The 72,089-nt window shown below is 36.9% G+C and overlaps 2 protein-coding genes and 1 long non-coding RNA gene across 7 annotated transcripts; 1 reads left to right on the top strand and 2 right to left on the bottom strand.

Annotated features, from left to right (window-relative positions):
* Nucleotides 1-36,973: 36,973 nt before the first annotated feature.
* On the top strand, nucleotides 36,974-41,739 carry LOC113322182 (KH domain-containing protein At2g38610-like). 2 transcript variants are annotated; one of them, XM_026570223.1, is made up of 7 exons: nucleotides 36,983-37,385; nucleotides 37,492-37,580; nucleotides 38,307-38,449; nucleotides 39,812-39,928; nucleotides 40,047-40,163; nucleotides 40,306-40,449; nucleotides 41,070-41,739. In XM_026570223.1, the coding sequence occupies exons 1-7, from the start codon at nucleotides 37,306-37,308 to the stop codon at nucleotides 41,217-41,219; spliced, it is 840 nt and encodes a 279-aa protein (XP_026426008.1). In that variant the 5' UTR covers nucleotides 36,983-37,305; the 3' UTR covers nucleotides 41,220-41,739. The 2 variants fall into 2 exon arrangements, with proteins under 2 accessions (XP_026426009.1, XP_026426008.1); XM_026570224.1 differs by lacking the exon at nucleotides 39,812-39,928 and having other exon boundaries at nucleotides 36,974-37,385.
* A 377-nt stretch (nucleotides 41,740-42,116) lies between these two features.
* LOC113322184 lies at nucleotides 42,117-42,830 on the bottom strand. Its single transcript, XR_003347074.1, has 2 exons — nucleotides 42,615-42,830; nucleotides 42,117-42,529 (listed from the first exon to the last, which is right to left on the bottom strand). It is a non-coding gene; the product is annotated as an uncharacterized LOC113322184 (long non-coding RNA).
* A 20,977-nt stretch (nucleotides 42,831-63,807) lies between these two features.
* LOC113323096 (UPF0481 protein At3g47200-like) lies at nucleotides 63,808-69,377 on the bottom strand. 4 transcript variants are annotated; one of them, XM_026571349.1, is made up of 4 exons: nucleotides 65,643-69,377; nucleotides 65,524-65,559; nucleotides 64,944-65,434; nucleotides 63,808-64,827 (listed from the first exon to the last, which is right to left on the bottom strand). In XM_026571349.1, the coding sequence occupies exons 3-4, from the start codon at nucleotides 65,301-65,303 to the stop codon at nucleotides 63,934-63,936; spliced, it is 1,254 nt and encodes a 417-aa protein (XP_026427134.1). In that variant the 5' UTR covers nucleotides 65,304-65,434; nucleotides 65,524-65,559; nucleotides 65,643-69,377; the 3' UTR covers nucleotides 63,808-63,933. The 4 variants fall into 4 exon arrangements, with proteins under 4 accessions (XP_026427134.1, XP_026427135.1, XP_026427132.1 ...); XM_026571350.1 differs by having other exon boundaries at nucleotides 65,524-69,377; XM_026571347.1 differs by having other exon boundaries at nucleotides 64,944-65,559.
* Between the last annotated feature and the right edge of the window lie 2,712 nt (nucleotides 69,378-72,089).

The following is a 72,089-nucleotide window of genomic DNA, read 5'->3' as shown; positions in this document are numbered from 1 at the left end:
TGTGAACCAAAACTACGTGTGAGCAGTGTTGTTCTAATCGTTAAATAAAACTACGAATTCTTCAGATTTTTATTTTAATTGATCATCTTAAGGATTTTTAGTTCTACAATCTTAAATATGTATATTGTATCAACATGCGCAGCTTGTACAATGTTATTCCATGTAGGTGCGGACTTGGATATGCTCTCCTTTTCAGAAAACTATCACAACTATCACAAAATTATTAAAAAAAAAAATCCCAACACAAAAACATAAAATTTTTGAACATCTGTAATTCTTAACAAAACTCTTAAAAAATATAAAATCCAACACAAAAACATATATAATTGTTCTTCTTCGCCATTGCCCGAGGGTTGCCTGGCTCTCGATGTCAAATATAGAACTCCCAAGAACTGAATACATGGAGAAATCTACCAAAAACTCTGACATATTATCATTCTATTTAAAAAGTCTTTAAATAGGCATTATAAAAATATCTACACTAACCCATCAAGTTTAAACTCCTAATCAGTAGCAATTAACTCAACTCCACTTCTTAATTAAAAGTCTTAGAGCATCTCCAAAGGAATATGGATATCTAAAAAAAATAATGACATCTAGGATTTTAGAAACTCTTATACTAAAAAACCTCTCCAATGGTTATGTTATGGTTAAATTTTAATCTGATTTGGCATACTGAATCGAACGAGGACATCTATTTTTAGATGCTCATATTCATACCCCATGTCATCTATTTTTTCTGTTTTAAAGTAATTTTAGCTTTATCATATATTTGGTATCGTACATTAATTGGCAATTCTATTAAAATTAATATTTATACAACTACCACTAGAGATACTTATCGAAAGAAAACTTTATTTGCACTTAATCCAAAAAAAAAAAAATCCATTGTCACATGGGATAACTATCCAAATAATATTGGAGTTGCTCCTACACTCCCTAAACCTAAACTCTAAAACACGTTACATATCCCACAAAGTATGACTAATCTCGTGCTTTTCCTAAATATCAAGTAGTCGGTAAATCTTGATAATTAAAACAAACATAATTATTCTAAAACATATTTTCTAAGCGTGTCTGGATTATACCCAACAAAACACATTATCTTTTTATTTTATTTTCTCTTAATTAAATATTCTTAATAGGTACATTTTATTCTTGTATCAAAGTTTTTAGAGGGACAGAGAAAAATAGAAGGAGGTAGAGTTTTCCCTAATGATCATAACAACGAGTTAAAAGCTTTAGATGTCACGAGAGCCGATCTCAAAGGACTAGTTGATGTCGTAATTAGAAAAACCTAGTCGATGTTTATTCGGTCACTAGATGCATTAGCAGAATATTTTCTCGTTCATGACGACAGTATATTGATATATACTTATATTGCATGAACGATATTACTAATGAAATCAGACATGAATCAAAGACTTGGGATTTTTTTAATTGTCAAATTATGGATTCCCTCGAACCGAGAATAAACAAGTGATAGAAAGATCTCGTGATAACCACGTCAAAACAAGGGTATCAGTTCCATGCTCTTTTCCAACCAAGTAGCACAAAGTTATATGGCCTTATGAAGTAGTTACTCTCTCGAGAAAATGTGCAGGTATACAGAGATATGATATATAGAGTACTACGACCGCTTCGTTTCCTCAGGGATTGGCATGGAATCTTCCTTGAACTATTTCTATTTCAAGGTATGGCGTTATCGGTTAAATTGTTTACTAAGATTCTGTAGTTTAAGAGTATTAACTTGCTAGAGGGTTTTTTTTTTGATTAAATGTTATTTTTTGTTTACTTTTGGTTGTTTTTATTTTAAATTTAAATGTCCCTTTAAACCGAAGGGATTTGATTTATATTTAATTAAATTTAATAATAAGTTATATTCTTGTAATTTATATCAAGAAAGCAAAAAGATTAAGGTGGAAAACCTCTTACCAGCAACGACTAAGCCACCTTACACTGAATAAAATATGGTTAGTTGTTTCTTCATCCTCGATACATAGATAGCATTGATTTACGCAGTGAAACAACTAACCTTTCTTTTCCAAGAGAGCTGATCGAGTAACTTACAATTTAGATATATTTTTTATCGAACATCCTATAGAGCAGATTCTTCAAATTATATATATATAAATATTTAAATAAACATTATTCCACTTTTGTGATTTTATATTTATCCATATCAAAGAAAGTAAATATTTTAAGATTTTTGTTTCTTAGTTTCTGACAAAAATAATTAACAACTTAAACTAGTTTTTATTTTTTATGTTAATCAATTATACGTATTCAATCTATGTAGATATGTCTGCTTATTTGTAATCGATTATGAGACTAGTTCCTTTTAGAATTCGTTTCTTGAAAGATAGATGTCAAGTTTAAAACTTATCAGAATTCCGATTGAATTGTTTGGATACGACTAGATTGATCTTGAATATTGATTTTTGAGATCGTCCAAGTACTCTGCTTAATAATCAGGTTCTTGAACCCTTTATCTATACACACACTGATTGAGTAGAGGTTAGAGATATAAACTCTATATACATATTGTCAAGGATCATTCATTTTCTCCACTTGCAATTGTATTAGGTTTTGTCCATATAGATTGTTGAACGAAAAATTTGGTTGTGTACTTGGTACCCCTACGCGCTTAGATACCATATGCAGAAGCCAGAAGCAAAAATATATTTCTCCCCAAAAAGTTGACTTTTTGTTTCTAAAAGTCGTTATGAAATCTTATACACAAACTATCTTCTTTCTTTTTGGATTCTAGAAGTCAAAAAGTTATTTAAGGATGTGTATCTAAACATGGTATCGCTAGCTTATTTGGATACTATAAGCAGAAGTTAGAAACAAAATGTTTTCGCTTCACAAAAAGTTATCTTTTTTGATTTTAAAAGTTATTTTGAAATTGTGTACTCAAACTAAGTTTTGACTTTTTGCTTCCAGAAATCGAAAAAAAACTTTTGGAATGACATCCAAACAGACTATACAGATACATGGGCCTTCATTTGAGTTATCACCTGCACAACCTCATATGTCCAGTCATTAAAGATATCATCATTGCTGACACTCCCCTATACACCAGACTGATGACAGAAGGAAAAATATTCTAGAGAGCCATATGTGATGCATTAGCCAATAAAAGATAAAAAAAATTTAACTAATTACAGTAAGTCTTGATGTACGACCGAGTTGGGCTCGTACAACCTCCTATATTTCCTGAAATCCATTACAACTAAAGGAAAATATGGCACTTCATTTTCTCATGTACTTCTAACAAATCATATATAAAATTATCCTGACTAGTTTGGGGTCTAGGTGAATTATTTGCAGCCAATCACTACGTGCCAAAATAAGACATTTTGAAGTAAAATGAAAAACCACTTAGCCAACTATTTTCCTTTACGAATAATTCATCCTTAATTAATTAGTGTTAATTATGGTAATTAATAGATGTCAAGTTAACCCCGAAATCAACTAACGTTAATTCATCATCTAAACTTGAAAAAAGATCGATTTTTTCACGGAAATTAACCCAGAATCGGTGGATGTTTGTGTACTCGTATACACATTCTGGGTTAATGTTTTTATTTCAAGATGAACACCAAGAATCGAGCCTTATGGTTTACCACGTAAATCGATTAAATGTACATACATACTGATTTACTTAAACAAAATATTCATTCATAGTTTTGAGAAATCGACATATTACATTGTTTACGAAATTAGTGAATTGCATAGGACAATTCAGTATGCAAATTCTTGAATCTCGCACATCAATACATCGTCAATGAACCTCCGAGCACGATGGTATATCGTCATATATTCCTGGTGGTGAATAAACTTTTCTTATACGTGATGAATTCTCCATAGGTCGTTGAATCGTTCCAACTGCAATTAAATGAATTACATGTTAGTATGCAAACATTAAACGATGACATAGGTATAAAAATATCGGATTACTCACTTTCTGGCTAAGAGGAGCCTGTGGATGATGGTCGTACACCATTTTTATAATTTTAACATGCTCTTGCATTACACTTTATGTACGCGAATCGACACGCTAAGTCTCTCCATCTACCGTTTTTTGGATTCCTGGTGCGGTCATAATAAAAATCTTTGGCTCTCTCCAAAACATAATATATAGTTCGTTAGGATGCTCGTGAAAGACGGGAATGAACAATTTCAAGAGTTGCATATCTTCTTCCGGATACCAATCCATTTTCCAGGCTTTATTTGAGTACTAGATGAAGTAGGAGTGGCTCAAAGTTGCAAGTTTGGGGCAAAATGTTCTTGAGAATTAGGTTGTCCTTATATAGATGAAGACTCAACGGTCATTTTTATTGATATCAATGCACACAATCGAATTTTACATATGTCCACATAGACCGATTATGGCTTTATAAAATCATCTAAAACTTTCCTCCCAATAATCTGTTTATAATATTGAACACGCAATCTGATTCTTGTCAAACAAACATACATGAAAAATGCAGTTTTTCTCAGAAGAATCAGATTATATGGATCAAAACATAGAGCGATTCTGTTGGAATGTGAGAATTTTTGATATATTTTTTTTCCCAGAATCGGGGTATATAAATATATACAAACCAATTATATTCCACTGGAAAAAAGACGAGTGTAATTTCAGGATCGGTCTAAGTTGTATACAATAAACACCGATTATAAGTTTGGAATTCTGGAGACAAGGTACAATCGGTTGTTATGTAGTAATACGTAAACTGATTATGACTAGATGAATTATCCTTTTGTCGCGTCTTAGGCAAACACAAAAATTTTAAAGACAACTAAATTCATTGATTCACAGGCTAACGAAACAAAATAACATAAATCGAACAAACATAAGTTCAATACATCAGTTCTGACTCCGTAATTATCCATACAGTTAAAGATGTAAGTTTCGAAGACAAAGAAACCATTCATGCATTATCTTCATCACTATCAACATCCCCACCGTCCATGACCACCTCGTACACCACCACGTTCATGTCCATGACTAAGACCATATCGTCTTAGTTTAGCAGGTCGTTCTTCGGAGTCACCATAATCGCCATTATCATGTTGGGTGTTTTTTGCTTCACCCCGAGAGTTGTTCCTCAAAACGACTTTCTTTCTCTTTGGCTTTGTCTTCTATGGCGGTTCCCCAAACCTTTCAAGTTTTTTTACATCTTCCTAGCATTGTATTATGCAACCTATTCTTCATTCTCTTTAACATTTTCTCCTTTCCGTATGTACATAGCCTTGCTTATTTTATCGGATTCACGATTCGCCTTCTCTATTTTAAACTATAAAGTTAAACAATATAACGCGAGAAAGGAAATACACAAGACACCAGAAGTTTCGTTAACCCGAAAACCACAATAGCAGAAAAACCTTAGGACCTTGTTTAGATTTGAAAACTGAATTGTATTAAGACGCTACAGAAACTAGCCTACTATCAGACTTCGAACTGGAATTTAGTTGAGACCGGATCCACCCTCCAAGCGATTCAGTAACAGTCGAGCTCCTTACGTCCCTTGAACCTCGCAAGGCTCTACGTAATTGATTCCCTTAGATGACGTACTTTACATCTTAAGCTTTGCTTCAACCTAAGTAAAGATTTTTGATATTAATCAGCCTCTAACAGATAAGCTTATTTTATTTTTATTTAGATCAAAGATCAAGGTGAGAAAATCTGTTTGCAATAGACAAAGCTAGCAAACCTCACAAATCCGGAACTTAAGACTCCTAAGAGCATCTTAGATTCTTAACCACCTCTCAAAAATAATCTTCAAGGGACCAATTAAGATCATTTTTTCGATATCTATCTTGAGGAATCAAAAAGTCCGAGATGAAGATAACTTTGTGATTACTATATATCTTGCCTGAAAGAGTTTATGAAAACCTAAATAACAGAAAAGCAAGATCGTAAAGGTAGTCGGGCCTGGCTTCATGAATCCCCTTAGCTAAGTCTTTTAGTCGTAGACCTAATTATGTTTCTCAGAGGAAATCTAGGTTTATAGAGGACGAATCTAGAATCAACTAGGATACAAAGTTTCTGGGATTGATTTTCTTAGTTGAAAAAGTATCTCCATATTTTCAAGGACCAGGGGTTTCATAGAGTTCAAACTAAGATAACTTGAGAATCAACCAAACACTTTAGGTCTTGAAAATACAATAAAAGAATATACACTAGGAACCGATTATGGAACCGTGTATACTGATTGTTCGATTTGGCAAGTATGCCAAAGAATTAAAGAAATTTGATGTTCATGATGCACACACATAAGTGTAGAGTAATCAATGAAGTCTTATAAGTGTTTGAAAGAGTTCTAATAATGCTAAACATATTTAAGAAATAAGTCTTTGAGCATATACGAAAATCTTAAACTGGGACAGCTGGTACAATGGTTCGTGAACTGTTAGGGTTTTTCACGAGTCAGGATGTAATGGTTCATGAACTGTGTTCGCCAACCTACAAGACTACCGAACTCAGTTGAACACAATTAGTGAACTGGGTTGTCAACCGTTAGCCTTAAATACCTTCAAATTTCAGTTCACACTGGTTCGTGAACAGTCCCCAACTGAACTTGCGGTTTGCGAACTAGTTCTCCAACGCTCCTGTATTTTTGAAACTCATATATTTATGGTTTCCGAACTTGTTCTCCAACCTACCCTGGATAGAAATATCAGTAAGTTCAATATTTCTCTCTTATGATGTTTGAGACATTCGTCCATGATGGCATCATTTGCGCAGGCTATTTTCAATTGATCCACAAATTAATTCACACAATAAAAATTGTAGAACTAATATCGTTTGAGATCGACATCTTTTCTTAGAATCGTATTTCAAGATTTTTACAAGACAAGCTTGACATGAAAATTATTCTTTGTAAATATACTAGATGTCATACGGCACCGTCTCAAAAAGATAGAATGGTAAGATAATAGGTAAAATAGAATGGTTCAATCTTCATATACCTGATACAAAAGTTCTCCAAATGTCTTCGTCGATCTTCAGTCTTCAAGGGAGATATCTGATACTCAACTACCAAATTCTAACCTAGTCTAAGACTTGACTTAGTATACTATAAATCAAGATATAGTTTTGATCATCTAACATTGACAACAAGCTGAGCTAGCAGAACTTGTGGGTTCAACCGAGCAATGCTCTAACAACGATTGCATGTTAGCATTTTTCTACTTCGTATATTTAGTAGGTAATTCTTTGTGCCCAGAACAGAACCACTTTGCCAGATCATTCTTTATTTTAATGCTCTAAATGCAACAATATTTTTTTTTCTTTTCGAAAATGAGGTTAACCTCTTACATTACAACAGAAATAGGATTTTTACAAGATAGGATTTTAAGATCATAATAAAGTCTTAAGCAATCACCATCAACACTTAAATCTCTCCTCAGTTCATAGAATCCAACCATTGCAACCGAAGCAAACTTGTGAGTATCCAGGTCAAGGTTAAATGGACACATATGGGTCGTTATAAACAAAACCCAACAGTTCAACATGACTGCACAAGGAAGCCATATTATATTAATAACTCATCCATCTATTTATCAATTTTTTCATAATTAGGTTAAATGGCCATGTTTAGGTTGTTGAAGACACACCAAACAATTTGATAACTCTATACTATGAAAAATGTTAAGATCATCATATGATCCATCCATTTTTTAGAATTTTTCCTTATAAAATATCTAATATAACTTACTAAAACTAAACTAAAGTAGCATCTGTTATCAAACTCCATATAGATCGGTCGGAAGTAGACTGAATCGGTTTGCATATGTATATGTGTCGTTATCTTAATTCGTATCTTAGTAATTGGTATCGCTTCACTTGATTTTTTAGTTTCTGTTGTTGTGGTTGATGTTGATCTAAATACTAAACTTTTAAACATTAAACTGCAAGAAGAATGAGAGCTAATCTGCTTAGAGTTGTTGTAGTTGATATCATTGTTGCGACTATGACTTGAATGAAGATCGAAACTAGAAGTGATAGTATGCCTTTGTATCTTCTCGTTATTAGATAGATAAACATACCTTCACTAAATTAGCCAAATCCACCAAGATTAATCTTGAAAACGCAAGGAATCATAACCCATAAAATCAAAATCACAAGATAAAAAAAGTAGGAAAAAAAGTATATAACAAAAAAAATGAAAGCTATAAGAGGATGGGGTGTTGATTGATCTGCCAGATTTGCTCATAAGGAACCAATCTGAGTAGAATGACGCTTAAAATATTAGGTTTTCTTCCTCTGGTTTTTGAGAGAGGTGAGATAAAGTCACTCAAAATATTAGGTACAACATGGTAAGTGAAAAAGAGAGGGTACCGAATACACCACCAACTTTTTCGTTCGGAAACCTGTATGGACCATACCTAATGCAATTACAAGTAGACCAGCTTAGTAATCCTTGCCAATATGTATATAAAGTTTATATCTTCTCTTTCTCTTCTCAATCAGAAAGTCTATACAATGGAGTCCGTGAACTTGATTGTTAAGCAGAGTACTTGGACGGTCCCAAAAATCAATACTCAATATAAATCTAGTCGTATCCAAATAATCCAATCGGAATCCTGCTAATTAGTATATAAAATTCACATCTTTAAAGATACGAATTCTACAAGAAACAAGTCTTTTAATCTATAAAAATTAATATGGATGTATGTACTAATATAGAATACACACTTGTTGATGGTGGTTTTCATCTTAGGGTTAAAATTGTAAAACCTTGCATCTGATGTGATGTCACTCTGCAAGGAAACGGAGCCATGAGTGTCAACCTCTCCACTGACACATTTATTGAGCAACTCAATATTTTTTTTATGAAATTTACCCAGAATGGTGCATGTAGAAACAATCCCATGCATTCTGTAAATTTTGGCACCTTGCCCACATTCAATTAAAATAAGTTTATTTGAATGCTTCATGTGCTATGTTCCCCGGTTGAACCCTTAATGTTGATATGGTATGACAATTTGTGTTCACTCGCAGCAGAGTAGCACGAATTTCCAAGTATCAAGGATAAGGTCTTTGCATAAAGTATTCAATCAGAAAGCATGCTGCTCTCTTGCAATGAACTTAAAAGAACTCTGTGTCAATACATAGAATTCAATCAATTATCCTGATTAATTTGCAAAAGTTAGGGTTTTGCGCCTTGCGCAGTATATCAGACCTTGCTTGTCAAAATCAAGCCTAGGAAAACTGGGTAATTAATCCGCCATGGATTAGCAGATGCAAAATCTTTCCCAGAATCAGAAAACAAAGAGCCGCAGGATAGAAGCAGCAGCAAAGGGAGGCGTGGCCATGCCTTAGGCCATTCAGCGCCATTGGCCATGCCCCATCCTAAACCGGACCCATCTCCCTCGACCAATCAGGCTGCTCTAAAGCCGCCACGCTCACACCGGAAGTGTAGCCACTCCCATGCTTGACCGGCCCCTCTCCTTTCTACCGACCAATCAGGTCACTTTAAAATGCGTCATGGGCACTAGAGGTGTGGCCGCGCCTTATGTTTGGCCGACCCCTTTTATTCACCAATCAAGTCACTCTAAACTCGCCACCATACATTAAAGGCCAAAACGCACATACTAACTGGCAAACCAAACGCGCCATGCCACAACAACATATTAATCGGCATGCCAACACGCCACTCTGCCGCGGTAACATGCCAATGTGCCACAAATGACGCCGCTACGTGCTAATCCACTTTCTTTTCGTGACCAATGCCATAACGGACTCCAATTAGGATTTCATGATCGAAACAAGACTCTTTCTTCAGTAGCGTTAGCCGAAACCCTAATTTTTGGTCATAATCCACAATATGGCACGAGCCACTTTAGCCTTGGCCATGCCGCCAAGCCCTAACTTTGGCCACGACGCCAAATCCTAGCCTTGGTCACGACGCCAAATCCTACCTAGCCTTGGCCATGCCACAACGCCACAGACGCGGCTATGCCACCATGTCGTATGCGCATGCCACTACGCCGCGGCTATGTTATTATGCCACTAACAGGTGCCAACATAATGTGGACATAATCAACGACCACTCTCTCTCTTGAATTACAATCTCAGCCATCCAAGTTTTCCACCGAACCGACAGACTTGTGGAAACTTTTAGGCGACTCGCCGCCTAAATCTAGTGGCCATGGCTATGCCAGGCGCCACTAGCACCACCGTGCCAGTGACATGCACGGGCCATGCCAGCCATGCTGCAATGCCGCTGGCATGCACCAAAGGTGCCATTACCAGGCGCCAACAGAAGGTAGCCATAATCAAGGGCTACCCTTCATCATGAGATGCAATCTCAGCCATCAAAGTTCGCCACCGAGCCGTCAGGCTTGTGGCAAGTTTCAGGCGACCAACCAAGATAAGCCTAATAACATCGCATGTTATTTTCCTGCGGCAAGCCTCTTGATTTTAACTTTCCACACGTAGCAAAGTGCTACATGTTTTCCACGAAAACACTCGAGACATCAAACATGTCACAAACTGGGGATACTCATCAGGGTATTGGTCTGGCGGTTTACAACGTGCGGCGTGCAATATGCCCGTTACAAGAAAGTTTCATGAAGAAGGGCGGTTAGTAGTGGCAAGAAGTAATGGTGTAAAGGTTTCCTTCATCATGGAAGCATAAATTCTGACATTACACGTTACTCCACTCTTCCACTACTCAATCGTTTCAACTTCCTACGAGACCAGGGTACGTTTTACTATGACTTGTATAAATAGATTTCACCTATTTCCACCAAACAACAAGTTTTGGTCAGGAGAGCAACACAATATCCAGAAATCACCTGATAGCTTTTCATTCAGCTAGCCAGTTCTACTTTCTGATACAAGTCGTAAACAATCACACCTTCAGAATCAACTATTCTGGTCTCAACACTTTCTTCGCTTCCCTCCCTAAGATCAACCCTTCTCCTTCACTTTATGACCGAAGCAAGCCTGGAAAGACCATTTCTTGGTTTAGGCCAGGGTTATATAGATTGATCTCTCGAATCAAAATTACTCACGTGCAGTACATTGTTTAGGGTCTAGACTCGTTTCTCATCCACACACACGAATTTACCAAAACCAGCAGAAACTGTTTTCACCCTCAAACAATTGGCGACCACATTGGAAGATTAATCTCTGGGTTGTAATATCAATTTCCAATTATTTTTTAATCCCGATCTCAAGACGATGGAACTCAGCAAAAACCCCTGAAAACACTAGCGAAAGCTCATACTGTGACTCACCCGGCAAGGCTCCTCCTCAAGTGTACGTACCAAACCGAGTCATGGCACCGCTTTTGATAGTTTCTGATACAAAGTGACCTGAAGATAATTTGCTCAGACAATGAAGGATGACTGGGGATTTCTCACAGCCGGGACGGCGTCACCTTAAAGCTCGGATTTGTGCTATGAAAATCCACTTTTGTTAAAAACTCTAAAAGCGAGAAAGTTTTGTCAGACAACGTTTACACGATCTATTGTATGAGTTTTCACATTTACAATGGAAGTCGATGACCATGTTATCCCAAATTTCACATTATCCCATATTATCCCTTCAATACAATATTCATGGTTTCGCTGTTTTTCTGGAATAATTGTGCTACTCTCGGCGATCAGGGTGACACTATCTTAAAAGTAATAATTCATTTCAAAAAATAATCTGAAAACCCTCACAGAAAGCAATCGTTTATTAAATCCAAAAACCAGAGAATTAAACCAGGAACTAGGCGTTTCTTTGACTTTCAAGAAAAGAAAAAACTAAGAAAAGGAAGTTCAGAAGACAGAAGATATTTGAGGGAAATCATCCAACAATGGTTCTTTCTTCTTGGAGAAAGCATCCTTCGCACTTTGAAGAGCTGCCTGTTTCAGCTTCAACTCCTGAGACAACCTTTCGATTTCTGCTTCCTGTTGGTTAATCACATCCACAGAGGGACCTTCGATCTCTTGAGATTGCAACTTTTGGATCTCGGAAAAACCTTCACAGAACCAAGAGACGTTGAACTCAAAGTATACGCACATATCCCGGTGAAACTTCCAGCTCGAGACTACATCTCCAGAAACAGTATGGCCAGTCATATTGCACATGTCATGAATCGAAGATAAATCTTCTTCCACGTGCTTGACCAGAGCAAATAGGCTAGTGATCTTTTTGGATGTGGCAATATGTCCATACCTTTTCCATATCTTGGTATACAACACCTCATACTTAACTAGTACACTGAAACCTCCAAGCAGCACGTGATTTTCATAAGGAGTCAAGAATGGAGGGATGAAAGCGGCGCCTTCACCTGAACCCGCAACCAACAAGAGTTCTTTGGTAACAATCGCACCAGCATATACAGAAGCATTATTCGTCGTTTGAAGCATAACAACCTCTCCAGAACGATCAACCTCCATCTTCATATTACCAGCGGGTATGGCTTCCATGATTGGTCACGAAGTTATATCTTCACTGTGACGATTCTCTCTCTCAGGTTTATCTCCAGGAATGTTTTGTTCCTGCAATGTTATCGATTGAGCATTTATTCTAAATAAATACCCCCCCCCCCCCCACCCCTCCCTCCAAAAAAAAAACACGTGGAAAACTCACAGGATCGTCTGAGGGCTCACTGGAAGAAGACTCATCATTACATTCAGAGGTTATTTTGTCATCACCACCGGATCTCGAACTTTCTTCCTCCTCGAATTCTTCGTCAGGAAATTGAGTCTTATCGCCTCCTTCCTCAAGAGGCGTCGTCTTTTGGATGTGGGAAAGTCTGGCAAAGATATTCGAGTTGTCAAGACCCTGAGTCAAAAAGAAAAAGAAAAAAAGGAGTCAGTGACGAAATGGAAATTTTTTGTAATTCAGCCAAATCAGTGAGAAGATCATACACACCTGCGTGTTGAAAGAACTGGAAGTCACAAGAGCCGTAGAATCCGATTGGAAGCCACCTGCACGAATTTTTGACCTTCGCTCCTTTCTCTGGGGACTGTCTGCATCCGAGCTAGAGCATTTTCGCTTGCCCGAAGGAAGCTGTTTCAACAATTTATGCTTGGCTAGAACCGCAGAGGAAGGTTTTCCACGTGGATTTGTCACAACATCCTGCACAAACTGATAAATGTCGAGAAACTCATCTTTCTAGAAGATATTATACTTAGGAGTCGTCACAGGTTTTCGTTCTGAGAGCAAGAAGGGAACGCTTTTATCCGGTGCAAAGACGTTGTAATCAAGAATGACGGGTAACAATTCATCTGGAGCTGTCGGTGGGCGACGGAAAGGGACTCCTTGATGAAATCCCATATGTCGAGCAGCTCTGTCAATATTGTAAGATACTACTCCACAATACCCTCTGAAAAAAGATGGCACATACCCAGGTATGCAGCTTCGCAAGAACACAGTTTCTCCAATGCTCATATTCTTGTCAGCAGAATGCAATATCACGTCGGTGCGGAAGCAAAAGTGCCTGCTTGAAATATGGAGGCGTGGGCCGGAGACCAAGGACGAAAGTTAACTGCATGCGCGTTATCAACAAAACAATGAGCTTTGAGCCAGGTCTTGGACGCCTCTCCAACCAACGAAGTATCCTAGAGCCGCCATATGTATCAGGAAATGAGGTTTTCGGGTTAGGGGCATAATATTTGAAATGCTCCCACAACCATGCCTGGAGAAAGGCGACATGGATATACGAGTCTACTTTCATGTACCCATTAGAGATGTACGTGTCCGCTACCAAGCGATCCAGATGGGTGTACAAAGAGCCAAGAAAAAAACTGCTAACGGGAGAGAACCGCCTTTCTCTAGTTTGATAGTAAATTTGATGAGCTTCTGCCTTATCTTCTTCTTGCCAGAGCCATCATCAAAAATATCTCTGGATAGCCACAAAACTAAAAATGCAACAACCTGGAGTGTGTCATCCAGCACTTGATCCGACTCCGGCTCATCAGGGAACCACTCAGACACCCACCAATTATAGAAGCACTTTTCCTCATAATTATTTCGAACATATCCTGTGGCTTTCATGACCAAAGAGGCGTGTATTTCTTCTTGTTCCTTAGACAAAACAACGTCAAGTTTCCCAATTATCGGAAGACTCAACAGAACAGCTACACTTTCCAAAGAAATAGTCATCTCACCCCATTTACATATAGCCGTGTGAGTTTCCGGACACCATCTGGAGATGAAAGTAATCAAGCCTGCAGCGTCTTTTCTGATTTGAAGTGTTGCAGAAGCCATGACAGCATTCACGATTTGCGCCCCAGTCAGATTAGCTCTTACATGGTCTCATTTCATCATGAAATTCATCTATTTGTCATAAGAGCGCAATGGACTATGACAGATACTCTTGCTTCTGAAGACAAAACCTCATTATACGCCCTGGATAGACTGATTGGACTTCTCCATCATTCTATGAATCAGTCAGAAGAGTTGCCACGGATTTGGGATGGGTCCTTGTAATCGTAGCAGACTTCGTAAAAAACTCATTATTTGTGTGCGGCTTGGAGTTGTTAGCACTTCTCGAAGCGGCGGCAGAACTGCTTTTAGGTGACATCTTAACAAAAATTCCTTACGTTGTCTCCATTTTCGAGGTAACTACAACAAAGCAAAACAAAAGTCACTACTTTGCAGAAAAGCATGCATGGAGATTTTTTTAGGGTCTGGGTACAATAATCAAAGGCCAACAACAAATTTTCCACGGGAAAATTTTCCTTTGGCCACATGTCATGGCACTCACGGCTAAAAGGAATGGGGACTGATGCCTGCTCGACGGGATACGTGTGATGTCGTGGGAGATATGCTCTTGGACGAAACTAGACAATGCCGCGAGGAACATGTAAAGCCGCGGGAAGTATGCCCTTAGACAAGTTACGCTTGGCCACGAGAATTGTGCTCGTGGACAAAAGGAAACCCTACATCTGGGTTTTGATAAAGAAAAGAGCAAACGAAGTCGTCCTCCCATGCATGCTCACTTTACACAATAATTGGTTTCGTTGTTGTGGCTAACATACTACAATACTACTAGCAAAGAGGAATCATTCATATTGAAGTATTTTTACAAGTTCATGGAGGTCGTACCTATGGCTAGGGTTTACACCAACATGGATGAGCAAACAAAGGAAGAAACATTGGAATACATACCTGAAATATGCTTGCTTCCTCTTGATGTCGTGTTCCTTCCAATTGATTGGCTCACGATCGACGCACCTTACTACCAATCTGAAGACGCACGAATAAAGCCAACGATATAAAAAAAAAAAAAAAAGTTAAGCAACGCCTTTTATATGCAAAGTACTTTTGGAGTTTGAGTAAGAGGAGATTTCCTTTTGGGGCCATGCGCTGAAGAAGGCAGCTGGGCCCACGGAGGCAACGCTACATGGAGGAAACAGTCCGGTCAAGACAGTGCCAATAACCCCGCGTCCAAGCCAGTGGCCACCTTTTCCATTCCGCGGCCAAGCCAGCAACACCACGCCCGTGCCAAAGTTCACGTACCAAGCAAGCCAGCGCCAACACTCCATGGCTCCATCCTCACTCGCTCCAAAGTCCACGTACCAAAGCGGCGCCATCTTAGCCGTTCAAAGCAGCGACATCCACCGCTCTACGAATCAGGAGCTAGCCGTGCCATCTCTGCTTCTCCGTGATCTAGCCAGCCAAGTATCGTCCACCACTTCACGGATCTATCCAACAACACCACTCCACGGACCTATCCAACAACGTTGCCTCGCGGATCCAGCCAGCAGCACCATTTCATGGATGTAGCCAAGCAAGCAGCGTCATCCATCGTTCAAATCCAACAACTCCATTTACCTTTCCTAGCCAGCCAGCGCCCGTTCCGTGGACCAAGTTGCAGTGCCATCTTTGCCGATCAATAGCCAAAGTTGCAGCGCTGATGCCAACACCCCATGGCCAAGTATAATTTATGCAAATCCACCAATGCAAGGATCACAGATTCTTCATGCCTCCTGACAAAGGTTAGCCAAATCTTCCTGACAATCCCTTCATGACTTGCCGTTTTTATTTTATCCTTGTTTGTCACCATCTCATGCTTACCCCGCAACAATGCCACTGTTCCGAGCTAAGCATGGGACTTAATGTTGATGGTGGTTTTTAGCTTAGGGTTAAAATTGTAAAACCTTGCATCTGATGTGACGCCACTCTGCAAGGAAACAGAGCCATGAGTGTCAACCTCTCCACTGACACATTTATTGAGCAACTCAATATTTTTTTATGAAATTTACCCAGAATGGTGCATGTAGCAACAATCCCATGCATTATGTAAATTTTGGCACCTTGCCCACATTCAATTAATATAAGTTTATTTGAATGCTTCATGTGCTATGTTCCCCGGCTGAACCCTTAATGTTGATATGGCATGAAGATTTGTGTTCACTCGCAGCAGAGTAGCACGAATTTCCAAATATCAAGGATAAGGTATTTGCATAAGGTATTCAATCAGAAATCATGCTGCTATCGGGCAATGAACTTAAAAGAACTTTGTGTCAACACATAGAATTCAATCAATTATCCTGATTAATTTGAAAAACTTAGGGTTTTGCGCCTTGCCCAGTATATCAGACCTTGCTTGTCGAAATCAAGCCTAGGCAAACTAGGTAATTAATCCGCCATGGATTAACAGATGCAAAATCTTTCCCAGAATCAGAAAACAAAGAGCCGCGGGATAGGAGCAGCAGCAAAGGCAGGCGTGGACATGCCTTAGGCCAATCAGCGTCATTGGCCATGCTTCATCCTAAACCAGCCCCATCTCCCTCGACCAATCAGGTTGCTCTAAAGACGCCACGCTCATACCGGAAGTCTAGCCACGCCCATGCTTGGCTGGCCCCTCTCCTTTCTACCGACTAATCAGGTCACTTTAAAATGCGCCACGAGCACTAGAGGTGTGGTCGCGCCTTATGTTTGGCCGGCCCCTTTTCTTGACCAATCAAGTCGCTCTAAACTCGCCACCATACATTAAAGGCCAAACGCACATACTAACTGGCAAACCAAACACGCCCTGCCGCAACAACATATTAATTGTCATGCCAACATGCCACTCTGCCGCAGTAACATGCCAATGTGGCACAAATGACGCCACTACGTGCTAATCCACTTTCTGTTCGTGGCCAATGCCATAACGGACTCCAATTAGGATTTCATGATCGAAACAAGACTTTTGTTTCGGTAGCATTAGCCGAAACCCTAATTTTTTGTCATAATCCACAATATGCCATGAGACACTTTAGCCTTGGCCATGCCTCCAAGCCCTAACTTTGGCCACGACGCAAAATCCTAGCCTTGGCCATGCCGCGACGCCACAGAAGCGGCTATGCCACCATGCCGTAGGCGCATGCCACTGCGCCGCGGTTATGCCATTATGCCACTAACATGTGCTAACAGAATGTGGCCATAATCAACGGCCACTCTCTCTCCTGAATTACAATCTCAGCCATCCAAGTTTTCCACCGAACCGACATACTTGTGGCAACTTTTAGGCGACCCGCCGCCTAAATCTAGTGCCCATGGATACGCCAGGCGCCACTTGCACCACCGTGCCACTGACATGCATGGGCCATGCCAGGCATGCACCAAAGGTGCCATTACCAGGCGCCAACAGAAGGTAGCCATAATCAACAGCTACCCTTCATCATGAGATGCAATCTCAGCTATCAAATTTTGCCACCGAGACGGAAGGCTTGTGGCCAGTTTCAGGCGACCAACCAAGACAAGCCTAATAGAATCGCATGCTATTTTCCTACGGCAAGCCTCTTAATTTTAACTTGCCACACGTAGCAAAGTGCTACATGTTTTCTACGAAAACACTTGAGACATCAAACATGTCACAAACTGGGGATACTCATCAGGGTATTGGTCTGGAGGTTTACAGCGTGCGGCGTGCAATACGCTCGTTACAAGAAAGTGTCATGAAGAAGGGCGGTTAGTAGTGGCAAGAAGTAATGGTGTAAACGTTTCCTTCATCATGGAAGCATAAATTCTGACGTTACACGTTACTCCACTCTTCCATTACTCAATTGTTTCCACTTCCTACGAGACCAGGGTACGTTTTACTACGACTTGTATAAATAGGTTTCACCTATTTCCACCAAACAATAAGTTTTGGTCAGGAGAGCAACACAGTATCCAGAAATCACCTGATAGCTTTTCATTCAGCTAGCTAGTTCTACTTTCTGATACAAGTCGTAAACGACCACACCTTCAGAATCAACTATTCTGGTCTCAACACTTTCTTCGCTTCCCTCCCTAAGACCAACCCTTCTCCTTCACTTTGTGACCGCAACAAGCCTGGAACGGGCATTTCTTGGTTTAGGCCAGGGTTGTACAGATTGATCTCTCGAATAAAAAATACTCCCGTGCAGTACATTTTTTAGGGTCTAGACTCGTTTCTCATCCACACACACGAATTTACCAAAACCAGCAGAAATCGTTTTCATCCTCAAACAACACTACTTATGTAAATCCTATTACAAATATAATGCGGAAAGGGAAAATACAAGTACCAGACGTTTTTTAACGAGGAAACCGCAAAAGCATAAAATTCCGGGACCTTGTCCATATTTAAACACCAAACTGTATTAAGCCGATACAGACACTACCTACCATAAGACTTTAGACTGGAATGTAGTTGAGACCGAATCCACTATCCAAGCAATTCAGATACATTCGTGCTCCTTACACGTATCTTGAACCTCGCAGGGCTCTATCCAATTCATTCCCTTAGCTGATATCCTTTACATCCTAAGAGTTGCTTCAACCTAAGTGAAGACTTTTGATACCAATCTTCCTCTAACAGATAAGCTTATTTGGTTTCCCTTTAGATCAAAGATCAAGGCTCGGAAATTTGTTTGCAATATAGAAAACTAGCAAACTTCCCAATTCGGAATACTTACACTCATTTAGTTGAGAAGCCTGGTTCTTTAACCACATATCAAGAACAATCTTGAAATAATCAATTAAGAGAAGTTTTCAGATATCTATCTTGAGGAATCACAAAGTCTAAGACGAAGAGAACTTTGTGATTTCTATCTATCTTGCCTGAAAGACATTATAAAACCTCGATAACAGAAAGGAAAAAAAAGGTTTACGATTCACGAACTATCAAGGTAAATTAGTTGGACCTGGCTTCACAAATCCCCAAGTAAATTATTTTTGTCGTAGACCTAATTATGTTTCTCAGAGAAAACCTAGGTCAATATAGGATGACTCTATCTATCAACTAGGATACAAAGTGTAAGTAATTGAATTTCCCGGTTGAAAGAACATCTTATATATGTTTAAGACCGAGGGTTGCTTAAAATTCAAGTTAAGGTAACTTGAAATTCAAGCAAACACTTTATATGTTAGATAAAACTACAATTAAGGTTTCAAGTAAATATGTGAGAATTAGTCTTGAAGTCACATAGAAGAATATTCATAGCGATAATAACTTGTGAGAATACTTAAAAAAAGCTTTGTTAGAATGAAAAATTATCCTACTACCCTTACATTATAAGAAATTAATTTTACTTCAAAATGAAAATTATACTTTTTGTTTTGCACATTTTGTTTCCCAATTTGGGGGGGTGGGGGGGGGGGGGAGCTCACGATTCCTCCCACCCAAAATATAAATAAATCGTTACGGTTAATTTATAATCAAGATATCGATTATATTTGTATCTTTCACGGATGAAGAATACCCACCATAGTCGACAAGGAAATAAATACACACCTTGCGGATTTTTGTACTTCAAGATTTAGTAAAATTATTAGTGGACCACAATTAATAATGTAAGGAAACAAATCGACCTTGAAGACTCTGGTTCAATTTGTCATAAATATCTTCATTTTAGACAGACTGATGCAATATCCCCGATTAAAACAATGAATACCCTATTATTAACTAAATAATAAAATTACTTAGGTAAGGAAAATATGAAAATGATTTATTGTTGTGGGAAGATGACTATTTTAGAAAATCTCGTGAATAAATATTAATTTGAAGAATGTAATATAAGTAAATGTCTACTTTTTATATTTTAAATAGACAATCCATTTTGTATATGGTTCGTCGTATGGGGTATCATTATTGTATCGATCATTACAAATACGATACCGTGGTACTCATTGATACTAACTGTATAATGTCCTGGAAAATCCCGTCCCCGATGCCGCGTCGCGCAGGCCGAGACCCATGATGTGCCATCCTTGACGAATTGGGTCGTAAAGCTTCACAGGCTTACCAGGAAAATGCACATCGAATTACCTTTCTAGAGATGCTTTGCAAGCATGATTCCTTAAACATAGCTTTCATACTGTTCCAACTTACCCTTATTTTGCAAGGTGCAAATCCATATAGACCAATGATGATGCAGGCTATTTTAGAATGATAAAACTTGAATCATGATTTTGATCCGAACAAGAAATTGTTCTTAATCGAAATTCATTAAGCATGAAAAAATGTTCATTAAGCTTAGTCATTATATTTCGATAAATTATCAAGATAAACTTGACTCAAAATTCTTGTTTATGCATACTAGTCTAATTATATATGCGACATCGTCTCAGATGATATATGGTTCCGTCTTCACTTACCTTTTTTGATGACGTTCTCCAAAAGCTTCGGTTGATCCTCACCTTCAAACGGTAGGACGCAATGATCACTGCCGTGATCCACTATTTCTCAGCTACATTTTTATCCTAATCCGAGACTTAACTAATTGTAAACTAGAAATCAAGATATAGTTTTAACAACTAAATTTGACAACAAGCTAAGATTGAGATAGAAACACTTGTGAGTTCTACCTAGTAATGCTCTAACACTTGGTACCTCTCAGTTTTCAATTGGTATCAGAGCAGGCAAACACGATAAAGACCCAATACGTTTGTGTTTGTAGCAATCTAACCTATAGACATATTATCGAATATGGAACACATATGATTTGATTTTGTTGAAAGTTTGAACATAACACCCGAGGGAACTATCACATTTAAAATCAATATATAAACATCCGCATGAAATCACTTCATGTGAGTCTACTAGACAAGTTTATCTTGTTAATGATGTAGAAACAGACCCAAGAAAACCGTTGGATGAACTTTCAAATATTGATAGAGGTGTAGATGAGTAAATCTAAGATTATGTCAAGATGTTGAAACCTTTGGCAGAAAAGGTTGACGACTTCTTGTCTCACACCTTTGCTAACTCCTCTCTGTCGAGAAAACAAGAAATTGAGAAGGATTTACGGGGCCCTTATGGTTGGAATCACCATAATGGATTGATCCTCAAAGATCGAGAGGAAGACCTAAGTATAATGTTACTTGAATGTGATAATCTTTGTCATGATTTCTTTTTTTGAAAGAGAAACTTGCAGATTCTGAAGCATGGATTAACTGATCTCAACAAATTAGTTTTCAAGAACAGAGAAAGTGTTGTATATCTCCATAGAAAAACGCCTTGAGAGTGATATAACTGCTGCTCTTGATAAAATCAAGATGTTGGAAGAGGACTTGAAAAAGTTCAATACTAGGTCGAACAAGTTAACCATCATACTACGAGCCAGAGAAATTCATCGTGATACACGAGGATTGGGCTATAAGGGAATAAATTCTCCAAGTATTAGCAAAGAGATAAAATTTATCAAATCCAGTGATCCTTCTTAACCAAAGGAATTTGCTGAAGTCAAAAGTGAAAATCCTTCACCGTAAGTTAATGTTCAAAGGAGCAAAGTCTATCAACTTCCAAAGACAACACATGCATCCGGGTAATAACATTCCTTATGTTTGCTATTATTGCGGAAATAAAGGTCACCTGCAAAGGGGATGTCGTTTTCACATAAGGAATGAGAAACTTCACGTTTTTGTTTGGGCATCAAAAGAAGTGATCATACCTAGATCATATGTTAAGGCTAATCCCCTTGACATTACGGGTTGTAACTGTCCAAACTTTAGGCAATGAAATTAATGCCATGATAAACCTAGATTTGCCTATAAATGTCATACGAAAACTTTTCACAATCGTCATGATTATCAAAAGGATAACTTCGTAAAGGCGAAGACAAGATCTGATACTCCTAATTGTAAAAATACTTGCAAAAGAATAATCAAACCCATTTTCCTATAAGAAATCGTGAAGAGAATAATGGGAAGAAGGTTCAGGTTGTTCCTAAACGCACTTAAATGTGGGTCCCAAAGAATAATGGTGCATTGAGTGTGTTAGAGCACTGAGTCGGTCGAACTCGCAAGCGTTGCGATCTCAAGCTTGTTTGTCAAGTTTAGTTGATCAAAACTGTAGTCTTGATTTCTAATTCAATTATAGGAGTTTCAGACTATGATAGATTGTGTAGTTGAGCTTTAGACTTCACGGCGCTTACAACTGAAGACGAAGATCTACTGAAGAACCCGGAGGAATTTCATCAACAAAAGGTATGTGGATACTAAAACTTATCAATAACTCAGAAGTCTATTCTATTTTATCTCCTATTGAGACAAAAGTCGTATAACTATACAGACTTTCATATCATACACATTTATTATTTCGAGCTAAGTATAACTCGCTTATCTTTTTCACGAAATATGTGTTGGTAGATTTTTGCTTTAGCTACATTCATCATTATTCTTGACGAGTTTAGTTGGAAAAAATTTATTTGTTGGAAACTAAATAATGAGTCAAAAGATGATCATGTGGAAATTGCCTTAAAACATCTTACATGGTTTATGTGAGACAGTCATTTGATGTCGACTTGGAAAGTTTTTTATTGATCATTCGATCACTTGAAAATTGCTTATAAGCTAATAATTACTGTGAGACAGCCATTGTCGTCTTCTAAGAATGTTTCAATGATTTAACTGAGAGTTTAGAAATAAAACCCATGTCTGGAAAACATCACAGTTTGCGTACTTAGTGTACAAACTGTGTTGGTATGATTCATGCCCAGAAACCAAGTCTGCATACCAGTATGCGAACGATTTTAACTGTTAACGTCCGGGATCCAAGTTGGCATACCAGTATGCGAACGGTTCTACCTGAGTTAGGTCTGGGACGACAGTTTGCGTACCCGTTTGCAAACTGTTGGACAAGACCAAAGTCCGTAACTAAAGTTTGCGTACCCGTTTGAAAACTTAGTGGTCAAAGTTCTAAAATCGTAAAAGTATGTTTTCATACTCATAAACAAATACATTTATGAAATAAGGAATGCAACCTTTGCAAACCGTGACTTAATGTTCATGAACTGATTCTTGTACTTTGTACATTATGAATCATTCTGATTTTGCTTCAATTGGACCATATATACTTCTATGTGATTGTGAATAATTGAACAACCCTATGAAACAAAATTAGATTCATTTGATTATCTTTCATGATTGATTGATCACCATAGTTGATCTAGATGTGTTAGATGAATGTGGTCAAGACAAAAGTGTTCATATGGCAAGCTTCGTTAACTATTATTGAGCCAACTCAATATACACGTTTAGGTACGGTTACCCATATATAAATGAAAGTATATTTTTTGTGTGACAAGCTACGACCATCTAATGGTGGAGAGATATTTCTTTAGTTTCAAGCAGACTTAGCTTGTATGTTAAATCAGATTTTCAGCCAACGGTGAATATGAAATGCTTTGTTTCTAAGCTAACTTCGCAAACCCTGATTTGCAAGGCTATATAAAGGAGAACTCTTGCAACTGGGAAACCTAATCCCTACACCTCCTTTGTGATACTAGTTGCGGCCAGAGTCGATTCTCCTTTAACCTAGGTTTTTCCTAAAACCATTATAGGTTAAGGACTTAAAGACTTCATTAGGATTCTGAAGATAGATCCAACTATTTTCTCTGTAGTTGCGTATTCTTATCTTACTTGTTCTATCGTGTTGACTACTATATTCTTTAAGATTTGATCGAGATTTATCTCCGATACGTAACATATAAAAAGTAATCACAAAGCTCTTGGTCTTATTCTTTGTGATTCCACAATAACTTGTTCTACTACCGTATAGTTAAGTTATTGTGAGGTGATTGATATTTATAGGCTGTTCTTCGGGAATATAAGCCTGGATTATCAGTTGGTTCTTGTGAACCTTGATTTATCGTAAGACGGAACAAAACTTCATAGGTATTTTCAGTGGGAGACAAATTTATCTATCAGAATAGACATTTATGTGGGAGACAGATTTTTTATAAGCCTTCGACTTTGGGTCGTAGCAACTCTTAGTTGTGGGTGAGATCATCTAAGGGAATCAAGTGATTAAAGTCATGATGGGATTCATAGGCGTAAGGAACACGACTGTACCTTGATCAGTGTGAGATAGGTTAGGGCTCAACTACATTCAGTCCGAATTGTAGTAGGATAGTGTCTCTAGCGGCTTAATACAGTATGGTGTTTAAAACTGGACTAAGTCCCGGGGTTTTTCTGCATTTGCGGTTTCCTTGTTAACAAAATTTCTGGTGTCTGTGTTATTTCTTTTCCGCATTATATTTTATATAATTGAAATATCACAGGTTGTGCGTAGTTCAATCAATTGGGAAATCCGACCTTGTTTGTTGGGTAGTAATTGATTGACACTTGAACATTGGGTTTTGATACCATTCAAGTTATTTCACATATCAATTGGGCTCACAGATTCTTATCAGTTTGATTGCAGATTGTATTGAGAAATAGGGATACAACTCGTGGATACATTTCTTTGATTGAGTTTGACTGTCTAGTTGATTATCTTGGAATTAAATTGGATTAGTCCATACAGATTTCTGAAAGAAATATCGGGCGTGGTTGTTAGACCCTCGCTTTTTCAATTGGTATCAGAGCAGGCAAACACGTTGAAGACCTCAAAAGTATGTGTTTGTATCAATTTGACTCTATGGACAGAAGCATTATCTTTGTAAACGTACCGCCAGTCTTCGATGGATCGCATTACTTATGGTGGAAAATTGCTACGCGTGCCTTTCTCCAAGCGCGTGATTTTCAATCATGGGTTCGTGCTGTAAATGGTGATGATCCTCCGTCAGTTACTGTGGCGACGTAACTGTACCAAAGGATATTAGTGAGTATGATCCCGTCGAGATTCTCGCGGCAAAGAAAAATTATGAAGGATTGAATACAAACATCCATGCCATTACCCCAGATCTTCAGCACCATGTGATTACGTGCACTAAGTCTAAAGATGCTTGGGATATCTCGAAAACTTTATTTGAAGGGAATACCTTTGAAAAAGAAACTAGGCTTCAAAACCTAAATTCCGATTGGGAAAACCTTCACAGGGCTAATGAAGAGTCATTTGATGAGTTTAACCACAAAGTGTCTGAAATTTTAAATGCATCTTTTGTATTGGGTAGAACTATTCCTGAAAAGGATATTGTGATGAAAATTCTCAAATCCTTACCACCCAAATACGACTCTAAGAAACACGCCATCGTTGAACGAAATAACCTTGAAACACTTTCCAAGAATACTCTTGTTGGTAAGTTAAAAATACTGATCTTAATCAGAACACAGTAAGAACATCTTCGTTCAATGTTGTGACCAACACAAGCGAAGCTTCTAACTTGTCTTGGGCTGATGAATGTTGTCTAAATCATGTTGATCTTGACAAGTCATTAACTACACAAAAGATCAAGGATATTGTAAAAAAAAAGCAAAAAACCTGAGAAACGACTCACTCTCTCTGATGCTTCTGATGATTCAATGCAAGAATTGAAATCAAATTAGGTTGTCAAGAATATGCATACTTCTGAAGTCTGCACAGAAAATTCTGCTCTCTCAGCAGAAATATCTATTAACTCAATTTATGATTCAGAATACGAGTCTGACACTGAGATTTTGAAATTCTTGGACAAAAATGAAGAAATTCATCAGGAAAATCTTCATTTAAAGAGTTTATTAGAAAAACTTGAATCTTCACTTCAGGTGAAAAATCTTGAGATTGATTGTTTTAACGATGAATTCACCAGAACCCTGTCTCTAATAGAGAAAGAGATTGATACTCTTAAGTGTGACCTACAAAGGCTGTCTGGAAGTTCTGACAAGATCTCAGCAATGTTATTTGGTCAAAAGTCCTTTGGTAACACAAATGGGTTAGGGTTCAAAAGCAAGACTGTGAGCACAAACAACTCCTTTGTTCCGACCGATTTTGGAATAATGGATGTTGAAAGTTGTGATAAATAGGAGTCAAATTTGCAAAACAAAAGTTCTTCTATGAAGTGCTTGTTTTGTGGAAATGCAAATCATGTCCAAAGTAAGTGTTGGAAATTCAAGAGGAACAATAAAAGAATTTCCAAACTTCAGAATGACATGCAAAGGATGAATCTGGATTTGGGTAATCAACAAGGTACTTATGAAAACAAGAAGAAGCCTAAGCGAACCAGGGCCAGATGAGGTAAGAAGTCTGTTTATACAACAAAACTTGGTATGTCACCATGTGACACAAGATGTGAGCATTCTGCTCACTCCATCACTATCTAATTGTAATGATGTTTGCATCCTCTTTATTATCTTGAGAATATGAGGATCACATCAAGGTTGCTCAAGTCATGTATAGTTATTAATTTCTTATCTTTGATTTATATAAGGTTACGAAAGTTAAGTTTTGCAACAGAATATTTTATTTTAAAAAATATATAATGGATCGTGAACCGTGAAGACTTTTTCAAAGTTTTTGTTTAGGGTTTGGTTGTCTGCTGCTCTATTTATATTCATTTGTGATCAAAATGCCCTTCACTCTTTTTCTTTGAAAGATACAGTTTCATGGATCTTGTAACTAGATGTACTATAAAAGGGGATGCAGTAGAAGCAGTTAATGTGTGTACCTATGTGAAGGAATCCAACCCTCTAAGAAGAAAAAGGGGAAGTCTACAAATGACGAAAAAGGTTCTTCCTCTAACTGTTTTTTGTCTATTTTTCAAAATGATAATAACTTTAAAACTATGGTGAAGGATTTCATTAGCAAAAGAAATAATTTAAAATCTCAAATCATTTTCTCTTAGGAAAAGATAACTCACTATGAATAAATGCTATCTGTGACAAAGAATACCCTATGTGAACTGAAAAGAGAACTTAGTGAATTAACTGATATTTCTGAAGATCTGGAGGAGTTGAATGATCCCACTATCAATTTTTTTTTTTTAATAATGAGAAGGAATTCTCGGTATATGCTATGATAAATCTCTACAATATCTAGGAAACTTCTTATGAGAATTTATTTTTGTGTTTTAAGAAGGATAACTAGGGTTTGGAATAACAAATATCGTGATTACACATAGATATTGCCTACGGATTTTCATCTTGCAATGTCTTTAGATTTATTTATTTAAATTCTAAGTTATTTGGAAGATGATTTTGCAGTATTAAACTTTATTGGTTTTATATATTGCAAAAATATATTATGGAATACGTGTGTTTACGTCTGTGAACTATGATTATCTCATATACGTCAAAAGTTAAGTCTATTGTGTCATTATACAAATATTGATGGAAATAGAATGAACTTTTGAATATTCCGCAGTATTGATCTTTCCCTGATCCACTTTTATGTGAAAGTACTATATGGTTCTGTAAGTTTTCGTATGTTGAGCATTTTCAATTAGATTAATCAATAAGGTCTCTTGTGGATTAATTTATTCGAGTTTTCTGGATACAAATTCATGTTTCATGTAATTTTTTAATGTCCAAATAAACCCTTCTTTTCTTGTGAAATTAAGGTCGCTCTTTTTGTTCCTTCGGGAATGACATTTAATCGGGGAGAGTTCTTAATTGAACTTGCGCTTAATTTCCAAATATGTGTGAGGAGTGCGGCTGTGGAATATTGTAGGAGTTATCTTGTATCTTTATTAACTCCTTGATGAATACACTAAGTTTCGACTATGTGAAATCATCGAAACAAAGTTGATATATTCTCTTTTAGTCATGAAGTATCTCTATGCGAATTTCATTATGATCCTGTAGTTTTCGTACCTTTGCCAATTTATATTGAAAAAAAAGGGGGAGAACTATTTTGTAGTTCACACTACATACATATGGTTTACGGATCATTATGTAAGGGGAAGTGGTTTTCATTATGAGATGAAGTATTGACTAAGGGGCAGTGATACATATCACCATAGTATTATTGTCAAAGTTGTGATGCAATTGGACTTTGATGATGTGTATAATACCATGAGCACTGTATAACATTATTTGAGAACAACTGTTTTTGTATTGTTATGGCTACGAATCTTCAACAACAATGATGTTGAGTCGAACACATTCAGAATCACTGGAGTACTTGGAGCGCGAAGAATTCAAGGAATGTTAAAGAACCAAGGAAATCAAGCATGATGGATGAGAAGCTACAAAGTTTATTTATTTTGTAATCCATATGTATTGATAGTTTTGTCACTAAAATTGACAAGGGGGGAGATTGTTAAAGCACTGCTCGGTCGAACTCGCAAGTGTTGCTATCTCAAGCTTGTTTGTCAAGTTTAGTTGATCAAAACTATAGTCTTGATTTCTAGTCTACTTATATGAGTTTCGGACTAGGATAGATTGTGTAGTTGGGATTTAGACTTCACGACGCTTACAACTGAAGACGAAGATCTACAGAAGAAATCGGAGGAACTTCATCAACAAAAGGTATGTGGAGACAAAAACTTAACAATCACTCAGAAGTCTATTCTATTCTATTTTATCTCCTATTGAGACAAAAGTCGCATAACTATATAGACTTTCATATCATACACATTTGTTATTTCGAGATGAGTATAACTCGCTTATCTATTTCTCGAAATATGTGTTGGTAACTTTTTGCTTTAGCTACATTCATCATTATTCTTGACGAGTTTAATTTGAAACAATTTATTTGTTGGAAACTAAATAATGAGTCAAAAGATGATCACATGGGAATTGCCTTGAAACATCTTACATGATTTGTGTGAGACAGTCATTTGATGTCGAATTGGAAAGTTTCGTATTGATCATTCGATCACTTGAAAATTTCTTATAAGCTAATGGTTTCTGTGAGACAACCATTTTCGTCTTCTAAGAATGTTTCAATGATTTAAATGGGAGGAACTAAAACCCATGTCTGGAAAACATCACAATTTGCGTACTTAGTGTACAAACTGTGTTGTATGATTCAGGTACGAAAACCAAGTTCGCATACCAGTATGCGGATGGTTTTAACTTTTAAAGTCTGGGAACCAAGTTTGCATACCAGTATGCGAACGGTTCTACCCGAGTTAGGTCAGGGACGACAGTCTGCGTACCCGTTTGCAAACTGTTGGACTGGACCAAAGTCTGGAACTAGAGTTTGCATACCCGTTTGCAAACTTAGTGGTCAAAGTTCTAAAATTAGAAAAGTATGTTCTCATACTCATGAACAAATACATTTATGAAATAAGGAATGCAATCTTTGCAAACCATGGCTTAATGTTCATGAACTGATTCTTGTACTTTGTACATTATGAATCATTCTGATTTTGCTTCAATTGGATCATATATACTTCTATGTGATTTTCAACAATTGAACAACTCTATGAAACATATTTTGGATTTATTTGATTGTCTTTCATGATTGATTGACCATCATAGTTGATCTAGATGTGTTAGATGAATGTGGTTAAGAAAAAAATGTTCATATGACTAACTCTGATTAATTATTATTGAGTCAACTCAATATACACGTTTAGGTACGGTTACCCATATCTAAATGAAAGTATATTTCATTTGTGTGTGACAAGCTATGACCATCTAATGGTGGAGAGATATTACTTTGGTTTCAAGCAGACTTAGCTGGTATGTTAAATCATATTTTCATCTAACGGTGAATATAGAATACTTTGTTTCTAATCTAACTTAGAAAACCCTGATTTGAAAGGCTATATAAAGGAGAACTTGCAAATGGGAAACCTAATACCCACACGTCCTGTGTGATACTAGTTGCGGCTAGAGTCAATTCTCCTTTAACCTAGGTTTTTTCTAAAACCATTATAGGTTAACGACTTAAAGACTTCATTGGGATTATGAAGCCAGATCCAACTATTTTCTTTGTAGTTGGGTATTCTGATCTTACTTGTTCTATCGTGTTGAGTACTATCTTCTCTAATATTTTCTCGAGATTTATCTCCGATAGGTAAGATATAAAAAGTAATCACAGATCTCTTCGTCTCATTCTTTGTGATTCCACAATAACTTATTCTATTAGCATATAATTAAGTTATTGTGAGGTGATTGATATTTCTAGGCTGTTCTTCGGGAATATAAGAGCAGATTATCATTTGGTTCCTGTGCACCTTGATTTCTCATAAGACGAAAAAAACTTCATAAGTATTTATATGGGAGACATATTTATCTATCGGAGTAGACATTTTTGTGGGAGTCAGATTTGTTTATGAGTCAACGACTTTGGGTCGTAGCAACTCTTAGTTGTGTGTGAGATCAGCTAAGGGAATCAAGTGCGTAGAGTCCTGCTAGGATTCAGAGGCGTAAGGAACGTGATTGTACCTTGATCAGTGTGAGATTGGTTAGGGCTCAACTACATTCCAGTCCGAAGTTAAATTGTAGTAGGCTAGTGTCTGTAGCGGCTTAATACAGTGTGGTGTTCAAACTGGACTAGGTCCTAGGGTTTTTCTGCATTTGCGGTTTCCTCGTTATGGTGTCTGTGTTATATTTTTTCCGCATTATATTTTATATAATCGGAATATCACATCACGGGTTCTTCATAGTTCAATCTATTGGGAAATCCGACCTTGTTTGTTGAGTAGTAATTGATTGACACTTGAGCATTGGTTACCGCTAAAGTTATTTCTCATATCAATCGGGCTCACAAATTCCTATCCACTCGATTGCAGATTGTATTGAGAAATAGAGATACAAATCTTGGATATATTTTCTCGATTGGGTCTGACTGTCTGGTTGATTCTCTTGGAATTATATTGGAGTTAGTCCATATAGATTTCCGAACGAAATATTGGGCGTGGTTGTTAGACCCCCGCTTTTTCAGAGTGTCAAGAGGAATGATCTCTCTCAAATTTCCATGACAATGAAAAAGGCAAATCTATGATTTTGGAAGCTAAAAATCTCCTGGGAAAGATGGATATATATCTTAAGAGTTCTAAAAGTGATCACTTTTATGATAATCCAAAAGTGAAACGCAAGAATATGTGCTAGAAGAAACAAACTAATCCAATATTCAACATCTTACCCAACATAATATATGCGTCCCAATTCTTGAGCCTTCCTCACCATATTTCTTATTAGGGAATTTCTTGGTGAGGGTACACTTCCACACAATTAAATTGTGTTGAGGTGAACAATGTTTTGCTCACCACAGGCGATTGAAACAAACTTTTCCGCATCTATGTGTTTTTCACCATCTATAATTTTTAAAAATGTAGGATTTATGATTGGATTCTTCTAAAAAGGTATGTCTATAAACTTTAAGCAAAAAAAAAAAAAAAAAAAAAAAAAAAATTCTCAAGCAACCATTATGATTTTATTATTATATTCCTGATGCCTTGATCTATTAATACCGAAACACTTGTTTTTGTTATTCGTACTCTATATGAAAAATTGTCACAGCTTAAGTTCGTACAATGATGACTTTAAAGAATCTTCATGGTTTATAAATTTAAACCGCGATGACTTTTCGTTATCATTTTTGTTTTAAAACTAAATAATTTTGTTTCAAAATTGGTAGGAATCGTCGTGGTTGAAATTTAAGACCATAACAACACAAATAGAGTCATCATGGATAATAAGTTTGTACCATGACGACTTAGTATAATCGTTATGGTCTATAAATAAGAACCGCGGTGTTTTTTTCATGATTAATTTTTATTTCAAAATTTAAGAGTCGTTATAAGTAAAATACAGAATTATGACAACTGTTTCAAAATTGACAAGAATCGTCATGGTTGAATTTTAAGACCATGATGATTCTACTTTTTTTCTTATATAGTCGTTATGGTAGATGCATTTATACACTGACTATTTGATAGAATCGTTATTGTCTATAAATTTGAATCGTGATGATTTTCATGGTCAACTTCCGTTTTAGAATTTAAAAGAGCCGTCATTGCTAACATTTAAAATGATGATGACTCAATTATTTTAAAATAAAAATAATTAAAACGGGTAGCTAGCTTAGCTGGTCATCCCCGTTCCTCAAAGGTTGATGCGTTCCAGGAGGTCCCAGGTTCGAGTCCTCGATGGCGCAATATTGTAGAATTTGACATGGAAGGTAGAGTTAGATTGCCCCCATTGCGACATAATCAGCTCCCCCTATCCGCTTCGGATCCCTTGGCTGGTTCCTCATGAGGCTTGTTGATATGCTAACACGGATACCTGTTCAACTAATGTAGTAGTACGCTGTCAGAGCTTAGCTTGTTAGGCTTCCAACTAGTTAATGTAGTACTCTTTATCCAATAATAATATAATAATAATAATAATAAAATTAAAATTAAAAAGTAGCTCTCTCTTTTATTTCTTAAACAATTATGAAATTGCCATATTAGATATGGCGCCAACTACAAGATAGGTAACTCTCTCTTTCATAGATTAGCCATTATCATTCAAAAAGTTGTTGATGTCCAGCTTGTTGCTCGGTTACCTTCCACCGACGTTCCCACCGATGTGTATTGAACCTTTTTTTTTATAATAATAATAATAATATAAAAAAAAACAGGTAGCTAGCTCAGCCGGTCATCCCCGTTCCTCAAAGGTTGATGCGTTCCAGGAGGCCCCATGTTCGAATCCCGATGGCACAATAAGGTAGAGTTAGCTTGCCCCTGCGACATAATCAGGCCCCCTATCCGCTTCAACTCCCTTGGCTGGTTCCTCATGAGGCTCGCTGGTAGGCTAGCACGTCAACCTGTTCAACTAATGTATAAATAAAATGATTGTGATACAATCCTAAGAGTTAAGGTAATCTAGTCTTTTGACTGCATTTAGTTACCCCTTATCCACCTTTCACGGATGGGGAAGGAATGACCCAGTATTATTATTTTTTTGTTTTGTTTTGTTTCCTTTCTTTATGTACAAACCCCAAAAATATGTTAACGAGGTGTTTGCGAATTTGTTATGGATTTGTTGTGCCAGCGGGTGATGTTGTCATGAAGCGTATTGTGCTGTTTTAGAGAGAAACTGTGGTAGCTGCGTTGGGGGTTCAGTAGAGCTGGAATCAGACTCAACAGCCATGGAATGTGTATATATGTTGGTTGTTATAAGTTGCATACTGGAAACAACTCCACTGGTACCTAATTAGATAATTCAAATTGAACAAATACTAACTAGTCTTATTGGTATTGTTTAATACACTCATTAACAAGATAATTGCGGTCGACATTTGAGATCGTGTTCTCTTACATGAGATTGGAGTATGCTCGGATTTCCTACTTGCCATGTTAATATCTATTGACAATTTGTAGATTGTGGTAGTAAATGCACATCTATATGTCAATGTTGTGGGGAGGCTATAGCTCACAATCTTAACTACTAGTCTACTATTCATGTGGTTCCAATTGAAGTGTCTATGTCACTGGGGTCTATTGCCTGTAGGACGAGGAAACAGAAAAATTCGTATTTGACCATGTTGGGGTAGTAGATAGATATTGATGGGAATGGGATCCTTCGGCTTGCGAGGCTTGAATCAAGATGGTCCAGAAGAAAAATTAGTACATTATTTAGCATGTTTTATTGCGAAAATCATTGCTCCATCACATGGTGGTTCCATTCTTAAGTAATTTGTAGTTCGCTAGTTGTAGGTTTCCCATAGCGCGTACGACAAGTCGCTTATGCATTGATAAGTAAGTCTAAAGCAAAACTGTTTTTCTCTTCCAACTAAGTTAGGCGATACTATGCAGTTATAATTATACTAGTAAAACCGCCGTCACGGTGGGAGGCCCGATCGAAGAAGAATCTGAAGATGGGGTATATCTGCAACCACTTTCGTCCCGTTTCAGAAAAAAATGATATTTTCGTCTTGTTTCAGAAAAAGTGATATTCGTTCAGTTTCAGAAAAAATGATACTTTCGCCCCGTTTAAAATGATACTTTCGCCATGTTTCAGAAACGGAGCGAAGGTATCACTTTTCCTAAAACGAAATGTGAGAGTATCACTTTTCCTGAAACGGAATGTGAAAGTATCACTTTTCCAGAAACGGAAAATTAGTCGATCCATAAACCAAAATATGGTTGCATGATGTGTTATGCATCATTTGTGGTGGTTTGCATAATGACTATGTATTCAATTTTCGAAAATTGTGTCTAAAGTGAACGTATCACTTTTCTTGAAAGGGAGGGAGTACATACATATTTTTTTTTCTTTTCTTGAAGCATGTACATACATTTTATTAGTTGCAACGAAAAATTAATTGATGTGTAAACCAAAATATGGCCACATAAAGTATTATGTATCCTTTGTGGTGATTTACATAATGGATATACATTTAATTTTTCAAAATTGTGTCTAAAATGATAAACACTTCCGAATTTTTCGTAAAAACTCTAAATTTGATATTATTGTTTGTGCAGTTGTGCTCATTGCGTAGATTTTTTTATAAAATTTCGAACGAGATAAAATTTGTAAAATTTTAAGACACGGATTTTTAGATATGTTATATTATAAAGTTTGTTTTCCAATTATACTCCTAAAAGAATAGGATACATAAGAAAAAACTAGGATATATAAGAAATTAGGTGAATAGGTTTCATCCAAAAAAGCCTCACGAAATTCAATCAAATTAAACATTTTTGTTAGGTTTTCAATTTGTAAAAAAGTGGTTATAAAAAGGACTCTTTCCCTACAGGCCCTCAGGTCGGCCCGCCCAATCATCTTAAAAATTCCGTCGCAAACATATATATTTGTTGATGATGCGACTCACCATTGAAACACATGATTTTCACCTCAAACAAACTTTATGGGGTTAGAACATATTATATTACTAAAAAAAAAGTATATCAAGCATAATCAATAGTTTCATACAGTACGTTTTAGGTGAAAATGATGACAAATATATAACTAGTAATTAAAAGAGAAAAGTTTCATTAAGATCCGCTAAGAAATTATTTGTTAAATATGGTTTTAGGAAGAAGAAAGAACCCTAGCAAGTGGATTCACTTCTTGCAAAATTTTTACATTGTAATCTCATAGATATTGTTGTCTTCTCTTTCTCACTCTCTCTCTCTCTCTAAAACTCTCTGACCCTTCAAACGTGCATTGCCATTGTTTTCTCCAGAGGAAAAAAAAGATGAAGGACAGAATCCAATGTTTATAATTTATATTTGCTTCATATGGGCCGCGCAACTAAGGGCTAAATGTTTGCTGTCAAACTCCAAAACACAGCTTACAAATATGGTCACAACAACATCATTAAACATAAATTTTCTTCTCTATACTTTTTTCTTTTTCTATAATTCATTAGAAGAACAACAGTATTTTAATAACAAGAATATATATATATATATATATATATATATATATATATATATATATATTCGCGTGGCCGCGTGGGGACAATTAAGATGCGTCTTACCATTCCAAATGCAAATGATTTCCCACAAAAATCGTACGAAATGTTAAGTTTCGTTATTACTTGTTCTGTTTCTACTACGTATCCATCGCTATGAATTATCAAGTTAAAGTTAGAGACGCTTACATGAATTGAGAATGAGTTTTACAGCCAGTGCAGACAATGTGCTATTTGGTTGAGTTTTGGACTAGTATTTCCCGAGTGCAGGACGGCGGTCAACCAACTATTTTGTCTCCAAGATGGAAAGGTTATGAAATTATAAACATAATTGCGCTGCAATGGGGATTGTTAGACTACTAAGCATGCTCTTGACCATTATTTTAGACTATTATAACCCAAAACAGAAATATCAGAATCCCATCAAGAATTTGTTTCACATTAAAAACTATGTTAGACAGCAAGTACATTAACTCAATTTTTAATTTAATTTGTTTCCTTTTAAATTTCAGTAAATAAAAATATTTGCAATAAACATAGTAAAATTAATCCAACCATTCCATTAAAACCTGTAAATCTATTGTAATAATCACCAGCCATAATTAAGTTTTGCTAAGACACCAGCTAAGATAATCTATAATGTTCTTGCCCATCATTAGTGATTTCACACCAGCTTCATACCAAAACAGCAAAGATAATTACTGTGGTGGGAGAAAGATTTTCTCCAAGAAGAACCAACAGGGTTGACCTGAGTCAAAACGAGTTGAGTAAGGGTCAAATACAGCTTTCCAGTAATCTTTCACGGGTAACTTGGCTGACAGTGTAGGTATTCCTAAATGAACACAATACTAGAGCAAGGCCAGCTTTGCTTATTCACGCATAGACTAGGATGGAACAGTTTTAGTCCATTCGGAAAACAAGATGTTTGTGATTGGCATATCTTTTATTTTAACCGATAAAATAATAAGCTGGTGTTGGCGAGTTTAGAACTCAGATCAAGCATTAGCATCAACGGACCATAGCTTTACCAATGTATTACACTAACGAGGACCCTTTACTTAATACTGACTTATGCTTATATTTGCTTACCAAGAACAAAATGCTGCCAGATAATAATCATAGCTCTTGTGCTAAGACTGAAACCTTTAAGCTACAAACAACAACGTAACATAGAAGCAGAATCCTTTTAAAGCTTCGGCCTACAGATTCTTGAAGATCCCATGTGATAGTTCTTATTTTTTGTTTTTATTTTTTGTTGTGAAACATGTGATCATACCTTTCCGATCCATGGATGCTGATGTTTCAAGTTACAGAGGTGTAGGTCTCACAACCATGAGTCCAGGACACCAACGCTAACATATTTTACAGAGGGGTAAAAAATGAAGTATGAGAAAATAGTCGGTCCTAAAAAAGAAAAGAAAAAACATAACTGAGTCACTGACGCATCACACGTAAATAAGTACGTTTCGGGTGTAAAAAAAAAAAGAAAACTCTGGTATCGAAATCTTTATCTTCCTTGCTCCCTTTTCTTTTTTAGATCTCTCCGTCAGTCTCCTGTAAAAGGGCTTTTCATGACTGTAAATCTCCAACAGTACATAGACACAAAACATAACTTTTCAAAGAACTATTTAAACCACTTCTATACTTAATTTTCTCCTCTTCTTTTTCTTTCTCAAGAGAGAGAACAGGTGGTATGGTGTGGTGTGGTGGTAGTAGTACTAGTATTGAATGAACAAACCTTCTCTTTTCTTTTTTTCTTTCTTCCTCTGCAAAACCAAAACATACAACAACAACACTTTTTATTATAGACTAGTTTTTCTTACAATCAAATAAAACCCTTCTTTGTTGCTGAATCAAATAAAGAGAAACCCACCGCCCCCTTTTGTAAGTTATGTCAGGTTTATACTCGCATAATTTTTTACCAGCGAGGGCTGTTTCTCCACAGATAAGAAATACACCGGATATTGATAGGTGGGTTTTGATTCTGTTGATTGATTTTTTGTTTTTTTGTTTCAATTTGGATTGATTTTTATTTTGGGGGTTTGTTTGAATTTTTCTTGGTTTGTATTAAAAATAGTCAGTACTTGACTGAACTATTAGCAGAGCATCAAAAGCTTGGACCTTTCATGCAAGTTCTACCTATTTGCAGTCGACTATTAAATCAAGGTTAGTTTTTTTTTTCCATTGATTTTAGTTTTTTTTTTATTTGATTTTAGATCTATGTTTGAAAGGGTTTTGATGTATTACTGGTTCACTTAATGCTATATATTTTATGCTTTGACAGTAAAAGGTAGATCAGATTTTGTGGTTGTCGTCGTCATTAATATTTACTTCATGTTAAGCTACGTGTACCTGTTGATTTCAGTGTTGCAACTTAGTATGTTTGTGTCCACATATTGCAATCATTTTTTCTCGACTTTATTATACATCATTGGCCAAGTTTGAATGGTGGTCGAGTTATAAATGGGTTTCTCCAATACCGAAAATCTTTTTCTATGCCCAAAGTTTGTTAGTGTTATTATGTTCTATCCGGGGACATTGAAAACAGTGGGTAGCAATGGCGAGACCATAGTTTTGGGTGTCTTGGATGGGACACATTTTAGTGCTCTGAGAAGCTCGCCATATTGTTTAATGCTATGACACCGAGTAGAAAGTAAATTTATTTATGTCAAAACCTTCATGATTTGTTAATTCAGGAGTTTGCTCAGAACTTTGTAATCCAGTGGTAAACTCCAATCCCATCTGTAAACTGGTTGTTTTGCCTGTGCAGAGTTTAAAGTTGCCCAGGGCTTATTTAGGAAAAGTATTTGCTGTCTTCATATCTTTTCTCCGTGGTAATCTGTTGAAGTAGTTGTTGAGATTCTTATATTTCAGTATTCTTTCTTCTAACAGAGATTATACGGGTCTCGGGGAACCAAGGTTTTAATGAGTTCGACAGAATGCAGCATGGAAGCCCCAGCCCCATGGCTTCTTCAAACCATATGTCAAATATCGGAGGAACAGGTTTAGGTGGTTGGAATTCTCTCCAGCAAGAGGTAAATATGCCCCTTTCAGTTATTACTGCATTTTTTCTCATTTTCATTGGGAATGACCGAGGAGAGTTCATTTCACGACCTTTTGGTACTTATACTACTGGTTAATGTTGTCTTGTTAAAGTTATGCTACTTATAAGGAACCAGTTATGTGACCGAAGGTCCACTTCCCCTCTGTTACTGCTAACTACTGCCACCATATTTCAATAAAGAATATCTGATCAGTTATATCATATTGTTAATCTTTACTAGATAGATACGCGCTCAGACTGTCAGACATACCAAAATTTAATTTAGTAGATATTAAAAGTTAATGGGTTTTCGCTCCTGACGTTTCATCTCCTTCCTCATAGAAGTAGTACTTCGCCGACGTATCGGCCTCTTTATCTCAAGGGACTTCTAGTTCTGGTATGTCAGAATCGCCCAGTTATAGCTTGCCCATACTGAAGTGCTACAATTTTAACAGGTCTTACATGGAGTGGGTCAATGCCCAACATTGCACACAAATACCTAAATTTCTAGAAAGGTTGAATAATTAGATAATTTTTTAACCGAAAATGCTAAAACTCGGAAGTAGACTGGTGTACACTTATCGGTTCATACTTAGTTTTACTTAGAAGATTTCTTGAGTAACGCTGTATCCTGCCTAAACTCTGGAATAACCATACAGTTTGATACATGTGAATGGTTGCTAAACTGCAACTGATCGCCTTGTGCATGCTAGGTATTTTTGCTGTATTGAGCCAGGGTTCTTAAGGGAATGAGACGCATACTATATTCAAACCAAGTGAACAACTAACTGTTGAGGGTCTTAACTTCTCTCTTAGTGTTGTAGGCCTCTCATTGAATCACTGGGTTTGTTGTCTTTACCATCCTCTGATTGTGGATAAGTAAAAGCAAAGAAAGAAAAAAGAGACTGCAAAAAGTAGACAAATAAAGAACAGGAATGGACTTCAAGGTTTGGAGCAGGAACATACTGTTGAATTATACCTATACCTCATCTATGCCTTACACTGGACAGTTCTGATTATTTAGCTGTTTCGGGTTTCAATAGTAGGCTCGTGTCTTAGTCAGTCGTCCATGATTCATTTTGTGCTTCTTTCACCTGCATAGTCAGTGGATTCATTTTTTGTTGTTGTTGTGCACGATGTCGGTGACTTAGAAGAAGATTCGAAAGTGTATAAATCATCAATTCCTGTTTTTCGATGCAGTCACGAGTAATCATAAATAACCATCGTTTTTACTAACTTGATATAGTGATAGTTGATGTTATTGTTGCGACCCGCGGTCTGAAGTAGTCAAGTATATAATAACCATGGGAATTTATCTAACTGTAGGACTAACACATTTACTTCACCCGAACAGAGATTAGGTGGACCGCAGGGGATGACGATGGATTGGCAAGGGGCGCCTGCTAGCCCGAGTTCATACATTGTGAAGAAGATTTTGCGCTTGGAGATTCCAGTAGATAGTTATCCAAATGTATGGTGCTGTTGAACATTTTAATTCATCTAACATTGATATGTTTCATAAATTCTCCTCAATAGAATCTTGCAATTTTAATTCAAACTCTAAAACTAGATTGTTGTTATGGATTTAGTTCAATTTTGTTGGGCGACTTCTGGGTCCCAGAGGAAATTCACTAAAACGGGTGGAAGCTTCAACTGGGTGCCGTGTGTACATTAGAGGAAAAGGTTCGATTAAAGATCCAGGGAAAGTAAGTATATATCCTTCTCAAAAGCTTGATTTACCACCAATTTTATAGTATCCTTATCTTGAATCACTTGCCAAACCAATTGTGGATCTGATGTTAAGATTCTTAACATTGTTTTTTTCTTGTTTTTTCTTTTTACTTGTAGGAGGATAAGCTTCGTGGGAGACCAGGCTATGAGCACCTCAATGACCCACTGCACATCTTGGTGGAGGCCGAATTACCTGTTAACATTATTGACACAAGACTGAGACAAGCGCAGGAAATTATCGAGGAGTTACTCAAACCAGTGGTACGTATTTCCAACCTATGCAATTCCTTTATTGGTCTGTCTGCTTCTTATCTGCTGAATAGCCAACTTTGACAAAATGACTTTTTATATTGCGTACACGTGATTTCGGATGTAGAATTTTTGGATTTAACATCAATAAGTAATTGATTAATGAGGAGGGTTCCATTGACATGCGTTAAATAACTTGGTAATGACATTTTCATGTAGATAATTCTCACAAAAATCAACCACATATCTCTATGTTTATAACCGCATCATTCATGGGTTTGAATATCAACCCTATCTGAGCTAATTGATGATATAATCAGCAAATTTGAAAGACGGTTTGAAACATTTAGAGAATGATAATATGGTTGCTGAAATTAAACCTAGCTCATCTCCATGTGGATCCACAAGATATTGCAATGTCATTTTGAAAACGTCCATGGATCCCTCTTTTCAATTAGTGGATTTTTTTGGTGTCTTGTTAAACCACCACATCACCATGTGCAGTCGTAGATTATGCTTCAATATTTTGCAGAAGTAAAATAAAAAGCTACGACGTTCTTAACTGTTCTGCATTGAAAACGGTCTAATAATTGGTATTACGAAACTGTCTCTGATAAAATATTTCTTCGCAGGATGAGTCTCAGGATCTCTATAAGAGGCAACAACTACGAGAACTGGCTCTTTTAAATTCTAATTTCAGAGAAGAAAGTCCTCGACCCCCAAGTGGAAGTGTTTCTCCTTTTGGTTCTAGTGGAATGAAACGTGCAAAGACAGGGCGGTGACAACCCCTCTCTGAATTGGTTCTGCAAGATATATTTGTTGTGCCCCATATATACCTCATCATGTGTGTTGCCTCGGTGTGTATACAAGGAAATGGGGACTGCGGAAGAACAAAAAAGGTTATTGGCTGGTGTGGTTGGCCCTTCTGTTTGGGAATATTTATCAATGTCAAAGAAATTAGGCGAAGAAAGAAGGCAACATCTGATAAAGTACTTGTCAGTCGGCCGTATGCTTGGATTTTCGTAACACTGGTTATGTCTTTATTTGTTGCAACTTAGAACATTTATTGAATTTATTTTTATGATTTCACTTTTTCTTTGAGTGCGTGGAAGTTGTATCAACAGTGGGATAGTCGGGATGTGGTGCAAGAATTGACGTGGTTTGGTATATGTTCATTAACTTTGCTGAGTGTTTTAGTAACTTGTTCTTTTTAGTAGCTCTTTCACTGAACAAACCACAGAACTCAAGAACGAAGTACACTTGTTGAATATTTGTTAGAAGAAATCTTTTGTATTTTGTGTTCGAGCTCTATAAATTTATAATTTTTGTATTGATCATCCATGCAGAGTTTAAAGACTGAATTTATGTGATGCTCTCCAAGTACAGGTACAGTAAGGCAAGGAGAAAAATAATTGTACTCCAAATGAAGAGACTTTGGTTTACATCAATACCTCTTGTCAGACAACTCCAAAATAATGGAAGATGTGTTTAAATAGTTATGGTTTGATTCGTCAAATTTTCCTGCTCTATCTCGACTCTTTTATTCGTCAAATTTTCTTGCTCTATCTGGACTCCTTTTCATACACATCACAACCTTTAAGTGGAAGTCTACCATCTCTTAAAGACTAATTTAACACTACATAAAAAACCAACATGACACAAAAAACTTAACACCAGGATAATACAGATGAATTTTACTTATTTTTTTAGCATTGAAAGTTGTCTGCCAGTGGGTTGAGAAGGGTTTGTTGCAGTTCAAGAAGTAGAAGCTGGGTCTCATTAGACAGTAATGGGGAAGCTAGTCTTGTGGAGATAAAGAAAAATACGATATTATGCACCAATTCCGCATTCCTGCAAAGGATTTGCGGAAACTCGATCATTTATTAGCTTTTCCTTCTATGATTGCAGGGAAAGAAAAAGCAATTTTGGTAAATAATCAGTACAACAAAGGTTTTGATCACAGCGGCTTCCGTTGAAGCATCTCCTCTCAAGAGTAGCAAGAATCGAACCAATAGCCGGTTTTTATTAGCATTCCACCGAAGTATGGCATGTTTACTGATGGCAAAATCAAACCCTTCGGCAAGTGCTCAATCTGGAAATGCAATAAGAAAATTAAAAACTGTAAGACCTTAGTGAAAAACAAAAGAAAGAATAATTAGAAGAAAAATAACGCTCACTTATTGTTGAAATGGTAGAACTGTGAGCTCTGAATACAGACTGAAGTGACAGAATTACGGATGTTAATGGAGCGGCTGCCGAATTCCAAAAGAGCTAGTTACAAAGGAAAAGAACTTTCAAGTGTTTTGTGGAAAAAAAAAAGGATAGTTTCGTAAGTTTTTGCCTCTTGGTGATCTTGGTGATGGACGGAAGACTACATGGCAGATTTGAGTGTTAGTAAAATGTAAAACAATTCGATTGTCTATATAGGTAGAGATTTCAGGCATGTGATAGAGCCATGGTAGGTTGGCATGTTATTGAGCATGAGCAAAGGGAAAATGACATGTTACACCTAACTAATCAACTAGGCACGTGATAGATACAAGTAAAATTGAAATCAGTTTCAACCATATCGTTAACTAAGCCAAGGTAGTTTGATATTTTAGCCATCCTATGTCAGTGTCACGGCCTGTCTGCTTATCTTTCCACAAGATTTTCCCCAAATGATGTCTATTGGAGTCACAACCCAAATTGTTCCTAATCACCTTTTTACATTTGCCGTTTAAAGTCGGTTTCAACCGTACCATTTTTTTTAATTTTTTTATGAGCATTGTTTCAACCGTATCCTAATATATCCTGATGTCTTACATGAGGTCTGACTCGGTTCATATGTCGGACTCAAAATTATTTGAGTCCATATCTTTTTTACCTGACCGGTAAGGCACATATTTGACTAAATTCAGAAGTTTTCTACTTCCTTCGTTTTCAGGAAAGATAAGTTTGTTTTTTTGTGTAATTTGCACATTAAACAAGCCTACCATTTTAAAACAAAGACAATATAGTTTTATTTTATTTTTGTTTTGATAAAAAGAAGCATCTATTAATATTAACAGATATTTACATAGTGATGGTTATTTATGTTACATATCCGGTCTTACTTCTTACTAAGACCTATATGTATGGTACAAAGTGACATTGACCCACTCCAAACAAGTAGCTTAGCTACTCTATCCACGAGTTTATTACATTTTCTATTGATATATAATTAAACGGAAGTACTAGATATCTCCATATTTGTCCCCCAAATCTATCCCCAATTAGGTGGCATGGGTCTCATCCGTTGATTTAACTGGTTTGATGGGACGGGGGGAAAGCAGGGGGCCCATTTTGTGTATTGTGTGAGGTGGGGGACAAATTTGGGGGACGGGAAGCATTTTCGATAATTAAAAGAAGAACTAACAAAAAGGTAAAGAGACTCTTGGTAGTGAGCAAAAAACTTTGAGCTCTCCGGTCAACCGCATTTGTTCTTTTTTATGGCATTGATAACGTTTTGATTATCATTGTAATTATTTAATGAGTGGGTTCAGATATTGCTCACCATTCTGTTGTTATTCTAGGAGCTCGTGATTCTGTCTCATGATGAGTGCTAAAAAGTGCATATTTCTATATATTTTTCTTGGCATTTAACTCATCTTTTGTGCATTAATTCTACATTTTATCCCATATTCTGTGTTTTCGTTGTTTTCAAGAATAAATACTTTTCTTAATTAATTTTGCATTTTTAGGTACTAAATAAAGTCTGGTTAACTCACGGATCAAAAGACTCCCGCTAGGAGGAAGCGAAGGATGATGTTTGCAAGAGCCGGATCAACTAGAAGTGGGCTTGAAGAGGAAGAATTGTTCTTAAAGAAGATATGGGCTTGGCATACCCAAGGCCCAAAACCCTTACCCAAATCCATTTCTATTATCCATACACATTTCCATGAGAGCCGTCAGATTGGATCCATCTCATCATCCAACGTCCGCCTCATCATTGTGCATCAAAATCCAAAGCTCCTGTCAAACACCATAGTACCTAACTCCATCTGGAGCCGTCAGCTTCGTTGTATCACTTAATCCAACGGTCGCTCAGAGCTTGTTTACATCGTGCCGTTCAATTCAATTAGTAAGTGATTATCCAACGGATCTCCTCGCTGCGCATCAACTTCAGATGATTCCGCTCAACACCCTAGCCATCGAACCCATCGACCTAAAACAAAAATCTCCTTCTTCCCAAATCAATTTTCTCCAAAACCCATCTTCCTCTTCCCCCGACCATGGCAGACACTGTCATGTCTGCTCCACCGTCTCCATCTCCACCACGACCACCAGGACACCACCACCATCACCTACCTCTTCCCTAGTCGTGTCTGTCTTGTTCTTAGCATCGATTTTTGATGCTACCAAGAAGACAAACATAACCAGGGTTTCACCACTGTGAAGAGAAGACAAAATTTGGGAGAAATTTGAGTAGAGGATTAGCAGAGGAGGAGAAGTACAAGCATGGGTCGGCGTCAATTTGCAGAGGGGACAACAATTCAGAGGGTATGGTGAGTTTTCCCCAATTTCCCAAGAACCCTAATTTTATCAAATTTGGGAAAAATGCTTGTAAACCCTAATTGAATGTTTTGGGTATAAATAGAGATGAAGGGTGAATGTTAGAATGATGCCTGGATTAGACAGAGCACCACCAAGAGGCCTGGAATAGCCAGGACCTCAACTGTTAATTCTGTTTTCAATATCAGTTCATTTTAATCTTCAGTTGTTTCATCAAATTCATCATGTTCTAGTTTATTTGCTAAGGGGGAGATGAAATCATGATGCTTCTGCTAATTTAATCCAAGCTAGATATTGTGCTTGTTGTGCTGAAATGTTTATGATAGTCTTAATCAAAGCACTTTAGTTGTGATTAGAACATCCTTTAGGTTGTTAAAACACCTAAGTGGCTTCTCTGTGGGTAGTTGCAGTGTGAGAGCCCCAACTACTACTAGGATTAGAATTATCTTAGTGCCTTTAGCTTCCTTTCTAACCCAACCCTTTGATGAGCAGCAGGCATAGAACCTCCACTGCCATCTAGTTAGTCAGTTGAGCCAAGAAGCTCATTGATAACTTTAAAAGGGACAAGAGCAGTATTGAACTGAGATTAACTTAGTCTAGGTGAAATGGTGGAATCTAATCCCTAGTCTTCACCCAAAATCCCTCTTTCCTTTACTGTTTCTTGTTTTTATTTGATTCCCTTTACTTCTTTGTTGTCACTTCACTGCCTTAGACTCATTGCCTTTGTTTCATTAGCTCACTGCCACTGCTACACTTAGAGATCTAGCTTAGCTAGGAAACCTTCAATCACACACACCTAGTCTCTGTGGTTCGACCCTGACTTGCACACATCTACTACAACAGACCCTGTGCACTTGCAGGTATAACAAGTAGGCTTCTTTCTTGCTCTTATTTTACACTCTTAAAAGCCTACCAAGTTTTTGGCGCCGCTCCCGGGGACTTGGCATTGTGTGGTTGCTTTTTTTCCTTGCTTTCTTTTGCTGCTATTCACTTGCATATCTTGCATTTAGTATAATCATTTAGTGTAAGCATTTATCTCATCATAACTTGCATTCATTACTGCATATTCATCTTTGCATTGCATACTCATTGCATCTTGCTGTCCTGATTGCATATCATATTTGCATATTAGTCATCTTTACATTCTTGCAGTCAATCTTGCGTTACAGTTCTTGTTCACTGCCTTTCTTTGATGTCCTTGACATTTTTGTTGAGTGACCAGGTACTGTGACCTTGCTGTGAGGCTGAGAACAAACCTTTGGTGTTGTTGTGCTGCTGTGAAGCCCAAATAGAGCTGCTACTGCCAAGCCTGCAACATTGCCCCTGTTCAGCTACTGCTTGTGGTGCTGCTGAACTTGTGGTGCTGTTGTTGCTGCTGAGCTGCTGCTCCTGGTCCTGCTGTTGTGCCTCAGCTGTTGCTGCTGTGCAAAGGCAAGCTGCTGCTACCTCCTGCTGGAGATGTTGTTGCTGTGATCCAAAGCCCAACTGGGCTTTTGCAACCAAACTGAGCAGCTGGGCTGTGCTTAAGCAAGTAAGCCTAAACCCATTAAGAGAACCCAACCTGTGGGCTTCCATTTTTAATTTGTGGGCTTGTAATAATTTTTCCATTTTTTGTTGGGCTTGTAATTTAATTTAACTTTTGGGTTTGTATTTGAGCTTAACTGTGGGATTGTCCCTATCAAAATTTTGGGTTTCAAAAACCCAACAAACAACCTAAACAAGTTTAACTGAACCTACCAACTCAGCTGGGCTTCGTTAGTTTCTGGGCTTGCTGAAGTCGTTAGTGGACCGTGTACCCAAACTCTAGGCCAAAAGTTGGGCTCTGTTTCACAACAATTTTTCCAAAACCCAACAGTGGGCTTGGCCTTTTATCCCATAAAACCAAAGTTTTCAAAACCCAATAAACCAAAGTGTTTTCTTTTCCCATTAAGTCCAAATTTTCTAAAACCCATTAAAAACCAAATTTCTTTTTCAAACCCGACAAAACCAAATGTTACCCATAAAAACCAAATTTTTCCCAAAAATCCAAACCCATTAAAAACCAATTTTTGGGCTTTGTAACATAGTTACTTAGCTTTTGAGCCCAATCATGTCTAGATCTTGGTCTACAGTTGAGGAATACAACAAATCCCTTAGAGAACTTGCGTATGGACATACTCCACGTTATGAACCTCCCATAGACCATGATGTCAATAGTTCTAGGAATTATTATGGACATTTTCAAAGTCCCGAGCCTCAATACATGAACCCTAATAACTATTCACACATGCATCATTCATCACAACGTGAAAATGAACATTTTGCTAGTGCCTCACTCACACAATCATCACTGATCGATCAATTAGAAGCTCGAATCGCAGCTTTAGAAATGCAATCACATGAGGAACCTGTCACATCTAATTTTCTTAGGCAACCTGAAATCTATGCATGTCCCGCATGTGGTAGTTTAGACTACCCTGTTGAGAATTGTCATATTTTGCATAATTTTAGGCAATCTAAAGAAAATCCAAGGTATGAAATGCCCATAAATTGTGAGAATGGTAGTCATTGGGACCATAATCAATCCTTTGAGGGTTGCGATCAATATTTTGTAAACCCTAATGACCATGCACACATGTACCATTCACCACAATTTGAACATGAAGAATTTTGTACTCCCATGAATTTAGACTCCACCACAGAAGCTTTCAGACTCAGTAGGCAAAACTTTGATAGATCTACATCACGAATTCAGACATATTTAGATCAGATTTTGCTTCACCAACAAAAGGAGGAAATTCATGAGGAAACGTATGTTGTCCCTAATGAAGTGTCTAGTCCCATTCATGTAAATGATGTTGAATATGAACCTAATTTAGAGGAATATGAATCGACTAATGACACCACCACTGTTAATGAGGACAAATATGCATGCTACCATGATGATGATTATGATGATATGTTAGAAGAACATGAAAATATTGTGGAACCTGTTGGTTCAATAACATATGGCTTCTCGCCCTCGACCTTCATGAATGTTGTTTTTTCTAATACTCATTGTAATTCATATGATTTTGATATTGACATGGGATTCGTACAATTATTCTGCGAAGATGAGCATGACATAGGAATAGTTGAATCTTTTGTAGACACTAATGCTAATATGCATGAAAATATATTTGATGTGTCTGATTCTCTACCTAGGTCACATTGTGATATTTCTCCTGATTTTTCGATGCATGAAAATAAATTTGTTGATGATGTTGATGACTCTGATTGTGATCTGGACAATTTGTTTGATGATTGTGAGCATGTTGTGACACGTGCAGAAGACTTAGGAGATGTTGATGTGATTAGTAATGATGTGCCTATCGTCCTACATAAGTCATAATCTGATGGCCTTCCACCCAACCTAGATTTGGTTTGTACCCATATTGTCAAACCGACTTTTCTGAGAGTCCCTAATCTAGGTTTGGAACTGTGTGCTTCCCAAGTCCTTTTGGACTATTTTGCATCTAAGTATAATATCTTTGAGGAGCCACAGTTGGAATTAACATGTTTGCCCGTCCCTAGCACAGTTCATTTCGAGCTAGACCTTGTGCATGATGAACCCCCAAAACTGCGAGATTTTGTTTCCAAAATTTTGTCCGTTGAAAAATCCAGGTTTGGGGGTAGCTCATTTTGTTTCACAGTTTCACTTGCGTTTATTTCCTGTTATATTTGTGTGAAGCTGTTGAAACCTCTACACTTTGTCTTTTGGGTTGATCCTCAACTCTTTAGATTGTTAGTGTATGGTGAATTTTTTGTATATAATCCAGTAGATAAAATTTCTTAAAACCCTTTTGTTCCTTTTGTATATATTTTGCTAATCCAATATGATTTCGGCTGACATATGTTGGATTCTTGCCTTGAATAACGGAGTTCTAATATTGCTTTCGCCGAAATCGGGTATTCTCTTTCCTTTTTCTCTGCTCAACATGATCCTCTTCATATGTTGTATTATAATTTTGTTTATCTTTTGAAACATTGAGGACAATATTTAGTTTAGGTTTGGGGTGAAAAGTAGATACTTTGATAATATGCCATAATTGAAAACAAGAACTCCTTCTTTTTGAAAAAATTGAAAAATTGAAAATTAAAAATTAAAAAATTGAAAAATCATAAAAATCGAGCTCATTTACCTTGAAATGTTGACTCTTGTGCAAATATGTAATTTTTAGGAGTCTTAGTCTAGATATTTAGGCACCCCTGATTCTAGCACAATTCACATAGTGATAAGAAACTTGCACGCGCACGATCTACCAATACATGTATAGCCTCATCCTTGAGGTGTTCTATCGGAAGTTTTAGTTGCCAATCACTTTAGAATACTGAACGAAACTTGACTAGCTTGTTCTTTGGTTGGTTGGGATAGAAGGTGGAGGTTACATTAAGAAAAACAACCATCGAATTTAACTGGGTGCATCAAAAAGGGGTACCTCTTGCAAAGTGTCATGTAATTTTTTGTTTCTTTTTGTTATGTATCAAAAGTGTTTCCTTATCAAAAAACCAAAAAAAAAAAAAAAAAAAAAAAAAAAAAAAAACGATGTATATATTCAGAAAAAATATCAAAAAAAAAAATCAAGTATTTTTCAATTCCATCCTCTCTTGTTCCAAAAATAAAAGAGAGTAGTCTATGTAAATAAGAGTCATCTTTTGTTATATTGTAATAAGCAAGGAAAGGTGCAATTCATTGATGTACAACGCGAGTAATTGTGAAAGACCTCCTACTCATTCACAATTCTCGTAAAGTCCGGACAGCTAGCTAGATTTCGACCTCGGTTCTTAGCCTGAGAAACTATCTCTTGGTGATTAGTAGTCATAACATCATATCTTTCTTTACACATGTGTAGATACACTTTACACTCTTATCACATGTCTTTATTTGTTATCAGTGCTAGGATTGTGCCTTTGATAGCTAGATTGACATCTCAATTTTGCTGTGAGCTTAAACTGACTTGCACATGTCACATTTGATGGAATCTGAGCTTATATTTTGACCTAGAACTTTGTAGGTACGTTCTAAGCAAACCTTCACGAGACTTCACTCGTCCACTAGGTACACTTAGTGGTTTAAAAGGCTTAGTGCATACGCTAAATGCATTCGAGAGACCAGCGACAGTGGTATAGGTAGGATTTCCTTAGTTTTGTTTTACTTGAGGACAAGTAAAATTCAGGTTTGGGGGTATTTGATGAGTGCTAAAAAGTGCATATTTCTATATATTTTTCTTGGCATTTAACTCATCTTTTGTGCATTAATTCTACATTTTATCCCATATTCTGTGTTTTCGTTGTTTTCAAGAATAAATACTTTTCTTAATTAATTTTGCATTTTTAGGTACTAAATAAAGCCTGGTTAACTCACGGATCAAAAGACTCCCGCTAGGAGGAAGCGAAGAATGATGTTTGCAAGAGCCGGATCAACTAGAAGTGGGCTTGAAGAGGAAGAATTGTTCTTAAAGAAGATATGGGCTTGGCATACCCAAGGCCCAAAACCCTTACCCAAATCCATTTCTATTATCCATACCCATTTCCATGAGAGCCGTCAGATTGGATCCATCTCATCATCCAACGGCCGCCTCATCATTGTGCATCAAAATCCAAAGCTCCTGTCAAACACCATAGTACCTAACTCCATCTGGAGCCGTCAGCTTCATTATATCACTTAATCCAACGGTCTCTCAGAGCTTGTTTACATCGTGCCGTTCGATTCAATTAGTAAGTGATTATCCAACGGATCTCCTCGCTGCGTATCAACTTCAGATGATTCCGCTCAACACCCTAGCCATCGAACCCATCGACCTAAAACAAAAATCTCCTTCTTCCCAAATCAATTTTCCCCAAAACCCATCTTCCTATTCCCCCGACCATGGCAGACACTGTCATGTCTGCTCCACCGTCTCCATCTCCACCACGACCACCAGGACACCACCACCATCACCTACCTCTTCCCTAGTCGTGTCTGTCTTGTTCTTAGCATCGATTTTTGATGCTACCAAGAAGACAAACATAACCAGGGTTTCACCACAGTGAAGAGAAGACAAAATTTGGGAGAAATTCGAGTAGAGGATTAGCAGAGGAGGAGAAGTACAAGCATGGGTTGGCGTCAATTTGCAGAGGGGACAACAATTCAGAGGGTATGGTGAGTTTTCCCCAATTTCCCAAGAACCCTAATTTTATCAAATTTGGGGAAAATGCTTGTAAACCCTAATTGAATGTTTTGGGTATAAATAGAGATGAAGGGTGAATGTTAGAATGATGCCTGGATTAGCCAGAGCACCACCAAGAGGCCTGGAATAGCCAGGACCTCAACTGTTAATTTTGTTTTCAATATCAGTTCATTTTAATCTTCAGTTGTTTCATCAAATTCATCATGTTCTAGTTTATTTGCTAAGGGGGAGATGAAATCATGATGCTTCTGCTAATTTAATCCAAGCTAGATATTGTGCTTGTTGTGCTGAAATGTTTAGGATAGTCTTAATCAAAGCACTTTAGTTGTGATTAGAACATCCTTTAGGTTGTTAAAACACCTAAGTGGCTTCTCTGTGGGTAGTTTCAGTGTGAGAGCCCCAACTACTACTAGGATTAGAATTATCTTAGTGCCTTTAGCTTCCTTTCTAACCCAACCCTTTGATGAGCAGCAGGCATAGAACCTCCACTGCCATCTAGTTAGTCAGTTGAGCCAAGAAGCTCATTGATAACTTTAAAAGGGACAAGAGCAGTATTGAACTGAGATTAACTTAGTCTAGGTGAAATGGTGGAATATAATCCCTAGTCTTCACCCAAAATCCCTATTTCCTTTACTGTTTCTTGTTTTTATTTGATTCCCTTTACTTCTTTGTTGTCACTTCACTGCCTTAGGCTCATTGCCTTTGTTTCATTAGCTCACTGCCACTGCTACACTTAGAGATCTAGCTTAGCTAGGAAACCTTCAATCACACACACCTAGTCTCTGTGGTTCGACCCTGACTTGCACACATCTACTACAACAGACCCTGTGCACTTGCAGGTATAACAAGTAGGCTTCTTTCTTGCTCTTATTTTACACTCTTAAAAGCCTACCACCTCATCTAATCCTGAGCACCATCAATTCCCTCCTGCAATATCACATATATGATCAAGGTTATTTAGTTGAAGCATATCATCGACAAATCTCTTTTTGCTTTTACGAAAAGCTGCATCAAAGAAAATGTAAACAATATATTCATTAGTGATAGGAATACAAGCAATGCCTAGATGAGGAACACCTGGATGCCAGTTGTTATAAAACTGCTTGGTCGAACTCACAAGTTTGTTATTTCAAGCTTGTTGTCAATGTTTAATGTACAAAACTATATCTTGATTTAGTCTACTAAATTCATGTCTCGGACTAGGATTAGAGTATGGTAGTCGAGTATCGGACATCACTGAATAACCCTCGAAGATCGAAAACTGAAGATCAAATGAAGACACTTGGAGAACTTCATCGACAAAGGTGAAAAAGAGGGGGAACAAGAACCTCACCCAATATTTCGATTAGCAATCTGTATGGACGAACTCTAATATACTTTTAAGAGAATCAACTAGACAGTCAGACTCAATCTTAAAAAGTATATCAAGGAGTTAATATCTCAATCTCTCGATTTGATCTTTACTCAAGAAAATGGAAATCTGCGAGTCTTTATCAAATACTAGAGAGATAAACTTGGATGGTACCAAAGACCAATATCCAAGTGTCAATCAATTTAAATCAATAACCAAAGGTTGGATATTCTAATTGATTGATCTTAACGCAAAACCTGTGATATTTCAATTATATAACAAAATATAATGCGGAATAGAAATAACACAGATAACAGAAGTTTTGTTAACGAGGAAACCGCAAATGCAGAAAAACCCCGGGACCTAGTCCAGATTGAACACCACACTGCATTAAGCCACTACATACACTATCCTACTACAAACTAACTTCAGTATGGACTGTAGTTGAACCCTAATCAATCTCACACTAATTCAAGGTACAGTTGCGCTCCTTACGTCTCTGATCCCAGCAGGATACTACGCACTTGATTCCCTTAGCTAATCTCATCCACAACTAAGAGTTGCTACGACCCAAAGTCGAAGACTTTAATAAACAAATCTGTATCACACAGAAAAATCTATGATGATAGATAAATCTATCTCCCACAGATAAACCTATGAGTTTTATTCCATCTTTCGATAAATCAAGGTGAACAGGAACTAATTGATAACCCGGACTTATATTCGCGAAGAACAACCTAGTATTATCAATCACCTCAAAATAATCTAAATCGTATGGTAGCGAAACTGGATATTGTGGAATCACAAACGATGAGACGAAGATGTTTGTGATTTCTTTTTATCTTGCCCTATCGGAGATATAATCTCAATTCAATTATTCAGTTGAACTCGTATGATAGAAAATGTCAAGATCAGATCGCTCAACTACAAGAGAAGTAGTTTCGTCGGGCTTCACAATCCCAATGAAGTATTTCAGTTGTTAACCTACAGGGTCTCGAGAAGAAACCTAAGGTTACAGGAGAACCGACTCTAGCAAACCAACTAGTATCACACAGAAGGTGTGGGGATCAGTTTTTCCAGTTGCTAGATGTCTCCTTTATATAGTTTTCAAATCAGGGTTTGCAATCTAAGTTACCTTGGTAACAAAGCATTCAATATTCACCGTTAGAATGAAAAACCTGATTCAAACAAGCTAATATCTTTTAACCATTAGATCGAAACTTAGCTTGTCATACATAAATGAAATGTATTTCATTTAGATTTGAGTAACCGTACCAGCTTGGCTACACGTACGGGTATGCGTACCTTATCTACCGGATTTGAGTTGGCTTTGGTTTCCAAATTCAGCATAAATTTTCGGGTATGAGAACTTCAGTGGGTACGCATACGGGTATGCGTACTTAAGGTGACTGGTTTATTAGTTTGTAAACTTACAAACTCAGCAGAAATTTTCGGTTGGAAAACTTCCGCTGATACGCGTACTCAACCTGTCTCCTTCACCAATATCTTATGCACACATATGCACACACTTGGTTTATGGCACATGGATTTATACAATAATGTGCGAACAAACTATATATGCTTATGTCCATATATGGTAATCTCAACTCTACATTTCAATCATTGAAACATTCTTCTATAATGTTATAATAATCGTTATTCATGATTATCGTCATCTAAGATATTTTCAAGATTGAAACGTCATCATGACTTTCGTCACGGGTAAAGATGAAAATGGTTAAAGCGAAAGCTTACCAACACATATTTTGACAAAAAGATAGGCGAGTAAACTCGGATCGAAATAGCAAATGTGTATATATGAAAACTATCATACTTATACGACTTTTGTCTCAAGAGTAGGAGATAGAATAAACTTTTGAGTGATAGATAAGTTCAAGTCTCCACATACCTTTTAGTCGGATGAAGTTCCACTTGTTCCTCGAGTAGTTCTTCGTCTTCGTAAGATGATCGCCATGGAGTCTGAAGCTCAATTACACTTAACTATCCTAGACCGAGGCTTATTCATAAGTAAACTAGAAATCAAAACATATAGTTTTGATCATTAATATTGACAAACATGCTTGAGATAGCAACGCATGCGAGTTCGGCCGAGCAATGCTCTAACAAAAGGGGTATGTGAAGACCGAATCATCCTATTTAATGGATTTGCAATTATGTCTTTATGAGACTATGTCGTATGCTTTTAGTAGCTTTCATATTGTAAAAAAAAAGTTTCGAGTCAAGCTTGTCTTGTTGAATATCTCGAAATATACTTTAAGCAATATTGTTCATAGATACTTAGAATTCTTAGTTAATTAGACCAATTTATTGTTTAAGAACTTATTTTGTTTCAAGTTGATCATTTGGAAATCGAACAAGTAATGATATTTCATATCTATAACGATTGACAATATTTCAAATCATTGAAAGAGAGTTATCAGAACTAATGAGATTTTGGACACAAGATAGGTACGCGTACACTAGTCAACTGAAGTTTTGGAATAGAGGAATGTACGCATACCCTTAGGTTCTGAATTCGTATAAAATGGGGAGGTACACGTACCCAGTACGTGTAACCCAAGGGATTGAGTTCTTGAATAGATTAGGGTTCGTAGAACCAACGCGCGTACCCTAACTCACTGAATTCGCGAACTGGTTCATAGATACGTGTACCCTACACATACCTACCCAGTACGAATCAAGAAGATACTCATAAACTATTTTCATAAATATGTTTTGCACTGTTACAACTCTCTTAAACACTTCTAAGACATCTATGATCACTAAATCACTGTGTGGTTTTGAGTCCTGAGTGCTAAATTAACACGATTATATTTATATATTCATATTTCCATGAACTATCATTGTAGATGATTTCAGAACCCTGGACCATAGTGTGTATTCTTCTATGTAATTTCAAGACGAACATTCACATGCTTTCATGAAATCCTTACAATAGTTTTATCTAAACTGAGAAAGTGTTTGTTTGAATCTCAAGTTATCTTAGCTTGAATTCAAATCTACCTATAATCTTAAAAGTCTATAAATAGAGAGACTCAAACAACTGGAAAATCTAATCCCTAACACTTTTGTGTCCTAGTTGTATACTGGAGTCGTCCTTTATTGACATAGGTTTCCTCTGAGAAGCATAATTAGGTTTATTAAAGTATGTACTTAGGGATTCGTGAAGCCATGTCCGACTATTTTTTACCTGATAGCTCCTGCATTCGGATCTTTTTCTTATTGGTCCATGGGGTTTTCATAATTTCAGATTAAGAACGAAATAAAAAGAAATCACGAAATTCTCTTCGTCTTAGACGTGCGATTCCTCAAGATAAATATTTAAACTCTTCTTTGATTTGTTCGATTATTCTTGAGAGATGGTTAGTAATCCAGGCTTCCCAACTAAGTGAGTGTAAGTGTTCTTGATTCGTGAAGTTTGTTGGACTTTTTCTATTGCAAATAAATTTCCAAACCTAGATTGAAAAATCAAAAGTGAAATCAATAGGCTTATCTGTTAGAGGAAGATTGATATCAAATGTCTTCACTTAGGTTGAAGCAACTCTTAGGCTATAAAGGACATCAACTAAGTGAATCAATTGCGAAGAACCTTGAGAGGTTCAAAAGACGTAGGGAGCATGACTACAGACGAATTGCTTGGTTAATTCGGTCTCGACTACATTCCAGTTTGAGTTGATAGTATCTGGTGTCTATAGCGGATAAATTTAATTTGGTCTTTAAAGCTGGAATAGGTCCCAAGGTTTTTCTGCAGGTACAGTTTTCCTCGTCAACAAAATTTCTGGTGACTTGTGTTTTTCATATTCCGCATTTTGTTGCTTTATCTTTATAATAGGAATAACACAAGTAGTACGTAATCAATCTAGATAGTTTAAGTCCTTATTAACTGAGATCAAAAACAAAAGTCGTTTTTGTTGAATTCATATCTTGAAAGATAGATTGCAAGTTTCATGCTTGTTAGAATTCGAATCTTCTTGATTTGGATACGACTAGATTGATCTTGGATATTGATTTCTGAGATCGTCCAAGAACTCTTTTACTCAGGTTCACAGACTTCTAAGTCTAGATATATTGATTATGCAAGAAAAAGGGAAAAACTGTATATACATATTTTTTTTAAAGATCTTTGTTAGATATACTTGCAATTGTATTGGGTTTTGTCCATACAGGTTTCCAAAAGAAAAAGTTGATGGTGTACTTAGTACCCTCTCATTTTTTGCTTCTATAAAATAAAAATAGTTGGAGACTAGGGGATATCCCTATGGGATACCTATAGGAGTAAAAGTTTCACTAGGAGATCCATTGACAAGAACAGAATAAGTAACAACAGGGATACACATATAAATTAAATCACAAAACTCGTCGGAATAACCAAGAAACTTAAAGACGATCATCACCATTTTCTTAAGCCAGTTATGCACTCCTGACATGAGGGTCTGGGAACTTTCAAAGATTCGTAGATTTACTTCAAAATATGCTTAGTTAGGACTCAAAAGACTTAGGTCTCCCCCTTGTAGTAATCTATGGAAGCGCATTTGGAAATTCATAGTTCTTACAGAATCCAAGTTTTTACCTGAAAAGCTGCTAGAAATGAGATATCTTCTAGGACTGTTTTGAATACTAGAATACCTATGCATATTGTTGACTGCTCTAGATGTAATGATCCTTATAAGTCTGTTATGCATGCTTTAGTTCTTTGTCCCTTTGCTAGTCGAGTTTGGTTTATTTATTCTCTATGTGTTAACACCCAGGCCTTTAGTAACAAGTTCTTTCTGGATTGGATGATGTTTTGGCTTGTTGACCCTGTTTCTAAGCTTCCTGACGAAGCTCAATGCTTATTTGTCTCTATTTTGTGGTCTCTTTGGAAAAGTAGAAATAACCTGATTTTTCAAAATATTAAGGAAAACCACTATATTGTCCTGCATGGAGCTAGAGCTATGCTCCTAACTAGGAAGCATAAACTGCACATCTCTCCCACTATTACCATTTGTATTGTGACAAATGGATGCCCCCTCCCATTGGTTGGATATAGTTTAATACTGGTGGTGCCTTTGATGATTTATCTGGAAACAATAGTGCGTGCTATGTGATGAGATATTTTTCAAACAAAGCCTCCTTTTGTGCGTCTATAGTTTTTGAAATAAACTCTGTTGAAGAAGCTGAAGCCAGAGCTATTTGGGCAGTCTTGAAGAAATATATGGAGAAAAAATCTTACTCATATCATCATTGAAAGTGATGCTAAGAATCTCATCGACCAATTTTCTGCTAGCGTGTTTGATGGAGATTCTAGAACGAATGTTATTTACAAGGATATTATGTATTATTTTTCCTTCTTAGTTGTCTGTCTATTTACTTTTCAACCTCGTGTGTATAATTTTGTTGCTCATGAGCTTGCTCAATGGTCCAAAACTCACAAGTCTTCTATGCATTGGTCTGTTCCTCCAATCTGACTTTCACCATTTGTTGAGGGGGATCATTAACCTTTTTGAAGGCCGTTGTTTATTTTAAAAAAAAAAGAAGCTTAAAGACGTGAATAATAAAATACCATTACGTATGATCAAATGCTTTTGAAATATATAATTCAATAGTCATATGACCTACTTTAGGTTCACAATTTTTTATATTTTGTAAGATTTTACGTGATACTACAACATTAACAATGATTTGTCTATTAGGAACCAAGGCATATTGATTTTGTGAAATTAGACTATCTAAAAAAGGCAAGACGTTTAGTTGTTATTCTTTCGGAAAACTTCCAGTAAAGCATTACTTAGATTTATAGGACGAATATCATCAGGAGAAATAGGTACTTGCACCTTAGGTATTAAGGAATCAAAGAATGATTTACTCCAGGGTCCGTTTGTAAAGTATGTTGTACCCATTTAACTAAGTCAAGCCTAAAAAGGTATCAATGACGTTGATAAAAATCCGGGTACCTGATCTTCTATAACTCTAGATGTAATGAGTCAGATTCAGATATAACAAGCCAGATTCAACGAATCAGTTGAGCCAGAAATAAAACAAACAACCTGTTACTTCTCAAAACAATTTAGTGTTGCACTCGTTTTTTTGTCGGTCACGGTAATATTAAATTTTAATTAAAAAAATTATTTGTACATTTTATTCGGCACTAGCCAGGACAGAGACCGAGTTTTCGCCAAATACGCTTAACATTTTATATTTCAAATTTTAGCAGGGCAGATAGCAATAACCTGTTTGAATATCAGTTAAAAAAGTCGTTTTTCGACTTCCAAATAGGGCTGTCAATGGATACCCATTACCCCGGAATCGCAACCGGACCCGATAAATTCGGGTCCGGTTCGGGGTCCCAAAGTTTGACCCATTAACAACTTAGGACCCGACGGGTAGTTACCCAATTTAACCCGAATGTTATTCATCTTTTTAGTAAAATTATAAGTTTTTTGCTAGTTTTTTGCTTTGTTTTTTTTCTTTTCATTTTTTTCTTACATTTAATCTTTATTTAGTAAATTAACAAAGGTAATAATTTTTTATAACAATAATTTAGATTCAAGTTAAAAAGAGGAAGAAATTAAGTTTTTAAGTTTTTCTTTATAGTTTTTTTAATACTCAACGGGTAACCGGGACATACGGGTGTCCGAAATTTTAAACGGGTTCGATTCTAGGTCCACAAATTTAGGAACCAAATTCAATTTTTTATAAGTGGGGTCCGGGCCTAGCGATACCTGGAAGGACCCGAACCCATTGACAACCATACTTCTATAAGTAAAAACATGAGAACATTTTTTAGGCATGCAATTTCAAAATAACTGCTAGAAAAAAAATTTTAATGTTTTATGAAACAAAATGTCTTCCCTTCTGACTTTGGGAAGTTACTTCTGAAGCACAAGTGCTTCCTCTTCTAAAATTTGTTTGGAAACCATAAACAAAAGTGTTTTTACTTCTTCAGAAGTAGAAGACACAACCAAAATACTTTAGCTTCGGCTTCTAGAAGTCATTCAAACTAACTCCTACTTCCACAAGTTAAAAAACAACTTTTGGAATGAGATCCAAACGGACTGCTAGTGTCCACCAGGGTTGCGCAGACGCGGACACGACACGAAGCGGACACTACAATATTCTCAAAAACTAGGACGCGACACTTATATACATATTTTATATATATAATCATGTATTTATAGATCAAAGTCAAGTGTTTCGATCATGAAAATTAGAAAATGATGCCACATTATGTTTTTTTTTGTGTATGAATTTCAAATGAAAAGAAGAGATTGTTTGTTTATACACGCCGAAGGTCAAGCAATCAATCACCATTAAACACATGGCACAATCAAAATGCATTCTTAGAACAACACATGCCTAACCAAGGGTATACATAATGTCATTTTCCATTACAAAACCTAATAAAAACCTAACTATCCCATTTGATCTCTCTATCTTTTTATTCTCGCCTCCTCTTCTTCACTTTCCTTCACCGTCAAATTGTTTTACTTCACCTTCTACTAACACTAAATCCACATCTACCTAGTTATCTCTTCTTTTCTGTATTCTTTAATGTTTCTCCTCTGTTATCTATGTTGTGATAGCAAGACAAAAAATTATTCTAAGACTCTACCTTTGTACCTAGATGTATGTAGAATAAATGCTGGTGATCATTGTTTACTGACGAAAGATTAATGTTTATGGATATATAATGTAATTAATTAATGTCTCGGTTACAGTTCCTTAAGCTTATTATTCTGTATTCTAATCGGATGAATCGGTTTAATGATTGATCTAAATGTTTATCTTTCTTCATTTGGTTAATAATAGGAAAATAAACGAAAAAGTTTAAATGAAAACGGAAAAAAAATGCGTCAAACCCGAATCATCAGTGCATCCAACCCATACACGCACAAGATGCACGTCATGTCCATGTTTGATGTGCATCGGACGCGAACATGGCTCAAATAATGGAGCGTTCGTGCAACCCTGGGCTGTTCACTATTCTTTTGGTTCTCTATCCAAACACGCTACAAGTTCATTTATACAAACCTAGGGCAGACTTTTCCCCCGACCATATAAATCCACACCTCTGGACACCACATTCCCGACGGCGGTGGACCGTGGGCTGGACTCAAATCCATCAGATTAAACACTACTCCTATTTGACTGGGATCTAATATATCTACGGACCAAAACTTAACGTATGGTAATGTATAATACATCGAGATACAGAAAAACGTCTCTCCCGTATAAATCTTGGTAATCCATCAGAGTAGTCTCGAAACATCGAATATCCGCTGCTTCGTAAATCAAACCAGAGAGAAAAAGAGAAAGGAGAAGGAGAGAGAGATGGGGAAAATACCAGTGAGGATGAAGGCAGTGATTTACAGCTTATCACCATTTCAGCAGCAGGTGATGTCTGGTCTATGGAAGGATCTACCACACAAACTCACAAAGAAAGTCTCCGAAAACTGGATCAGCGCTAGTCTTCTTATTGGCCCTCTTCTTGGAACACACTTGTACGTATCTCTCTCTATCTCTCTTATCTTATCTTCTGATTTTTTAATTTGTGAATTTTGGGTTTCATTTCGTCCTGTTTAGATCCGATTTTGTTGCGTTTTTGAAATTGACCTGTATCTAGGTTAAAGAGTACTATTAGATCTATATTTTTCATTGAAATCGTTTTTATAATCTGGTACTTGGTGAATCCCTAAATCGTTATCAGTTGAGAATTTGTTTGTATATTAGGGTTTTCTTCTTATGTGATAATAATATTAAGGAAATCATTGTAAGTTGAGTGTCCTAATATGTTGGATGCAATTTCTTCGATAAATGATATTCATAATCGAGATGGATATAAGGATTTCTGAGGGCTTCATTCGATGAAACTCAGCTAGTCACTTTTGTCTCAGTGAACAGAAGCATTTATATCCCCCAAATTTTGTTCGGTGCACTTAATTCACATATTAAATTTTGTGTGGCAGTAGAGATAAGATTTCTCATAGGTCGATAGTTTCCTTCTTGGCTTCATAGTTTATTGGTTTGTCTGAGTGTTACTTGGCACCATCATTCATCATTAGAGGTGTCAAAGTAGAGGTATTAAGGGATTTATTTAGAAATTGTAACTTGCCATTTGCTTTTATTGCATTCTAGAAATTGTCATTTCATCAGATGTCTTTTTTTTATGCCATTGATCAGTTTCCTTCCTGAACTAGTTGCTGATTTCCTGAGAGGGAATGCATTTCTCTTGCTTTTCTTGATGTTCAGCACGTTCTTATATTTTTTATAGTTTCCTATATAATTTTCCCAAAACAAACTGAAGATAAATTTGTCTAAGTGTGGGTGTATGGCGAGGTACAATAAAATGATCCCTATTATAGGATTCAAGGTTTTAGACTGAGCTAGAAGATAAGTGAGAACTCGGATCAAGTATTCTGCTCAATAGCACAGTAAAAGAAAGGGATGTCAAAGTATAATCACCACAAGAGAAGATGCTGTTGACATCTATGCTGTACAAGGCGACGCCTTGCCCAGGCAGCCAAGGCGATGCCTTCATATTGGAATCTTTGTTTTGATCTTGGTCTCACTTATTTAATTGAGGTTAAAGCCCCACTAATTCGTTTTTGAGTAATAGTAATATCACCTAGATTTGGTTTTCTAGTTGGAAAACAATATATGACCAGTGCTGCGGCCTTGCCTTGCCTTGCCACTGCTCTATATGTTGTACTTGATGCCCCCAGGCAGCCAAGGCGAAGCCTTCATATATTAATCTTTATTTTGATCTTGGTCTCACTTATTTAACTGAGGTTGAAGCCCCACTAATTTGCTTTTTGAGTAATATATCACCTAGATTCGGTTTTCTAGTTGGAAAACAATGTATGGCCAATGCTGCGGCCTTGCCTTGCCACTGTACTCGACACCATGCCATTCAAACGACATAGTTTAATATCCTACCTTGCAAAAGTAAGCGCATATTGGAATGCCCTTGATAAATATCTTCTGTTACTCTTTCAAGCGGCCTGTATCATTTACTTCTGATTTTGCTTTTGTTCTTCGTCAATCATGAATTGGAATGCACTTCATATGCCATGGGGTGCGTGTTAGGTTACAATGTTTTGGTGCAAGTATGCCTGTGCTCTTTATTTTTGTGTATGTTTTTGGTGATGGATCATGGGACTCCTAATGATCTGTTCAGATACCTGCGCAAGTACAAACACGTGATGTGTCAATTATGAATTGGAGCATCTTTTTTTGTTTGAGTTTTCTTGACTGAGCTTTTTTCTTGCTTAAATGCAGGTATGTCCAGAACTACCTAGAGCGGGAAAAGCAACATCACAGGTTCTAAAATGAAGACTGGGTATCTGCTTCAATCTGTTTTCGGAGTAGCTTAGACCTCAGTTTTTTCTCCTTAAGCAGTTGTTAAATTGTGTTTTGTCTTCAATTCTGATGGAAAAATTCCAAACTTTTTAGTGTTCTTTACCATATACCTGAGAGGCACTTCAGATGGTTTATGCTACAGTTTGACCTTGTAATAAAGTTGTGGGTCTGTTTGCACATTCATCTGCAATTTTCTGAAGATTCCAATACTATAAACACCAGTTTGAAAGTAAATTTTTTTCCCCCAAGTACGGTAACTATTGCTGCAGCAAATGCTGTTGTCCTACTGGCTTAGAAAAGATAAGTGTTGGCAAACCTGTTACTTAAGTCGTGAGGAGCGAAGTAACTGTTTTTTTCTCAGTAAAATGAAAATGCACGTACAGGTTATAAGAGAACTGTAGACTGGCGATCGTCCATAATACGTCCCGTCTTTGTTATATATTTTTCAGATTAAGTATGTTTTGTTTTGAAGTTGTTTATTTTTGGCTTGAATCACAATTAGTGTTTTATGATTCTCAAATTCGTCCATATTAATTTGTCTGGTTCAATAATTAACCTAACCCATCTGAGTATGATGTTTGAACAGCTTTAACATACTGTTGGTTTTGGACTTATTCTACATCATGAAGCAGGCCAATTTGATGTTGCACAACAAGCACCAAGCTTGTGCACTGCATGCGAGACCCTTCATTAGCATACAATGGAAAGAACTTTGTTGCCATTGTGGCCTCAATGAGCACTTTCCATTTAGTAAGCAAGTAATCAAAGTAACAACCTTCAGACTCATCAGTCGACATTGTAGTTTTTGATGGTACCTATGCCAAATCAAAACATGTTTCCACTGTTCTTAGAGCTCCATTCTCGCAAAGTACATATTGAATTGAAGTAGATCGGTAATATTTAAGCTTGTCTTTATATCGTTAAAAAAAAGGTGTAAAGTAGCAATTAGAAAACCAATTGAAGTACATTTCTCCATCCATAAGCGTAAATATGATCAAGAGGAAGGAAAAGAGAAGTTGATTCAGGTTCCAGTATTCACATTTGATAATCGTCAATAAATCCACCTCAGTTTGGTGGCTTAAAATAAGCATAAGCAGAGAAAAAGGTCTGGCAAACAGTGAGTACTAATAAAAATATGGCTGCAAAGAGTGAAGCTAATGTCCAAGAACTACTAAAGTAGTCACGTTTTAGCGCCTTGAACCAAACGTGACATTTTTTAGCACACTCATTGTGATAAAGATTTATTTCCCTCATAGGCTCCCTTAAATGACATGAGTTGGCGTCATAGATAATCTCCCTGCTAAGCCTATTGATCAAAATAGCTACATCTTTATCGCTGCCCAACTCATGATTTATGACCCCATTATTATGTAGAACCTCGATATCTTTTGCTGTGTTCACTAGCCTATCCAAGAACATGAAGTGGTTTGAGAAATAAGGCTGTGCATCTCGATCACATTGTTCATAGGCCATAAAATTAAGAAAGAGAGGTACTGTGTTGTCATCCATTCGTAGAGGTGGAATGTTCAGAGTACCACTGGGCCGATCGAATTGTATGTTTAGTAAGTCTGTCGGCTGTTGTGACTTTGAGAACTCGAGTCCTGCCTCTTGGAGTTCTGTAGCACAATTCAAGAGATCACTACTCTTATCGGTCACCAAATCTTCTACCCGATCAGCAGCAGGAGGAATGGCCGCTAGGAAACCGGTTCTAAATACGTCTAGCATGTGATCGTACTTATCATTTGGATTTACCTTTAATTTTTCCTTGCCTCTTGGGAGAAGTGGGTTGAAAAACTCAAGAACGAGATCAACCAGATGTACGCTCTCTTGTCCAGGTAGTTTAGTCAAGTCAAAGAGGACTTCGAGAACCTGAAACGGAAGTTGGTTTTCTAGCATCAATAAATCTCGTTGAAGTGTACATAACATCCACCTGGTTGTGAAGACTGGATCATCGACATCCTGCACATAATTTACATAATAAGCTCAATATATAGCTGACATTCAGTATGCTCTTGGGTACTGTATTTGGCTATGCAATTTTCATTTTCTCTATTTTTATTATTTGAAAAAAGTACCTTGTTGCTGATTGAGTTGCGATGAAGGCGAAGAAGTTCGACAATAAAGCAACCATCCATCACCATCATCTGAACAAAACTCTTGCTCTTATTGTTATGCACAGTTTCTGAGTAGCACTCCCTTGTAGTTTTTTCTAAATCCATCATGCGACTTACCAGGCTGCCTAGGCCAACATGTTGTTTCCTATCAGACGACGACTGTGATTCAGCAAAACCATCCGAATCATCGGTGTATCCCAATAGACGAAGAAGATACCGTTTCTTATGTCCCTCCATAGCCTTGTAACAATGATCACCATAGTGAAAAGGACCTACGGATACGAGCTTAGGAATGAAAGCATTTTTCGAAATTTCAAACATGTTCCTCGGTACCCTATAGATTGTCCACGCTTTACCCGAACCATAGCCCGCACCTTCACCGTAACTGTTGATTTCAATCACCCATCCGTCGTCTGGAATAGTTGTCTGCCTTTGTGTTTTTGGCGAGTGGTCTGAATCATAATTTGAAGAATTGTTTCTTTTCATTTTTTTTAAGACTTGCAGTATCGTAAGACTTGAAACTGCTACTACTAGTACTTACCGGAGACGCTATATGATCAGGAGTATATCCGGAACCCTGTAAGTGACCCATATGCAAAAGAGGAACAACTTTACCATATGTATATAGGGGGGATAACAACCAATAAAGATCTTAATTACCTGTGTACTTGACAAATATTCAGCTATACTTTCAGCCAAACCTTCCGAAGCTCTACCATATGCCACCTTGTTTCTGTGAGTCCTTTGTTTGCCAACTTTTTTTTTGCAAGGCACCACCTTTAGGTGCCATTGGAGGATCCTCAAACAGCAACAAGCTTGTTTTACAGAGAAATGAAGAGATTTTCTTATCATTTTAAGAAGTTTTCCTATCCTATTTGATTTGGTATTTAATTTTTGTTTAGGTTAATCGTGTTAAAATAATAATGAGTAGGTGGCTAGCTAGCATACTCATGGGGCCATGCCTATAACAATGTCTTACCGAACATATGTTGGAAATGCAGATTATGAAATGAAGGCTGGAACCAGTGACACTTTTTAAATAAGAACAGAGAAATAATTGAAGTTAACTTTGCCGATGCATCTCTTGTATGCTACAAAGTTGGTGGACGGCCCGCACAAATATAAAATATAAACAGCCCTCTATTGGGTGCAGCATACAGACAGGTAGTGGTTCAACAAAAATCATGAATGCATTCTTCAAAAATCAAAATTAACCAAGTAGTATAATAAAAATATTAACCTATGCTATTTGGTGAGTAGCATCATAAGACAATAATTCTAAACACACTGGGCGAAATCTCGTCGTTTCTCCTCTTCCACCAAAATGTTTTCTGAAGGCGCAAAAATTGATAGGAAAGATGTCATTTTGGCTTATTTATATATACAGGACTGAAGTCAGATAATGTCTTTCAGTGCTTAAGAGTCCTGAACAGAAACATCCATCTTCAGATTTAACAGTTTCTAGTCCACCTTGAAATCAATATGGGAACTCAAAAAACTGGAAATATGATAAAATCGGTCGACTAAATACAATCCATCAGTTAAGTACCAACAATGTACCTGTTGTCAAAGATCTACCAACTCCAGAGAGTAATCCTTGAGCACAGACAGAAAAACATCAACTACCAGGCAATAAAGGACTGGTGAGGCATTGTGCTGCTTTGGCTGCATCAGATGGAATTCGTGAATTCACAATTATTATGCCATCATGTCAAACAAGTACAAAACATCAATGAATTTACAAAACCCAACATCAAATTTAGATTATTTGAAAGTGAGAATGCAGTGACAAACTCAACAACCAGAATTCTTCCAATTCAGTTCCTAAGACTAATAAGCGTTTGTAAATAGGCTACCACATACATCATAATCATGCATATAAATAAAACCATTCCCCAAAAAAATTTGAAATTTGAAATCAAAACCCGAAAGGGGCCTAGTCCGATGGGTACATGAAAGTGATGAAGTTCCTTTGACTACTGAACCGTGCCTGTCTCTTGGAGTGTCGGATCGGGCAGCAAGTTCCGGATCCTAGCGAAGTCGTTCTTCTGGAATCAAAAGAGCAAGAGCGATTACTTAGGATCAGCTTGCAAATTTGTGGCACTGTAGTGAAATCTTTACCGACTGCACCTTGCGCTTCTCAATGCCATTTCTTCCCGTGCATCAGTCTTCAGGACCGTTACTGAAGTTAGATCATAGGACAAAACAAACTATAAGAAACCATAATAAGTTAACTCGTCTCTTCCGGTGATCAGGGTACCTGCTTTAAGCTTCTTTTTTGACATAAACTGGCAACTATCAGCAAAGCCTTTAAATTTAAAAGAATTTTCTGCAGGATGAAGGTTTTCAAAGACTGGAAGTTCTCCACTTGAGCGTGCAGCTGATAATCCATGTGCGTACAGTACATATTATCATCATCTTGAATACCATGGGTTGCTGGGGTGCCCTTTACCACCTTGAGATGTTTTGTTTGCAAATTGTAGAACACAAGACAGTCCCCGTCAAACCAATACAATAGCACCTGATCGGAGAAAGTCAATAGGCGTGTAGGAAGGGTGATGGCAGTAGAAGTAGTAATAGCGTCAGTGTAACAACGGAAGGTATCCGGCAGCAAACCTTCCCGATCCTTAATTTGAATATCGAACGTCTCCCCCTTGATCCATTCTTCCTTGTCTTTTAGCATATACATATGAACTTTACAACAACAAGAAGAAGAACAAAATATCGATAAGCAACGATGATTGGTATTGCTTATCATTATCTTCTCCAACCGTGCAATACAAGGATATCCCTTAAACTCCAGAAGATGATGATCAACTACTAAATATTCATTCTCATTTGTCCCGGTCGGAGTACATTCAAAGGGAAGTCGATTGAACCGAAGCTTCTCACTATGGAGGTCGACCGAGAGCAACATTTCCATCTTATCATTATCGTTGTACATATGTTCTTCTCGATTAGCAGTTATCCTCCAAATAAGATCACCCCCACAGACAGTAGCTGATGTGCAAAAATTTCTTGAAATTCTTATTACTGCTTGGCTAGGAAGAGCATGAGCACCAGGCGGTGGTGAGATTTCAGCAACTGTTGTAGTTATGTGTCTCATGAATTGGTTCCTAATGTACAAACCATGCAAGTAACCTCAGGAGCTTTTTTTTTCTTAACAATAACTACAACCTTATATTTTTGTGACAACGAATCGAAACCGAAACCATGACACAAGAGGATAAATTCCGAATCATTGGGATAGTACAGACCAATTCGTTCACCCCTGGTCGGATTAACTACTACTACTGCACTTACAGCTTCTTCATTCCCTAGTTTAAAACATGCTAAACCATTACAATATCCTACTAATTCAGTTGTGCCTGTCCCACCTTGCTCTGCATAAGTTCTAAACCTGAAAATATCGTTATCCTTCTTTTCTGTTTCCAGACCGAGAATGTAGGCCAACATCTCATTGTCACTAGCATCTACCGGTTTAAGGAGACTAAAAAAGAGACTCACAATTTATTTTGATTATGAATGTAATGAGAGGCAGCAAATCTAGTATCATTATAAATTGAATTGTACGATAACTTACTCACGCAGCTGCATAGTGCTAGAGTCCGACCTGATGATCTCGTCAGAATATTTTCAACTATAAGTTCTTCAGGAAGACACGGAAGAGACTGATTATAATCACCAAAAAAAAAATTCCAGAGATTTTTTTTTTTGTTGTTTCCGTCAATTTTTTTGACCAAAAATCTTTCCTTTTTCGCTTCTTCATCAAAGGTTTTTTTCTTCCTCACAATAACTCTTTTATTCTCGACCCTTTTTCGCTTTTCTACAGCTATTGCTCCATCCTTGTAGTTTTCATCAATTTTTTTAACTAGAAATCTCTCCTTTTTTTGCTCATCTTCATCAAAGTTTTTTTTTCCCCTTACAATAACTCTTTTATTCTTTACTTGTTTTCCTCTATCCTTTTTGTTCAGCTCTTCTTTTATTTTGATAAATTTGTTCTGCACTCCGCCATCATGGGTGATTGCACTGCTCTTCTTTCTCAAACACGTCATAACTTAATGATAAATTAAGAACCCTAGAGGCCTATTGTATCAAGAGATGATAAATAACCGGATCCCTGACCAACAAGGAGGCGCAAAAGGAAAGGAAGAAAGTAAACCCCGACTTTAAGAAAAAAAACAAATTGGGAAAGAAAACACTAGGTTTCACGTCGGTTCAAGATTAGAGACCCTCTAAATTTGACTGGTCAACAAACTTTTATGATCCTGGCTGGGGTTTCAAATTTTAAAAACTACATGGCCTATTCCAATGTACATGCCAAAAAAAATTGTTTGGCATGGCAAACTATAATTGCGGCATTATGAAAAAACCCCTAAACGGTAGATTTTTTAGCGAGCGATATTATGATTATCGTTGACGTTATATATTAAATCGAGCGTTTTAAATAGTATCACATCGATAACTAGATGTTTTGCAACGGTTATTTCTCCCCTACTGATTCCTATATATACGCCCTCGTATTTTTCCAAGTTACTCACACCAACCTATATTTCACCAATTTCTCTATCTCTATTCTCATTTTAAATTTCATAATCATCAACGGCGAGATCCAATGAAGAGAGGTATGTTATTATGAGTCGGTTTAGATTACAGCAAGAAATGCATCGAAAGAAGTTGCAAGAATTTGATGATGATGAAGTTGAAGATAATGAACTAATCGACACTTTGATGCTTGTACATACAGGCCAAATACCTAGAGTTCCAGAGCCACAAGAAGTATTCCCAAGAAGGTATAGTATCGATGGAGAGAAGCTGATGCAGGATTATTTTCTTCTCAATAAAGTGTAATCTGATCAAAATTTTCAAGGTCGATTTTGTATTCCTCGTCATCTGGTGAAAAAGATTATTGAAGAGCTTTGTCGAGTAGAATCTCAATTTAATTATCAGTTTGATGCACTCAATATTATAGGTCGTAGTCTTGAACAAAAAGTTAGTTCGGCTTTAAGGATTCTAGGTTATGGCACTCCAACAGATGCGAATAATGAGTACCTTCATATGGGTAAAACAACTTCATTCACTTAACTTTCATTGTTTTGTGAAGTAATGATTAATCATTTTGGTCCAACATATTTACGAAAACCAACCAAGGAAGATGTTAGAGAAATATTGAGGGAAAATGAGGAAAGGGGATTCCCAGGAATGCTAGGTAGTCTCGATTGTATGCACTGGGTATGGCAAGGATGCGCTGTTTATTGGGCCGGTCAATATAAGGATCATTATCCAAAACCAACAGTTATCCTTGAAGCTGCTTCTTCTTATGATTGTTGGATATGGCACGCTTTTTTTGGTCTTCCGGGTTCACAAAATGATATCAATGTTTTGCACAATTCGCCTATGTTTGAAAATCTGAAGCATGAAATTTGTCTCCAAGTCCGTTTCATGATCAACGTCCACCAGTACACTCATGGCTATTATCTTGCTGATGGTATCTACCTAAAATGGTCCACCTTGGTTCAATGCTACCATCAGCCTCCTGCCGGTGCATTGGGTCGTTCATATCGACATTTTAACGATGCCCAAATGACAGCAAGGAAGGATGTGGAACGTGCTTTTGGAATTTTGAAGAGGAAGTTCGCTATCATTTGTGGCCCATATCGTGGGTTGAGTCCTCGTAAAATGCACAAGACTATGCTCACTTGCATAATTCTTCATAACATGGTAATTCAGGAAACCCTTCGTGATTCAGAATGGACTAATTATGAATATGAGGATTTAAGGCCAGAGATTTAACCAGAAAGAGGCGTCCTTGCAAGGAATTATGCTTAAATGACTAATTACATTCAGAATCGAAATTTGTATGACAGTTTAAGAGAAGATCTGAGATTGAATCCTTGGGCAGATAATGGAAGACAATGATTAATTATTTATTTTTTTAAGTTATTTTTTTTTATCTTTAGGTTATTTTTTTTTAAGTTATGTATTTTATTATAAGTTAATGAGCAAAACTTATTAAAATAGACATTCCAAATTAATCAACTTCAACTTTTCATTTTAAACTAATATTAAGTGGAATGCAGTAACAACATATCAAATAGACAAGCGAGTGATGGCTTGACTATCACTAGCGCTGGAATGACCGGCGAGCGCTCGCTTGACCATCGAGCGATGGACAGTTTATCGCTCGCTGGAAAGTATGCCGTGTATGCCTATATGTTATTTTTTGACATATAGGCATATGAGTTTGACACTTTGACATACCCATAGTGGTTGCATATATTCCAAATATATGATTTTGGCATATGAATAGGAATGGACCTAAGCAAAGAAGACCAGTCAACGAACTTTATGATTCTGGCTGGGGTTTCAAATTTTAAAAACTCTAACCAAAGAAGAATTTTTTTTCTTTTTCTTTTTCTTTTGTGAAAGTTTAATGGTGAAACCTATTATAGGGGTTCCAAGGTTTGAGTTTTGAGGGATGCTAAGGATTCTAGTGTCCTAAAAGATGATAAAGGGGACCTAAATCATATTCAAAAATACCAAAATATCCTTCACCCCTTAAATACCTAAACCTAAACTAAAATTAGTTTCTCTTTTCTAACTCTCCGTCTCCTCTATCTCCTCTACACCGCCTCTCTATCTCTTCAATCACCTCAATCGCCTCTTTTTCGATTAATCGTTCATTCTCAATATTATTCATCGTCGATTAAAACTTTGAGATTATGGGACGGACAAACGATTCTTAGAAAAACAAGAAGCCAAAATCAATGAATCAATCACATGCAATACCTTCGAATCTCGCCAGCACCAAATTTTATACCGATAAAAAAAAATCACATGCAATACCAAATGAGGAATTAGATGAAGATGAAGAATTAAATAGTCAAAGACCTCAAATACCCGCAATGACTTCAATAAGGTAAGAGTCAAAAAACCCATCTTCTTTCGTTGGTTTTTGGTGCATGAATTGGTAGGCTGGATTGAATTAGGTTAAAAAAAAGGTTTCAGAACTGCCTCCGGTTTGGAGTTCTTAATTTCCAAACCATAGACAGTATATACGGTTTGAAATATTGAAAGATCCTTACCGTAGATTTAATGGCTTTTTCG

This window comes from Papaver somniferum, chromosome 11 (genome assembly GCF_003573695.1).
Source record: "Papaver somniferum cultivar HN1 chromosome 11, ASM357369v1, whole genome shotgun sequence".
NCBI classification, from domain to species: Eukaryota; Viridiplantae; Streptophyta; class Magnoliopsida; order Ranunculales; family Papaveraceae; genus Papaver; species Papaver somniferum.
This window is presented reverse-complemented; position numbering and strand designations above follow the sequence as displayed.

Excerpts from the sequence above, each read along its gene's own strand:
- LOC113322182 (XM_026570223.1), top strand. The coding sequence starts at position 37,306 with ATGTCAGGTTTATACTCGCATAATTTTTTACCAGCGAGGGCTGTTTCT. Across the intron at positions 39,929-40,046 it reads CAGTAGATAGTTATCCAAAT|TTCAATTTTGTTGGGCGACT; the intron begins GTATGGTGCTGT and ends TTATGGATTTAG. Across the intron at positions 40,450-41,069 it reads AGGAGTTACTCAAACCAGTG|GATGAGTCTCAGGATCTCTA; the intron begins GTACGTATTTCC and ends ATTTCTTCGCAG.
- LOC113323096 (XM_026571347.1), bottom strand. The coding sequence starts at position 65,468 with ATGAAAAGAAACAATTCTTCAAATTATGATTCAGACCACTCGCCAAAA. Across the intron at positions 64,828-64,943 it reads GCAACTCAATCAGCAACAAG|GATGTCGATGATCCAGTCTT; the intron begins GTACTTTTTTCA and ends AATTATGTGCAG.